Consider the following 60,948-nt stretch of genomic DNA (forward strand, 5'->3'; position numbering starts at 1 on the left):
CTACCAGATGCTATGAAATTGGCAAACTATTCCCACTATGGAGAATAACATATAAGAAACTATGCTGGTAAAACACAAAGAATACTTTGAAGTAACAAGTGCCATATATATATATATATATATATATATATATATATATATATATATATATATATATATATATGTGTGTGTGTGTGTGTGTGTGTGTGTGTGTGTGTATGTATGTATGTATGTGTGTGTATATATATATATATATATATATATATACATATACATATACATATACATGTATGTATGTATATGTTTAACAACATTTTCTTAAACATACAGGATGAGGAATACCAATACCACAAGTCTGTGTGAAACACTGAGCACGTTCAAAGTGCTTGATCTGTCATCAAATTAACAACTATCGATAAATTGTTAAATATGAAAGTATAATCAATTGTGTCTTTACTGTATGTGTGAAACGGAACAATTCACTCTCACATCTCAAAATAACTCACCGTCACTTTTCTGCTGTGGCCCATATTAATCATTAGAATTCTAATGTTGGTCGCCTAAGATTAATCTGCAAAACAACTAAACTTTTTTTAGGTTTGCAATGATGATGAAGTCGGCTATAAAAAAAATAATTGTAGTGGTATTTTGATATTCTTTATCTGGACTATACAGACTCTAAAACATTATTTACATAAATGAAAATAATCTTAAATAAAGCACTTTCAGTCATCACATTTACACCTGCATTTGGTAAAGGGAGTGTATACAGAGCAGCGGCTCCTGAAACTGCTGGGCTATTTGACCGTGCCGGGTCAGGGTCAGGGTCAGGGTCAGGGTTAGGGTTAGGGTTAGGGTCAGGGTTAGGGTTAGGGTCAGGGTCAGGGTCAGGGTTAGGGTTAGGGCCAGGGTTAGGGTCAGGGTTAGGGTCAGGGTTAGGGTTGGGGTTGGGGTTGGGGTCAGGGTTAGGGTTAGGGTTAGGTTTCAGGTGCCGCGGCTCCTGAAACTGCTGGGCTATTTCACCGCGGCTCTGTACCCACGGCCTTTGGTAAAACCTGTACTTAAATACTCAATGTACAACATTTCATTTGACAAGTCGACTAATCAACAAAATAATAGCTGACAAGTCGACTACTAAAATGATCGTTAGTTGCAGCCCTAAATTTCTTTATTCTGATGTTATAATAGCTGGTTGTCTGACTACAATGAGGTCATGTGTTTCCACGGATCACAGTGCACTTGACCATTGGCTTTAATCTCTGACCTCTGACCCCAAACTACAAGTGGGCCCTTAAAGTAAGGTGGAGAAATGCTGAATATATAATGTACTATACCTGTGACTGGGAAGTGAGTGAAGAGTCTACAAAGAAAATGAAAGACCTGTATTATCACACCACAGATGTTATGTATTAGTTCTATAATGACTTCAGTCGTTGGTGCACAGACTTTCTCTAACCGCTGGAACACTGAGGCTCTTCTGACACACTTTTCAAATCGGGAAAATGACACGTAACAGTCGGAATTTTGTTTTCATTGCTTCAGTCTGCATGATTCTGCCCTAACTTCATTTCACATGCTCTCAATTTGTTTATGTTTTAGTGTTACTGCGAACTGAGACGTGGGCTGAAGGATTTGAAGGTCTGTGTCATTACCACCAAACTGACAATAAACTTTACTGCCAACCCACGATGTTTTTAGCCAATAACCTAAAATTACAATGTGATTTAGGTGCATCGGGGTTTGAAATTACATTTAGCTTGTTAAGATGACATCTTAGCATACTTACTATCAGTACTTGACATGTGTTATACTGTACACAGCGTCATAAAGTTAGTAGTTTTGATGGTATTTTCTTTTCTGACATGTGGTTTGTGTCAGCAATTAGCAGCATTGGCAGTGACAGATTTTGAATATCAAGTTAACGCACAAACAAAACCGGACAGTGCAGTTGCCTTGAGTGAATGATGCTCTGAACGTACAATTTGCAACACACGCACAGACACACACACACACACACACAGAAACACAGCCTTCACTAGTATGTACAAACTAAAATAAACATTGCAGAGCCACAACACCCCGAAAACTAAACAAAATACAGCTGTTGTGTGGAACTTACCCATGTCCCCCCACTCCTTACTCGACTTGGAAGAGCTGTTTCCTGGTTGCTTTCCTCTCTGGACAAAAGCGGATACTCTCTCTTCTTTAGTCCTTTACTTCAGCAGCTCAGGTTCTGTGCCTGCCTTGCTTTTAGAGTTGCTCCGAGCTGCAAACATGACAGCAGCAATAAACAGGAGATTAGCCACGCGAGAGGACAGTGAGAGCCTCCTCTGACACACAGGTGCAGTCGGCTCACTCCAAACCCAGAAACACACAAAAGTAGCTCAGTAACATAGTAACACTGAAGCGGCTTCTTTTCCAGTGGCTTCAACCTTACTCCACCCCTCCCCCTCCACTCCCCCCCTAAAAATCTCCAAGACAAAACTGAGGAGAAAGGACGACTGAAACTCCTCTATGTGTAAATATGAAGAAAATGGAAGAAACTCACCCGAAGCGGTGCATCATTGATTAAAACGTAATACTTCATTGTTAAGAGTTGTGTATTTTCTTTACAGTGTGAAGTGGAAACATTCGACAAGTGGGTCAAAAGAACCATTGACAGCTCAGAGTTTTGTTTCGAACAGTGTATCACTCATTGTAAAGTTTGATAATGTGCACCAATGCATAAGGAGTCAACGTGTCTGACTGGACGAAGCTGAAATTTGACTTTAATGAAAAGAGGCAGAGGGCGGACTCACACAAGCTCAGAAACATCACTCAGTGTCTCCCTTGGGCGAAAATTGGCTGTGAAATTATAATTCTTACTTGTCATGTTTAAGAAAATAAGATTGCTGCTTATATGGACAATATATGGCCTAAATGCATGGTGATAACTGTGTATTACAAAAACATAAGTTAACCGACTGGAGCCTTTAGAGCGGAGATGACAGCAACTTGTCGACACTGCAGTACTTCTTTCCAGCTGGCGTCTAAATTTGCTACACTCCTTTGACTTGCTCATGCGCTCTGAGCTAGTTTGGCCCATCCTGAGAATATGAAATGGCCTCACTAACTCATGACAGCTGTGTCAAAGCCTATTAGCAAGCGCGATAACTAGCTCTGTTGTTCAAAGGTTGAAGACTAAACATTAACATTTTGTCTTGAAACAGATTTAGATCAACAATAACAAAAGACAGAACCACTTTTACGTTGAAACACCATGTCAAACTTTGCATATGTCTCTTCCTTACAGAAGGAACTGAAATGTAGACATCGTCTTCAATGTCATATATGTTAAATTAAACGTTGAATTGACATTACCAAATTGTAGATCTCCTCTGCACATTGTTGACCCAGCCAGAGGCCATCATGAACAGCACTCATTAACACTGCAACTCCAAACTAAGCAGATTTGTAGTCTGATGTCATTGTTTATAAAGGAATAGAACTATTACATTCTTAAAACATATTTACAGTTCAATAAAATGTGATCATATTGACAAGTCGTATTAGTTTATGATGATGTCATTACTTTGTAACACAAGAGGTCAGGATGCTGAGGAGTTTGTGGTGTAATTTAGCGCCATCTAGTGTCGAGTTGCTGGTATAGAACGTCCGACTGACTGAAAGTCTATATCAGGAAAATAGGCCCAAAGCTTTACTCAAAGTCTGCAAAAATAAGCATTATCTGAGGCCTAATTGTACTAATGATGATGATCGAAAAAGGGTGAGAGAGGGGGAGTCCATATTCTTGAACTTTTAAAACTTTTAGTTTTAAAATAAGGCAACAGTTTCTGAAGGTGTAAGGTTTTTTGTAAATATCCAGTGCAAAGATTTGCCACAAACAATGTGTTATTTCCTCTGAGCCACAGGTCAATGTAAAACAGCCAAATAGATTCATGATATTTACCTACCTGAAAGCTAATTGGTGTAGCTCAATGCTAACTTCATCCATTTTGTTTGGTCCTCTTCTATGAGGAAGCAGTTCTCAAGAAAAATACAACAAAGTAGCAATTCTACACGTACGTAATGTGCATCTGAGTCTTTTAAAAATAAAAAGGAGACACACTTTGAACTGGCATTGGTTTAGGCACAGCGTGCTCACCATGACATTTTAATACATCCATGCGTGGTGCTAACGCTCATGCGCAAAGACATGCGTGAAAAAGATAGCATGGTTACATTATAATAAAATAAATATGTATTTGTTGCCCTTAAATAAATATTTTTTTTATCATTCAAGTGTGCCGCCACGTGAATTCTTCTGATGTGTTTGACTGCATCCAAAACAATTCTTACAATACAATTTATTTGTTGTTAAAATCATAAATACAATGTTCTTCATTGTGGAAAAACAATATGTAACATAATTAAATAATTATAACAGAATACAATGCAATCAAAATCATAAATTGTGATTAGGACATAAATATAGTGACAATATTGTGGTGCGAATATGGGCATAAATAAATGTGTGAAATAGGAGATTTTTTAATGTTGATATGACATTTACATGTAAATAACTATCCATCCAAGGACCAGAAACAATGACGGTTGTTTTTTCTATAAAACTGGATTGTCAATAATTTGTGCCATTTCCAAAAGGAATGTAGCTAAGTTAATAAGGTTTCCAATTGTGTCTGTATGTCACAGTGCGAGGGTTAGGGTCAAGACAAGACAAAATAAAGATTAAACTTTACCTTCTTGTGTAAGAAAAACCTGACTTAAATAGAAATACCCTGTTTTTAAAATACTTTTTGGAGTAATGCATTCTATAGGAAAAACAAAACAAAATGTCCACCAACTCTGTAGCTTGTTCTTGACGCTCTCACCATTTGAGCTGTGTCCTTCCTGAGCAGTGTCTTCAGTCATTTGCCACAGTTGCTTCGAGTCTTTGACAGGAGACAGTCTCTTTGTTTCTCTACTTTTTTTGCTAGCTCAACAAGCGTTTAGGGTAAATCCTTCACTCCTGCATCAACATTTCCCTCCAATTGAAGCTGTGATTAGGTCCGTGTGTCAGAGGCAAAATGGGTGGGTCCACCAGCTGCCACACGCCCGTTTCCCCCAACTCTTCACTGGCACAAAAGCCCAAGTAAGGAATCTGGAGGAGACAGATGTGATGAAGCATAAGAGCTATACAGATATAAGCAGAGGATAAAGACAAGCAGATTTAAAGCACCGTAGATAAAACAAAGGCATACAGACCTTTCGAACTACTTGAACAAAATCTTTGGCGTTTTGAGGGCTTAGACCTTGCATTTGTCGAGTGCAAGCCTCGAGGGATGAAGCATGGGCGACAATCAGGACTGTGTTCCCTGTGTGAGCGATATTTGAAAACCACTGTGTTATCATTGCCACAATTTCAATAAAGGATGTACCGGTATGTTGTTTCGACAGTAAACAACTTGACCGTACCGAGGTTTTTGCACTCAGACAGAATCTCGCGGGTAACTTGGAAGCTCCGGCTGATGTAGGTGTCATATGACTCTGACGCGGTTAACTTGCTAATAGGAAAATGAGGTCTAAGGACAGAAGCATTGTTTTGACAGTTAGCTTCACCACAAAACATAAATAATCCATTTAGTGCACAAAGACTATGTTTAGAAAAGCAAGACTACTCCCTCTAGATATATTCAATCTTACAAAAGCTCTTGGAATGATTGAATGATGATTAATTTATTATAGTTGGATGATTGAAGGTCAACACAGAGACGTTTTTATACTTTGGTATATTGTATTTCATAGATACTTTATATCTTTTTGTAATGATCTCTTATATATGTGTACCTGTATGTTGTGTCCAAACTGAGATCAGCCGCAGCCAGTTCAGTTGGAGGGATCCAAGAGGGTAAACATGTGCCCGAAACCCACTTGGTCCATTCAAACAATCCTGGCTCTACACGAATTTTGGTTTTCCCGTCCTGTTGGAGACCTTCCATTTAAAAAAGGAATCAACAGTAAGAAACACATACACAAGTTGGCATATTAAATTGAAAGTAATCCTGAATTACCATTAACATTTGAATTATCCAGGATTGTGCCATATAGTATTTTTATAAGGATAACATATACCGGTATTCATTATGTTACTCTTTTTTATATAACGGGTTGATCTTTGGAGCAAAAAAAATGCAATAATTACCATTTAGTATGTTCTGAGCAGTCTGAATGCAGCGAAGAGAAGGGGAGCTGTAAACAAAGTCTATGACTGTGTTGCTTTCCAATAGGGCTTCACCTGAAGAGAGTAATTTCTTTAAAAATTGGTATAAATAACCTTTTATAGCTGACTCAAATATTGTTTGTTATTACGCACCCACAAGTCGAGCCTGTGTTGAGCCAAACACAGTGATTGGGCAATCTTTGTCATAGTCTCTGTGACCTCCACTTCTAGATGGCAAACTGGAGGGCATGTTGAGATTTGAACGAAAGTAACGACCTAAAACACAGTTATGTTAATGTGTGTGGTCTCCATAACATTTGTCCATAAATGTCTTACCTTTAGAATCAAAGCACTGTGTAATCCAGTGCTTGCCAAACACCACATCCATCCTCTCACCATGACGACACACAAACAACCTCCTCTTTGATGGACAAGACTGTAAGGTCATCCTTGACACCTGAAATATAGTCCAATGGAAATGAAAATTATACATACAATGTTTTGTTGCAGCCTTAATCACACAAAATGCCCAGCAAATGATTTACAGTATGTGTCTATGGACGATATATTACCTGCATTGGAGGACAGAGGCCGGAAAGGCCGGGAGTATCAATGATGCTGTCGAGCAGACTGTCATTAAGCTGTCCATCAAATAATAATCCTCCCACATTCCTACCAGAGGTCAGCGGAGAGGCACAGTTGTGGATGGAGTGAGAACTGTCGATCAGAAAGACTAAATATTAGTGTTTTCATAGTTGCAGGGAAACTATAGTCAGGTTGGTAATTGTGACAGGACAGAGCACAAAAACAGAATTCCTGGATTACTGGATGAGCATCACTGGCACTGCCCTAAACTGGTCCTATCTAGACGCCAGGAAGTACTTGAAGAAATTGGTAACTGTGTCAGACCACTTTCCCTGACCTGTAGGGGTGTCTCTGTAGTGATTTCTAAACACGTTTGATTGACAACTAATTTTAAACATTGACATGACATAGCCTCTGATGTCAAATTGTTAACTAGAGAAATAGATAGAAATGTGAATGATTGAGGTAGGGCAGCTAAAATGGTTCCGACAATTTATGTTTTTGGAAACAAATATTTTGATCGCTACTTTCTGGCAAAAGGTTAGTATTTGATTCCTTTCGGTACAGCACATATTTCTTACCCATGGACAACCCAAGTGTCCGACTCATCCGCGCGGCTCACATAGTTTTCAGGCAGGAGACCGGACAGCCCTGTTCCCAGCGACGTGCCGTATACCCAGCCTTCACTGGCAGTGCTCTGCTCCACTGGAGACATGAAGATGAAGTCTCCGGGCGCCAACTCCAATTCATCATCATTTTGAGGCATGTAGGGGTACATCACTTGAAGGGTCTATAAGAGAACAGAATTAAACTTAAGATACATTTTAATATTTCAAACAATGTTGAAATAAAGTGTTGGTATACCTCATGATTTGCAAACCGAATGTCCCTGGAGAAGAGCACAGCTAACCAGTCACAACCTGAAGATGCATCAATTTCTTTGGCAAGCTTCTCTAAAACTGGCAGATGGTTTGTTTGGAAATGATATGCCAATGTGACATGAAGTTGTTTTTTATGTGGTTCAATATGAACATCTGAAAAGAAAAATGGCAACAGGTTTTAAACTTTTGACAAAGAAAACCAAAATTAAGCTTGATCTCCAAACATTATAAATTAGCAAACCTGCTTTGGCTGCTGCTTCTGTGGCAAAATCAGCAGCAAAACTTTTCAATACCTCCGCGAACTGCTCCTCCACAAAAAGGCCAATAAATGTTGAGGAGGAGTAAAGCTCGAGAGGCAGAGGCACAGGGATCTGCCCCTTCCATTTAGTCACAGTGGTCATCAGAGTATCCACCAGGGCTTCCACCTTTGCATCCGGACACTGAATGGGGAAAAATAACAGTAAGTCAAAGAAAGCTTTAATATTTTGAGTACTCCACATCTGGGAACAGTTTAATTGCAGCTCTTCTATCAACAATTCATAGTTCTCCTCGCATTAAGTGAATTACATACAGATTTGGCATAATTACAAAAATTCCAGATGAAACCTTATTTTATTATGAGTTGGCACCTTGAGTGGAATTATTTTGTAATTAAAAATACATTACCAAACATTAAGGCTGGACAATATGATTTTTGTCTTAATGAAATTGAATCAAATTGGTTTCAATATCAATTCCTTGAACATAAACGATATAGACCTTTAATACAAACAGATTCTTCCTCCAAAGACTGAAGTCGTGTCCAAACCACAGGCTCTCACTGACAGTGCAAAAGATTTAAACTCAAGCATTGAGTTGAAACTATTGACTCTCTATCTTCATTAAAATGTGGTTAATTGCACAGCCCTACCAAAAATAATCATTATATGCGTTATTATTATTTACTATTATTATTTAATGCATTACGTTTATGGTTAAGTATTGCATGGAATGCTGATGATGAACATGTAACATTCCCTAGCATATTACATGGTTACACACACTGACCATAAAGAACTGGCAGAGGGTGATGTGGGGGAAGATGTTGTGTGCCTTATTCTTTCCACAGGTCACTCGCGACTGCTGCCAGAACTGAGAGAGCTGCTGCAGCAGTGGGCCGCTCGGTCGGAGGTACAGAACATACTCTCGGGGCAAAGGGTCATCCAGGAACGGATCGTCCACATGAGAGAAGAGCCTGAACAAAAATACAATACAGTCATAAGAGAAGTAATCATTAATGAGACAGCATGCTGAAGATGAACATTAAACTCACCAGTCACAAGCGGCCTGGACATTTTTGCCTCCCGTTGAGACCAGAGCTTTTAATCTGCATTGAAGATAAGAGCAGAAGGAGATGGAAGTTGAGCCACAAATTCAATAGTTTCATTTATGGATGGTTTTCTGAACTGTAATAACCTTATCCTATGATTAAGTAATAAATCAGAGAAACCAGTTGGCACTGTTAATACACTGTAGGGTGAATGTGTTTATTTTGTTTAATATTTGAAACTCTAGCTAACATCGTAGACTGTAGTAAAACCCATTACATGGCTCATTACACAAATTTCAATTAGCCCGTTTTATTTTTCCAAACCGTTATATTGTAGGTCACCTATATTGTAGGTGTAGAGAATTACATTACCTAGATGGGGTCAACAAAAGTGAACTACATTCACAGAAATAATGGACTGAAATGGACAACTAAACTATAGCAGACTGCAAACAGGGATACAGTTGCTCATTTTTACCTGAACTAAACATAAAAACATAAGTAATAATTTTGCTCCAGTCGTCCTGGTTATGAGGAAACAACTGGCTAGATGTTGGGAAGCCCACCAAACAAAACAACACTCATCCTTTGCAGCGTTTGGCTATAGCTACCAAGTTCTGCCGACAGATTATACTATTCCTAATAAATAGCCTTTATAGCAGCTCACAGTTTGTCCGTCTTCTATCTGTACATCTGCAGAATGTGGACCATATTCAAAAGTCACACAGCCAACTTAATTCTTTAGACCTTCTTTAGTAAGATTAAAGAGAGCACTGTCCCATATCTGTGGAACTCACTCTGCCATTGTCTCCATTAGAAAAACAAAACAAAGCCTTCATTTCACTCCCTTGTCCCATTGGACAAACATGGCTGTTTCAGATGACTGTGGTGCTTGTCAGTGTCACTGTTGAGAAAGCCTACTTAGACTAATTGAAAACGGCACCAGTTAAGTTTTTAGCTGTGTGAGCCACAAGCTTACTGTTGACACTCATGCATTCACATTCAGGGGGCTATATTTATATTTGTCCCACTGACAGAGACCTAGATTAGCTAGAGTCCCCAAACCCTGGGGCAGTGTGGCCAGACCGAGCCAAGCAGCAGGCCACTGTCGGAGCACACGCAGACCCACAAAACCAACGTATGAAACAATTAATTATGCACAACATTTAGCAATACAGCAACATAAGATTACCCACAAAGATGTTGACTATAGTCAACTGTTCTAAAAACAGAGTCCAGGTGACTACAACTGAATATTGTTCTACAATGGAACACTCCTGAACGAATGAGGGATTACACCAACATATTGACAACACATATTTGCGTACTTCACCTGGAAGGAGAAATTGTAGGAGCAAAAAGAGGATTTTCTCCAAGAAGGCATGATGGGATTATAGACAGATGTGACAGCAGGAAAATCCACTCTGCTCAGAACATCGGATTGCTTGCTCCTTATGCAGATATTAGAACAAATGTACTGCCATTAATAGTAAATTCATGACCCATAATATCTCACTCTTGAAAAGGTATAACACCAATGTATCAGGCTGGATATTTCCAGTCTCTAGATTGTGTTTGAGACACACTGTCCACAGTTGTGCATGTGACCCACAGGGCTTCACTTTGCTCTGAGCAAAACCCAAGGAGTTATTAATAAACAGTGTTTCCTGTTCACAGCTTGGTGTAGATGAAAAGGAACTGTAAAGACAGTTTAGGTATGGCGGCAAAACAAAGACATGTTGCGTCAAAGGCAGAAGAGCCAACAGCATGTGTTATTTTCACATGAACTGCTGCCACATGCACAATTGGAAACAGGCTTTTCATTTCCGCCACATGTGGCACAAGAGTGTATATTCAGACCTCCACAAGTGGCTCTGCGGCTGATAAACTGCTCTGCCCCTGCGCTGCATGTTTTGACAGCAGTGCGTTTGGTTTTCATGACGAAATTATTCTCTGGGCTCTCAGATGTTTTCCAAAGTTCTTTCTGTTTTTTTTCTTTAATTTGACTTAATCTTATTTCCTGCTGGGTTAAAGTAAGGAAAACATACGGCCTAAAAAAGTGTACTAAAAAGTGAGCCGTGTCCCCATGCACACTGATATGCACTAACTCCCAGGGGCCACTCCCCGAGTCAGCTCTCTGGGCAATTCAACCTTTCCTGTTTACAAGCAGCCTGTGAACACACTTATTTCCAAGCACTTATCGCACTAAGAACAGAGAAGTGTTCCTCGGGCTAAGACGGCACCTTGAGGAGCTCCATATCAGCAGAGGAAGTATAGATATTATACAGCAGAGGAAGTACTGCATACTATACCTGACATTTGCATATCCAAATCATAAGTTACCAAAGGGCGAGGCCCACAGAGTTCAGACAGAAAGATGAGGTTGTTGTGAGGTTGATACACAACTGAAGAATGAAGGCAAAGATAATAGAAAATGCTCAATGAATTCAGAATTGACTACTGTTGGCACTTAGTAGTAATAGTAATGATTTAAGGTTCATGTACATTATGGGAAAAGAAAAAATCCAGCCTCAGCAGTTCTCAATCAACCATTTCAACACTGCTCACTAAATGTCACAAGCTAAACTTCCGGAAATGGGCCACTTCCTCTGCACTGCCAGACACAACAGAATCACATGGACTCGTAAGTTAGCTTTTGCAGTCAGCCTTTTTTATTGCATTACAACAATTTAGGGCAGGATGGCGGGCGAGGACTCGACGCACACCGCATCCTTGAATGGTCATACGCATAGTTATTACAGCTCAATAACAACTGCAGCAATAACGCGGAGGGACAGTAATATAAAGTTCTATTATGTACACGTTAATAATTTTCATCCACAATCAGGAAACTATGGGCCTTAATATGACACCTGGACAGAACTAATCTCTGTGGCTGTAGATGAATCACACATATTAAAGAAATAGTCCCAACAATGGTTAACAATGTGGGTGTTGGCTGCAGGCGGGGCAAAAAGAAATCGCACGCTAACTAAATATTCTACGCATTAGGGTCTACTATGATAGGTTGAAAATGTTACATGACTTTCAACATTTAACACAATTATACATTTATAGATGGGGATGTATTTTATGCTACACAGTCGATAGTGAGAACATGATAGATGCTCTAAAACACCACTGTGAGCACTGTGAGCGAGCAAAGATTCAAATGATATTGCCTCTTGAAGCAGGTCAATAACCACACAGTGTTCTTACAGTAAAGCGTCCATATAATTACCAACACGCCTCCTTAACACTTTCAAGCTTGTCCTTAACCTTACACGACCAGTGCTTAAGCAAAATACTTGGACTGAGGAAGTGACTGCTACACACTTTTCAAAGATGTATGGGTCCTTTATATGCACAGTTTGCACACAGAGACAATGTAATGATTATATTTGCAGCAGTGTGTCCTGGGGCTGCATCTCAGGTGAGAGCATGTCCTCCTCAGCTGAACGAGAAGGACAGCTAAAGGTCAGGGATGTTTCTATCTGCCAAATTGTAAAGTGGAGATTCATATTTAACAGTCAAATGTCTCAGAACAGGTAGATGTTTGCTTACAATGACTTGGTGGTAAAAGGACAACAGGGGAAAACATTCAGGACGATGCCAATTGCAAAACCTTGTAATTAAAACACTACCAACTGCTTAAGAATGTGTTTACAAATGTTGGTTTGGATCAATCTTGCGCATATGTTTTAAATATGTTTTAATACAAATACTTACATTTCTTACAATTCTAAACTTATAATGATAAAATGCAGTGTTTGTCCAGCTCATTTATGTTGTTGCTTTGAAATGATAATTCCAGCACAACATTGAGACTTACTATACTATACTATACTATACTATACTATACTATACTATACTATACTATACTATACTATACTATACTATACTATACTATACTATACTATGGCCACATTTATAATCACCACTAATATAATCATAATTGACATCACACGTATTTGAAATGATCACTTCTACATACTGTCACAAAAACCTGTTGATAAAGTACAGACCAAGTGTATTTTATTGGCCATGTTTTGGGACATTTTATTTAAAAATATAGAATCATAGAGATAAATAAAAGTGGGTTTGTGCCAGGTTTTGAGTGATAGTGTTATATTTTAATACAATGTGATTTTATTAAGAGTTGATATGATTTTTGTTCAATCAAATTTCACAGCTTTAACATACAGGCCTATTAAAATGCACCATAACGTTTCAGAAAAGCTTGGAGGAAGTTAAAGGATGAATTGCCACATCTCACAGCAGGATCACTTTCAGGTGCTGCTTCCGCCCATCATTCCCCATCAGCAGAGACCACTGTCCACGCTATATCTCATTACACTGTCCACGTCTGGGTGACTCAGCATAAAACAGTTCACACAGTTAAAACAGAAAAGCCTGATTTGGATGATTAACTCTGACTGCAGCTGCTAAGGCCTTTTTCTACGCAGTATCTTCCATTTTCTGATATGTGAAAGCAACACACACGTTACCGAAGTGATATTACTAGCACCCTGTTGTGTTTTTCTGCAAAAGATGAAATGGTGACGGTGTTAAATGACTTTTAAATTAGCTCATTAAGCTGTTATGTATTAGCCTTGCATTCATCAACCAAAGCTGAAGTTATCAATCATCAGAGATTGAACAACAGATGAGATGAGCTACAGTCAGACATCTTAAAACTGAAGGCAAGAGCAGACGTGTGTGTTCTTGTTTGAAAAGTCACATTTTAATCAGACATGCAGTGTGAGGAAACTGCAATAGCACCACCAACTGAGCTACAGGCAAGAATGAAGTAACTATCAAAGCTCTATGACCTGGTTGTACACAATGAACAGAGTAAAAGTAATGATTATAGTTCATGTGTGGATAATATGTCTGGATACTATTAAAGGGACAAAGGTTTATGGTTGTGTAGACTTCCCTCACATAATAGTACACTAAAGCTTTCACAGCCAGCTCTGAGTAAGACTGGGTGTGCTGCAACATCTTTTCCTCAGAGATGGATGGAAACCAGTGTTTGGAGAACTGCCCTGTGACGGTGAATCAGCTGACAGGTCTGATGGGTCTGAGAGACAAGAGCAGAACTGAAGTGCAGAACTGAAGTGCAGAACTGAAGTGCAGAACTGAAGTGCAGAACTGAAGTGCAGAACTGAAGTGCAGAACTGAAGTGCAGAACTGAAGTGCAGAACTGAAGTGCATCTATGGTCTAATAACAGAACAGAAAAAGCTCCAGAGATGGCACATTAACCAAGCCTTAAAAGAGTGCGCACTTTCGAGATCAAAGCTCTTACTGAGCCCGGGTCTAGTCTCGTGTGGTCCCGGGTGCGGATGTGTACTCACGCCCTGGTCCTGGGGAAGCCCATGGACAGCAGCACGTCCAGAGTAGAGCCGTGTTTGATGGTGCTCGGCCGGCTCTGGCGCTGCCTCCGCGGGGTCACTTTGGCATAAAGGTCTTCGTCTTTCGCGGCCATAACTCACTGCTCCATCGGTATGTCAGCTCCGCGCCGCGGCCGTGAGATCATTTATTGAAGATGTGTGCAAGCGGAAGCTGGTGAACGCAGAGTGATTCGTGTTACGCGGAAGAGCACAGAAAACACCGAACCCTGCGTCGCCCCGATGCTTCGTGTGGGAGAGCGCCGCTTCCGACTGGAGTCAGACCCACGGACGGAGGCTCGGCCATGGCAGTGTCCGCTCAGCCCAGTCTGGAGGTGGACACGCCGCGCTCCTCGCCTCTGACCGCCGCTGCGCTGAGAGCGGAGATGTGCATGTCATTCCCGTCCACGCGAGCTCTTTATTTATGAATGGAGTCGAGTCGGTGTCAGGCGCAGCTTCAGCTGAAAGAGGCTTCAGCTCGTGCGCTGCGCCTCTTTAAAGAGACAGCGCCGCGGAAACAGCTTCTTCTCCAGATGATCGGCTTTAGCAGTGAAACAGAGACTGTGATCGATCCATTAGACTAACTGCACTTCTACTAAAGCCCGTCACTGGAACATGGCCGCACTAAAGTCACACTTTGGCTGGAGAAAAGTTGGACATTTCCTGCCTCTGTGAGGACATCCATGCGCGTGCGCAGTGCAACCAGTGGTCCCACTCAAACATTAAACATTGCCATAACAACGAGGGTGTTTTTCAGATTTTACAACGTAATTATGTCATTCTCACCAGAGCCACTTTCCCCATTGATTACACATGGCGTTTAGCCATAACATATTCCAAATGAAATTGAACCAACTGCATCGTAATTCACCTGCCTTACATATACATCTGTATTAGATATTGGCCTAATGTGATGTAATCTGAAACTAAGCAGCAGTGATAGACAGAAACGGGTAGATTATTCTGCTCCACTTTATTAAATCAGTTGTGATCAATTCACTGGGTACAGCAGCAAACATGTAACAATAACATTTTATTGTAAAATCAGCAAAATTTTAAGACAAAAAAAAAAAAATTGAGCTTTTCCTGGTGAATTAGTAAATGTGAAGTTTACTCAAGCTACTTTACATATTTATTTAATGTGGGAATAACAACCAGCCTAATGTATTTTAGGTGTTGAGGATGATGGGATGCACATGACAGCTCAATCTATTCTACATTATCAGAGACAAATCTGTCGAATTGTGGAATATTAAGTCCAAAAGACACACAATAATTCTCCTTGTAAAAGAATTAACAAAACATCAAAAGAACAACAACCATGTCAGGACTATTTAGACTACACAAAATAATATTTGCAGAAAAGTGTAAAGCATCAAAGGGTGTTCACTTAATTCCCAAGCACCATCCATTACCTTCGTATAAAAACAGCTTTATCAAGTTCATGATGTTAATAAACATAAATATGAGAACAAGAAAACAAAAGCAATCAACTCAATCTTACTCATCTACAAGCACTCAAAAACACAAAAAGTACACGCACATTACATCAGTTAAAAAAATGTGGGGCTAAACAACAAACGATGACTTCTGTTTAAAATCCCCCTGAAAAGATATGAAAAGATACATGTTATTTTTTGTCAAACGTTTAGAATATTTTTGATGTCAAATGAAACTTACATCGTCCTCCTCTTCCCCCCCTCCGTACACCGATGGAGGCTGATAGACAACTTTTGGCTTTTCTCTATGGAAAATATGCAAAAACATGTAAATAAGCTCTCAAAACACAGGGTTATTCTGGTAAAGGTAATACCATGAAGACATTTAAATAACAATCATGACAATTAATTATAATAAGTAGAAAACAAGAACTCACTTGTCACTCTTCTCTGTAGAGGCAAAAAAGGAAATAAGATTGAAGTGTAAGTATAATTTGACAAGTAGTATAATATCAATTGTAGAAACTGATCTGAGCACAATTCCTGGCATATGACAAATGGAAAGGGAAATGGGCTTACTTGGGATGTAACCCTTCTTGTAGGCATACCAGATGCCAAATCCAAGTAAGGCCAACAGAAGCAGAAAGATGATGACTCCAGCTACAATCCCTCCAGTGTTTAAGTCACCTGGAACACACAAGCATTTCATTGAATTATGTCAGAGAATGATCAGTTGATGTGACATCCAGACTCTGTCCTCAATGTTCAAATGGCTCCACATTTGGGCGTGATCTTCAAGGACAAAGATGCCAGATGCTCCAAATAGCAGCTTTAGTGCGCCACTGCCAGTTTGCAGAGGTTAGTATCAAGAGCTTGCATGTTAGGGCTGCATGTTCTAATACAGTGGGGAGTGACCAGACCTAGAGATCTACCAATAGATTTTTATTATGGGTGCAGGGACTGGAGTCATAAATAACAACGATGACAGAGATCTTTTTAAAATAAGCACTAAAGGAATATTTAAATAAAATGCATAAATCAAATACAAAAATCAAGACCATAATAAAATAAAACCATTTTAGTCGAATTAAGGCTGACACTAGACAATTTTGAAACATTCTGTTATCTAAATGTGACTTGTCTAAAGTGTCCACAGACATTAGGACATTTTGCAACAATGATTTGTCTCAGATGAGACTGCCTCCCACAAGACTGGGTTCATGAGAATGAGACAAGATGAGATTTTGACATAATTCATAATAAACAAATTTTGCCATTAAATTTGAAATTATGGCCACATAATTCTATATTTTTGCTGCCATTGTAGTACTGCAATTTGCAACTACTGTGTCTCAAGAGGAGCAAAGCTTTAATAATACTTTCCGCATGTAAATTCTGCACGGAAATGAGACATGCGGAGGGCAGCGAAGAGACGTTGGCAGTATTGTGTTAGCTTATTTGTATTTTATTTATTTTTCAATTTCATTTTTTTTCTCTATTCCCTATTAAGAATATGGAGGTTCTGTACATAGTTTTGTTTATAAGAGTTTTTTTTCTATTAAGAGTTATCTGTTCCTTTCTTCTGTATCTACTTGCGTTGCAGCACAGAAATTTCCCCATGTGTGGACAAATAAAGGCATATCTTATCTTATTTATAGTACAAGCAGTTCATACTGTATCGACAGTAGAATTCTGAGCTACCCGCTAGGAAATCCTACTAATTCCTGAGTGGAACTGTCTGCATACTTACAAAGTTTTCCCTGACGCAGAAAATCAGGTCTGCAGGGGGCATGTTGGCAAAAATGACGACATTTTGCCACATTGGCCCTTGCGGACCTCACGGACACAGCAAGCATAAACCTATCTTAACTCAAAAGTACTTTTGTCAAAGTCAAATGTATACAAATGGTGGGAAAAATCTCAAGAGATATTATTTCTCATTTGTGTACTGTCTTGTGGCACTAGATCTTGTCCCATCACTACACCGGACACTTTAGGGGGGGAATTAGCTCAATATCGTGCTAGAAATCCTCTAGTGAACCGTCGGCCTTGACAGATTTCCTGTCCTATGATAACCTTGCCAGCAAGATGAATTCTCATGATTTTTGTGAGTTCACAATCTCTTCAGAATCCGTCTCGTTAGGCTCTCTGAACCCGGGATTTAACACAATCTTGATTTTTCCGCTGTTCAGACATTTTGACCATTCAGCGTGAAGTATTTTGTTAACATTCTGATGACTTTTGGCCAGATGCTTCCCAGATTGAGTCATGTGAAGAACTCAATTCAGAGTGAGACACGGATCAGTCTGGTGTGAGCCAGGTTAGGCATATATTAGACCAAACCAGTTACATTAGCCATGAAATCCAAAAGGCTACTTACGAACTTCCATTTGGCTCGCTTTACACTGCTGAGGACGACCGGCATTATTTTCAGCCACACAGTAGTAAGAAGCCATGTCCATTTTTGTTGTATGACTAAACTCCTAATAAAAGAAAGAGCATGATTACAAGTGCACATATACAAGTTATTTGGGATGTAGGAAAGTGAACAGACCAGATTGCCATTCTGTGGGTTGAGCTTGTAGGTTGCATTTTTGAAGCCAGCCACTGTTTTCGGGTCTGAAGGAAGGAGGACTCCATCTTTGAACCACTTGTAGGTTGGAGGAGGAGAGCCGACACTGTCCCAACATGAAAGCAGAGCTTCATTTCCCGTTGTCACCGAGGATGGCACCCTGCACAGTGGTACGCCTGGGGGCACTAGCAAACAGAACACTTTCAGTACCGGTACATTGTTTTATATTCTCTACTTAGCTTAACAGATCTACAGACCCAAAACGGTTAGCTTCACTCGGACTTCTCCAAACTGGCCTTTTCCAGAGACCTCACAGTCGTACACTCCACTATCTATGCTGGTAACTTTGGTGAACCTCAGATTGTTGCCGTACGGTGTCACTCTGCTAGCATATTGTGCTGCAGGAAAAAATATCAGAATCAGAAAAGGTTTATTGCCATTGTCAATGAACAGAATTGACAAACATAAGAACTTGCTTTGGTGATTCGATGCAACATAAAACAATGAACAATTATAAAACAACCTATATAAGTCAAAAAGAAAAAAGCTGCTATAGGATAAAAAATAGGCTATAAGATAAAATAGGCTTACTATGTACACAAATTTACAGTTGAATTTACATATGTAGTGCAGAAAGTAAACAGTGCAGTGAGTGATTAAATTATGGTTAACTCCACATGAAAACTATGGGTACATTTGTATCATCTGTATTTGAATAAGGCTGAGACTCTTACCTGTAGGTTTTCCATCAAAAATCACATACGTCTGAGAGCCTTTGAGATCTTTAAATTTCCATTCTACTCTTGCTTCAGCACCAAAGTCAGCAGAGTACGTGCAGGTAAGGTCAACTCCTGATGAAAAAGAGCAAAAGCAGTTTAGCAAAAAGTTCAGAAACATTTTACAAGTTAGAGGAATGCTTTGGAAATAGCGTTTTCGGGTTTTCCAGAAAGTCCTTCTTTATTCTAATGAACTTACCATCATTTTCTTTGACCTGAACATCTTTGTTAGAGGAACTAACTGAAAATCCCAAAACACCTGGAAAAAAGAAGACATATTTTTACCATACATGGATGAAGTAAACATAGAAGTATTAGGGCAGTGTTATTATTCTAATGTGAATTGAGATTCAGATTCAGTCATTTCTAATTGTCACTTGGGTCTTTTTAATCGAGAGGTCACATTCCATCCTTTGTCAGTAAACGCATTAGGTTCAGACTTTGGAGGAAGAAATTGACAATTTTGTGTTGGTTTGTTTCCTTTTAAATGGCAGTCGTCTTGTCGTGTTCAGGAAAGTAATATTGAAAGCCTTTCAGACAGTCTTATCATTACACTTCCAGAAAAGTCTTTAAACTTTACCTGAAATAAAGTATGTGCTTTTACAACATCTATTGCTACTATGAACAAATTATAAGAATAGCCTTTCATATCTATGTTTGTGTTAATTTAGCAGAACTTAAGTTCAGAGTTTCTCTGTATTGTAAGGGGGCTTCAGGCTCAAACCAGTAGCAGGAGCAGGACTATTTAAATGATTAACTCTTAGACAGTCACCAACCATTCCTCACATTGGAAACATGGTCTCATTTAGGGCATTGACATGTGTCTATGTAAAGACATGGGCTCCGGGAGTCAGTGCAGGTAGTATTTCTTACAGGTGGATCTGCCCGGGTGAATACACATGGTCATTAAAGGCAGTGTAAAATGAAACCGAGACTCCATAAGTTCCCTGTTTGCACAATGTGAGAGTTTCAGGAATGCACTGATAAACACACACTGTGTATTAGCCAAGCCACTGAGTCACACACTGAAACGACAACATTTTAACTGAAACCCAAATTGACTCAAGTTACAGCCAAAAAAAACAAAGACACATAAAAGCAGTGATGCAGTGTTTAGTCAAATCTTATTTCACGACCCATTCATAACAAATAGGGACCCACTATACTACCTGGACAGAAGAAAAGTAAAGTTGTAATCTTGATTGTTATCTATAAAATTAACTGTGTCTTCGTTAGTTTCGCAGCTACAGGTTTACTACAAAGTCTATCTTGCATGACGCTATTTAGGCTACTAAATGCACCTTTGGCCTACAACAACAAAAAACGGAAGTTTACAACGCATTTTACCCCATGAACTGAAGTTAGGGTCATTTGAATCAAGACCCTGCGTCTGAACGTTAAATCATGATCGGGCATTTTTACCATGACTCACCAGTTGCAGCGTAACAGACGAACACCACCGAAACCAGTCCCCGGATCATGTCGACGCGTGTGGCGCGCTCTCCAATATGGATCCGCGGGTCAATCCTTCCCTGAACCTCTCTGAACAAACTGAAACAGTTCTATGACGCGCCCGACTCTTCGGCTGAGGTTTAAAGTTGAAAACCTTTGTGTCAGTAGCAAGCGTCGGCCTCACCTGAGGAGCGAAGTGACAACAGGGCGGAGACTTCCGGTAACACGAGCTCAGGTGCGCGCGGAGCGGAAGAACCGGTCAAACGGCACCGACGCGTCATTCTTCTGTCTGCAGGAAACCACTAGTGACTAAGTAACAAAGAAGCACATGAGACCAAAACTGTTTAAACTGTGTATCATTAAGACAGATACCGCCTACCAAACATTTACAGTGTTTTTTACATTCTGCTGTTCTCTCTTCATAATCTAATCTTCTTGGTCTGTATCTATAATGTTACAGTATTAAGGTCACTCACTATGTAAACATACTTGTACATTTAAACAAGAATTTAAACACTTTTTACGAGGGTAATAATAAGAACATAAAACAAAGAGTGTTCAATGCAGTTGTTTTTGTTTTATTAACATTGTACAGTACATTTTAAGCAGTGCAAGTAAATGATTGTGCTTTGGCTACTTCCTTTACAACTAAAAATGTTATAAATCCTTTATAATATCAGTGAAAAAAACAGTTGCATGACAGTTTGTACAGTCTGCGTCTATAAGTATGGCTCAGGCACAGTTACAGTAGAGGTGTTAGGGTCTTTTTTGCAGTAGTACAGGAACATATATGCAGCATTCTCTTGGTGGAGAACTTTATTGCTATGCATGCAGTTATATTTCTGTTGCATTGTTCTTTGTTCTTGCCTTTTAGATATAAGACGTGCCCCTGGCCCAGTGTGGCATAAGGCTGCCTCCTCTCATTATTTGGCACACTACAGGATACGCAGGGGACACTTTAAATGGTGATGAAACCTAATGAATCACAGATACTTGTGCTAGGCTGCACCATTTTAGTGCTGACAAATCATTCACTGTAAAGCTGGTACATTTTTCAAAGAGAGTGTTAAACCTGAATCCCCCCTGTTTGTATTGTAACAAGCATCATCCTATTGCAGAACCAGGATTAGAGTAGAGCATGCGTTTGAACAAACCAGTTCATATCTGTTGGGGCTGTCCCCTACACAACTAACTGGTAAATATCTACATACAGTAGTAGTACATAGTATACATGTGCTTATTATTAAGTGCATATAACTGAGTATACAGGTCTATGACATACCCAATATACAGTATTGTGTCATCACCCAGTTAAACTTATTGTGCAAAAACACATCTTCAGAAGTGTCCGAAAGGCGTTGCTGGATGAGTATGCTGCAGTGTTAACCTATGCAGTAGTTTGGCACCTTGTTTGCAGCCAGTTAATTCCCAGGAGCATAGGTAAAGCCATCAAGGTCAACTGTAGACCACTGCAGCTCTGTAACAGGACACTCCAGGCAGAGCAAGGCAAGAGGAGTTCTGCAAAAAGAACACAATATTCAAATTCATGTTTATTTTATATAGATAAGGATTAGTGTATATGATCTACAATTGAATTTACTTTTTTCTACCACTGATGTCTTGGATACCATGTTGGATTCAGGCGTCTTGATGTTGCATGTGAAGTTGGACTTTCCGTTGGGTACAGTTTTGAACAGAAATCTACAGATGTTGCCTGGAAACAGACGGACTTTGGCACGGGTCCTCCATGGTGCGTGCTGCTCCTCATCCGGAAAAGTTGTGTCGAAAAGCCTCTCACCCTGAGTGTACTTGCAGTACACTTCTGACGACTCAGCGGGAACACTGTATTTGCAGTCCATCCTGAGGTTGTGCTCATCTAGCGAGCAGTAGGTCAACTGTATCACCTTTTGGGCTGAGGCAACTCCTGGAGGTTAGAGACAAATGATTGGCCACTGTTCAGTCCTTAACCAGATAAAATATTGTTATGAACTTAAATGAATTAGGTTAATCAAATAGTGGTCTTACCAAAAAGCAAGACTGTCAGCAGAAGGACCATTCTCAGAAAATACCCTTAAAATAGAAGAGAAATTCATAGACATTTTCACATCTGCTATATGTTGTCTTCACAGACTGATAGTGTTTTAAGTGCATATTGTGTTTCAGATACATGAGAGGTGGCAGTTCTGAACCAAATCTTCAAATGGGGTACTTTTAAGTCGCTAATCGATTCTAAACAATCGATAACATGTGTTTATCATGCTCACGAATCGAAGATATACAAAAAGATGACACATTTTTTAATCTTAACTCTGTGTCGTCTTCACTTAAATATTTGCTTTAGTGTGGGCTCCCGTGTTTTAGCGCAGGCTCTACAGAAGTACAAGAATCCAGGACCTGTGTAACTGTAGCAGGAATCACCTCTCAACTATCAAATGCTCCTGTTAAAGCACCAGAAATGAAAGGGTACTCACCTTGGCAGATGCAGTTTGAGCGCTCCTCGGTGTCTGCAGTGTGATGCCAGGCTGGATACAGTAGAGGTCGGCTTGTAGAAGAAACGGGAGCAGAGAGAGGGAGGGGGACAGAACAGCAGGAGGGGGCGGTGCAGCGCCACTGGACTTCGGGGACATTTCCCACTATTGTACTAGGGATAGGTATTGATTTGTAGCCGGTGTGTAACCAGAGGAGAGAGATTAACATGTCTTTCCACAAATCTTTGGCAAAATATCGTAAAATTTGAAAGAGCAAGAAAAACAGTGTTTGGTGTTGTTTTGGTTTTGGATATATAGTCAACACTAAAATAGCAGTCATTTCAAAATATCAGCAATACTTCGCAGCATTTTGCAGAGTAATAATAACAATTATTCTTCTGTTCAGGTTATTGAAGCTTTACAAAACTACAAAACTAACTTTAAATACATTTAAAGGACGTCATAGATTAACCGTGGCTTTGAAAGTGAGAAAGTAAAAAGTTTCTTTATACTTTGCACATGATGTTCCTGCTGTATTTTAATGTATTCTCTCATCCCTGAGCTCATTTATTTTCTCAAGGTCCTTTGGCTGCTGAACTAGAAGAGCAGTCTCAGGGGACTGACACGCTGCAGGATGGCACTATAGAAACTGAATTTTAAATATACATTCATCGTAAACAGTTTTAATCTAATGTGAGGTGTTTATGGATAGCACTAAGGCAGGAACTGTGAGCAGTGCCAAAATCAGCTCTGCATCCTGCTGCTGCTCTGCTGGAGACTGCTGCTGATCCACTGCAGAGGAGCCACAGCGACCCCCTTTACTCTGGACCACCACAGCTCTGTGTTGCTGCTTCACCGTCTGTGAAGGTCATCTGCTTTCTATATGAGAATGATTTTTTATGGGCTTCATTTTTAGTAGTGCAAGTTGGTCACAATAATATAATTTCAGTGTGTAAGTGTTAAATCATGTAGGCTAATGAAGGTAGTGTCATTGTGCATGGTTGAATAAACAGTAGACCTACTGAACTACTGAACACTGCATACCGCCACTCTTCCAATGCCTTCCAAATGCATCAGCATTGGTGCTTACACATGTCACCGCCAGTAATGACTTTTTCATTTGGATTAGTTTGTGGGCTGCAGTTCTTAATTTCCTCCTCTAGAGAGCGCTCTTGTTCTTCTCCAAAGGAAAGTTGAATCACTTCTGATCCTTGAAAAAGTCTGTAGTTTAGACTAGAGCCCCTAAGGAATTAGTTTTTGTGGTGGTCTTATCCGGAGTAAACGGATGGATCTATGACAAACCCATTCTCGAAAATAGGTAAGTTATAATAAAGTAGTACCTACTCACAACATTTGGGCAGATTGATTTGAAGATTCCCCAATAGATTATTTTGACTCTAGCCCAATATGAGACATTTTGGTGTCTCTTTGGGATCCAAAATTGAGCAAAATCGTTCCACATGAACGTCGTACGGAGGGAGATGACTGTGCGAGCGCGCATGTTTTGCAGTTGCAGTAGATTGGAGGCTGGGCGGGAGACAATCAGATGGGCTGCTTCTGCTCCGCACACTAACTGGACAAGGAGTTAGCCTGTATCAGGTAAGACATGCTTCACCAGAGCATGTAGCCTAATATCTGATATTTAGACTCGTGTAGCCAAGAGGAGCCCCCCGGACTGTCCTCTGCAGTAGGCTAAACACGCAGGTGTAGGTCGTCAGTACCGCAGTGCACAGTCACTGCAGGGGCGTCATCCGCAGACTGCAGCAGACTGGACCGCACACCCAGGGCCCCCGGCATCACTGCGCTACACACTGTATTCTAGCCTGTCCCACTGTGTGTTGCATGTCTGCCCTCCCATGTGCCGTTGCCTGTAGCGGGGCTCGCTCTCGATAGTGTGGTAACTTGCTGTCCCGTGGTGAACTCTGCAGGTCGAAGCGGGCGCCTCTGATGCTCGTCGCCATGGAGCTGCACTTGTTCTCCACGGCCTGCCTCCTTTTGGGGAGCACCCAGATCACACTGCAGACCCAGACCCACAGTATGTACCACTACATTCTACATAGTCTTCTGGTGGGATAGTGCTGACATGGTTTACATTCTGTGTTTACATTCCGTCTCACTGATTTATTTTGTCTTAGGCCTATAATACTATTTCCCTGATATATATTATAGAAATATGATATCATATTTATATGACGTGCATAGGCCTATAATAACCTTGGGTTTGTCTGTTCTGTGTTGGTAGTGAGCTCAGTGTCCACTTTCCTGTTCTATCCTCGTGGACCCCAGATGTTCCCCTGTCTCACATATTTGGAGCGCAATGTTAGGGTGGATTGTGAGTTTCCTCCCACCTATCAGATACCTGGCCCGTACTGTGAGTACAGGCAGGACAGTCGGCTGGTGGGCACCACGGTCCCAAATCAGGTCATTTATGTGAATATAGAGGACCGCAGGAGGAGTAACGTGAGCCTAGTTTACCCAAACTTATGCCGCCTCACCTGGGCCCCTCTGGCAGATGAAACTCCTAAGACTTACACCTGCAGGGTGTACCAAGGCAACAGCTGGAAGGAAAACAGCATGGCAGTGCATCACAGTGAGTACATGCAACACCAAAAAACACCGTATCACCACCAACTCTAATTTTATACTCTTTATTCACAGGAATTCTACCAATCTGCTCTGCACTTAGTGTAAAATCAGCTCCATGGTTGATATTGCTAGTATTGTCACTCCCTTTGCTTATACGCTTTTTGAATCAGTAAGGTTTTACATTTGTCAATAGGCTTCACTTTTTGTTTTGGTGTCAGTAACTGAAGTCTGATGGAAGTAGCCAGTCAGAAGGAGTTTCTGACTGGTGGTTTTGTTATAAAATAGTGAACAAAATTCAAACTAACAGTTCCAAACCTGCATCAGGAGTTCAAAATCAAAATACAAATCAAAGAATGTAAATTAATAATTGTTCTGCTTAATTTAATGACAATGTCTTTAAATATATATATATATATATATATATATATATATATATATATATATATATATATATATTTTTTTTTTTTTTTTTTTTTTTTTAAATACCTGAAATTAGCCTATTCAGTTTAAGGTTTAATGCCCACACATATACCACTGCAAATACTGTGACATTCAGGTGCTTAAGCTTAAGTATATAGACAATAACTGCTCTAAAGCCCTTTGAACATAGGCATATTGCCTACTGTATGTAGCTTTATCTATTTTCAATCCCCTGAACATTATGAGAGAATAATACAGTAATATCCAATGATGAAGAAGGATTTGTTGCACTTTGTACGTTCTAAAAAACACCAATCAAATGAAAGCCCTTGAAATGATGAAGAAACAACATACTCCAGCTCAGTGAGTTTGTCAGGGAACGAATTTGCACTGCAATGAAGTATTGTATGGTAATGCACTTGATCACAACATCTAGAATAAACACATAAACACCTTTAATCCCTTAAACTGTGTGTTGATTTCAAATGTATTTAACTGGATAAATTCCACTAAGATTTAAAATCGGAGAGAGGGGACATCTGGACTTTGATGAGAGTGGAAATGACACACAGAGGAAACATGCAGACACAGGGAGAACATGCTAACTCCACTTGATCTTTCATTTGGGGAACTGAACTTTGAACCTTCTTGCTCTGCCAAAGTGTCATCCATTATGTCAATGTTTCTGTCCTGTCCTATGCGCTGCACTTTATAATTTGCACTGTAACTTACAATAAAATCTATATTTGAAATGATGTGTTTTTTGTTGCCAAACTACAGGACTATTAAGACAACTGGTCATATGTTAATAGTAATTAATAGTAAACAAAAGTTTGTCACTTGTAAAGAGCTGTTAGAGTTTTTGTCCAGCAGATAGAGCTCTTGTATTGACAAGCTGATAACAGAGTCACCTATAAACTGTGATGACAAAGGTAAAAGGTGTATTTTTAGATGTTGAAGTATAATTTACAAGCCACAACTCATACATTTATGAACTAAACATACATAGAAATATAAAAGATATGACTGAAAAAATCTGTAACATGACAAAGTTTAATATTGATTACAACACAATGTACACAGTTAGTCCAGTATGGCCAAACATTCCCAATAACTCAGCATTTCTGAGGTATGTGTTTAAACATTTATAGACACTTTGAACAAACGTATGTAAACAATTCATTATGGCAAAAGTACACAGTAAAATACTTCAATTCAAAATGCAAACAAACCTTCATATACAAAAGCAGAGCACTAAAAATATATTGACAATTCACAACTGTGCACATGCTTATTCTCCAAATGTCATTGAAGTTAAAAGACTTTGATAAAACATTAAACTATTGGTAATATTTCGTAATTCAATGTACAAAGACTTTGGACTGTTGTTTGCACATAGACTATATAAAGAAACTGCGGACAAACTCATTTGAACTAAATGAAAATGTCTTGAACTTGTCACATTGCCTTATCAAATATGGATAAATGGAGGATGTTAATTTGGCATTTAAAATTGTAAAACTATATCCCTTGAATACAGGAATGGAATACATTTGAAAGACATTGCTGGTGGCATTGCTTCTCCATACTTTCTCACTGGAGATCATGAGACACCACTAGACCACAGCAAAGCCCTAGCCCGACACCCAGCTGTGCACAGTGTTTTTCCCTCTGGGTGGAAAGCCCTGCGCCCCTGCTGGTTCAAAGTTAAAATCCAGCGCTCCCCCATCCATCAGTGTATCATGTAGAACTGACTCCATATCACACTCAAACCTCTCTATGGACATGTTATCGAGGTCACTGGGAAGCCTCTCCTGGTGACGCGCGCGGGGATGCACCAGCATCAGCTCAGCGTAGCCATTACCACTGCTCGAGACCATAAAATTATTGCCGTGTGTTATGTGGGACAGCCGAGAAGGGGGCCCTGGACGACTAGTCAAACTTGTGAGTGGTATCATGTTGCAGCTATTCAATTCTCGTGAGGGCAGGGGGCTTTGGAGAGACAGTGGTGGAATTGACTGAGAGGGAGGCAGCATTTTAACCTTATTGCGCGGATTTAAAAGACTTTGGCTGTTGTACGGGGCCAACGCGCCACCAGTCCTTATCAGAGAGCCCCTTGTCACTTCACCGTCTGATAATAGTAGGTCTTTTGGGACAGGAAGGCAGTTATAACCTTTCTCGTAACCCACAAAACTAGCCTTGTTTGTCTGCATGTGAACAGAGAGTAGTGGGGTCATCTTCACCTGGTTGTACATGCCCTTATGGTGGGAGGAAGTGAACGGGCTATTCTGATGCATGGCGCCATTTGAAGTAAGCGCTGTGTCGGTCGCCACTGGGGAATTTTGGGGCGGCAAGAGGTTGAGGTTGTCAAAGAGATTCTCCATGACATTTTCTGATCCTCTTTGAGCTATGGACCCCGTCACCTCAGACAGTCTGGGCAGGGTGGCGGTCAACTTTGGCCCCACTGAGTAACCCATGTGTAAGTCTGGCTCACACACCTCATCCTGTTCAGAGGCGAAAGGGGATCTGCGGCCGCTCAGGGTGCTGGCGTCAGAGCTGGTTCTGTTCCTAAAGGTGCTCCAGGCGTCCAGGTCTTCAGTGCTCTGAGAGTGAGGGCTTCCGAGCCAATGTGAGTACTGAGGAGACGGGCTGTGGGAACTACTGTCAACCAGGTCAGCCACTGCCATCTGACAAACACAACAAGTAACACAACAATGTCAACAGTTAGAAATCGCTTTTAAGAGAATAACAATTTGTTTAAATGATTAGTATGTAACTAAAAGTACAAGAACATAAGATAAGTGCAGGTATTGTATTATGATTTCTTCTTTGCCAGCAGAAGTAGTTGAAGAAGATGTCACTAGATGTCATCGAAGAGTAATTTAAAATAGTTTGAACTGCTTCTTAGACAGTGCAGTTGAGTAAGGTCATAGTACATATCTGCTTGAATGAGTAGAAGAATATGATTGCTTCTGAGTAAACAATGCCTAATATGCCTCGAGAGAACTATATACATTTATTGACTTAAAATTAAGAAGTTAGTAAATGAGTCCAGGTGATACCTTCTTCTTGGTGGCGCGTCCTCGGCTCTTGGTGAACTTGCTGTTGTTGTCCATGGAGGCGGCTCTGCGTCGTGGTGACTTCCCGTTCTTTCCTCCCTCAGGATTCATCATCCACCAGGAGCTTTTCCCTGTGCCCTCGTTCTGGATGCGCACAAAGCGACTGTGTAATGACAGGTTGTGTCTGATGGAGTTCTGCAAAGAAAAATCAAAAAGTTATTTATTGAGCAGATAAATAATGTTTCCCTTTGGCTTTTCCTTTCGGGAGCTATTGACGTCTAGCTTGACCTCTTCTTTATTACAAGCTTTACCAATACCCACCATGTTATGTGTATGATTAGTAAACTCATAATATGGACATTTTTCACACTGTATTAGAGAGTGAAGGCAACAGATGAACAGGATGTCTGCACATGTCGATATCCTACTCTCATAATATTTTGTCGAGCGAAGCTGTTCCACTCCCCCTCTGTGCTCACCATTGACGCAGGCTGGACTGATCCCATATTCCAGACCTGAGGTGTCATTTGCACTAAATAAATATTAGTGAAAAAGATAAGCCTGAGTGAACCAGGCTTACCAGAATCCAGTTAAAAACAAATCCCCTTTAATGAGCTTACTGTAACAATGGTTTATTCCTAATAAAACAAAATACTAAGCACAGTCATTTTACAACATGACCCCAGACCTAATATGACCTCAGTAAGTTACATGTTAACCAACAATCATGAGCCTTCCTTAGACCTTGGTCGATGACTGATGACAAAAAATCCCACAAGAATTGCAGCTTTGGTGATACTTTAAGCCATCACTATTGAGTCCTAAATCCTATCATTATACTTGCATTGTGTTATTGTTGATGTATTCATGGTAAGCATGTGGGGCAAACTCTGTGTTCTCTAATACTGTGATTTAGTGTTTTTATATACCTGGTCAGTTTGCATTAAACTGGGCAGAAACAAGGAAATGTGGGTTAACCCTAGAACTGTAAATATTTGTATCCCTAAACTAACACGTACAATACTCAATCTGTATTCAGTCCATTTTTCCTAAGGCATGTTTTCAAATCTCAAATGGACATGGGGGCGCCTGCTGTAGTCCCATTCACAGGAAGAAAAACACAGATTGGTTGAGAGGTGAAGAAAGACCCTCTTGCAGCACAGCCATAGCCCATGGTCATAATCAGACAAGTGCATGCTGGGTACTATCAGACCACAAGATACAATTTACTGGTGTCGTGGAAATCCCCTTTAAGAGCCCGCCGTTAGCGAAGCCAGATGTCCCTCACCACACAATTCTGTCGGGAATTTTTAAAACATCACACGCAACGGACGTATTCATATTCCAGTGTTTTTAGAGTGCTGAACTTAATGTGCCCTATGTGGGAGAGGGTGACAAAATCTTGATAATTGTTGGCATTGTCTCGATAACAAGTCAACAATTGTCTTAGTTTAGGTTCAAGTCTAGCACAAAATATAGAGGATGTAATTTAGCATATCCCCAAAACAACAACCCTCTGTTTGTGATGGACTTGACATCTCTCGCACTGTGTAACTCTTCTGGTGGATGGTCTGCTCCCTGCTTGTCATGGAGATGTTTGCTTTGTCTAGTAAGTACCACATCATAGCATTAAACGTATCAAAAAACCCAAGTTAAAGGTCAGATCTGTGAGCAATAAGAAAAATTACACACAATAAAACCCCCTCAAATGAATACTAGGTATGTCTGTGGAACATTCCAGACAGAGCAATAATGACAGACCCCACAGTGCACCTTTATATTCACATGATTTAGTTTGCATGTTATTCAATTCAATTCATTTTTGTAATGCCCAAATTTAAAATCACAACAGCGGTTCACCTACAATGCAGCAATACCTGATTTGAATAGTGTTTTTTGTATTGGAAACCCTTACTGGAGTGATCACTGATAAACTAGGCAGGCGTGTGATTAATACACAGATTAAACGACTATAAAAACTCACTACATATTTTACAACAGACTTTGGCTTGAATGTCTCTTCGTTGTGTTGAGTGCAGACAGTGAAGCCTGATTGCCTGAGTGTCTGTGGTGGTCTGTGTATGTATGAGAACATGGGGGAGGTTACAGAGTTCGAACATGCATTGGGCGGCACAGAGGAGCCGTTTTCAGCTTCCAACCAGGGTCAATGAGTTGCCTACATAGAGAATATTCACTTTGTGCTTTAAAAGTACATGCATATAATGGGCTCGGAATGGTTGCCAAGCATTAAAGGGATTTATGTGCTACCTCAGAAGCTTCAACTATCAGAGGGTATCTGTCACATGAGTTTTGACAAGCAGGAAAATGCTTCTTATTTATTTAGTGACTTTAGTTATTTAGTTTTTGTGTTCACAATAATTAGGGGACATTATGAAATGAATAACTTGTAGAGCGAAATCAGAACTTCTAACTTGAGCTCCAAAACTTTTATTCTAATGAGATCTAAAATATGCAAATGTATCCTTTGATTCTGGACCACAATAAATCAGCGGTCCGGGACTGGCCTGGGATAATCCTTGTCTGGGACAGACCACACCTCAGTCCAAAGGGAACAAAGCCACCCCAGCTTCAGTAATGCATGAGGTGCCCCCTTGCACACATCACTACTTCAGACACAGCAAGCCTTTAATAAAGTCTCTGAATTAAGCTCAACTTCTCAAACACTTTGATAGCGTGAAACCTCTAGAGGAAACATACGGGTCATTGAAGGTTTTCACAATTTCACAATTTCATGTAAGTAAATAGTTAGTCTATGGACAAAAGGAAAACTTTCTCTAATAGCAAGGAAACAGGTGATGAGTGGTAGAGATGGGCAATATACCAACATTTAGATAATGTTGTGAATGTCGGTTTGAATTTAGAATATCAAGTATAATGTTTATAGTTTTTAAATGCTTTTGTGATTCACTTGACAGAAATGTTTAAAGACACATTTCTGTTGGATTGACATAATATTGTCTAAATATTGTAGGGATCGCTATCTAGTCTTGATCCAGAATTTGTGGGAAACATAAACTAAGAATAAAATAAATACATTTTGATTACATTCATATGAAAATAATATGTCAATGCTTCCACAACATGTTGCTTTTGCAAAGAGGCCAACTCCTCCTCCCAGACTTCAGAACAATTAAGAGTGGCACAGCTGCTAGTTCCTGGTTAGTGAAGCATGAAGCTGGTTGTAACGGTCACAGAGAAAGTCAACAAACAAGGGCCAGAGGAGGAGACAGGTGCAGCCATTAGAGAAAGTGGTCCACAACAAACTGTACATGGTCCAATGGCACGAGACACAAACACCAAACTGTACTGCCCCTCCTGAGACAGACTTTAGCACCACCTGCCATGTAAACCAGTGAAGACTTACAAAAATACATCCAACTGCTTCCAGCTTCCACATCACTTCTAACGTCAATGTGATGCCAAGTAGAACAATAGGTCATCCGTCAAACAGCCCTTACTATAAAATAAGGAAGTATGCTTATCTCTTCCACTGTAAGCGACTTCTTTAGGGTCAGCTCTGTGTCATGCTTATTGGCTGGGTATTTTCTGTAGAAGTTTAATATCAAAATAATATTTTGTCTTCTTTTTTTCAAACATAGTGGTAAACGTTTAGTCCAACATACTTCGAATTTGTCCAATTTCAAATGAAGTCAGAATGTAATTTTTTACATTTTGCGTAAGTCCATTATGATTTCAGTCCAGTCCTTGATGGTTGGCTCAGTTTGTGTCATACATTTCTTTGTGATGGTCCTTTTTCCTGCCTCCAGAAGTACTGTATGCCACATTTATTGTGTCCGTGGTAGGAGTTTTGGGGAAAACAATCTAGAGTGCTTTGGTCATCTTTGTCCAATACTTTTGAACTGTAGGACTTTCCCAAACCACAGTATTTTCCTGTGAGTACTACACACTTTGTCATGTTTTTTCAAAGACTGGTTTGTTAAGTTCTATACAATGTAAAGTATAACATAGATAACAAGTCATTTTTAAACTTGGAATATCAAAATAAACTTGTAAAAATAGACTTTAGCCTGCAGAGGACCTCATAATTTAGGGTGATGGAAGAACTTTGATATTGTAAGTCAGTGCAGATACGTATAGTCATATAGTGCACTGCATGAGAGCTTGCTGAGATTACAGTAAAAGGACAAGCCACTTCCTGCCCTTGTCTTCCTGCCTCCTCAGGATGACTGTGACATCTGAGGTTCTAAAATGACAAGAAGAACTTTCGAGTTGAGTTGAATTAACGCAGTGGCGATGACCCACTTCTACAATGGCCCATGAAGGAAATAAAGGCCAGAGATGAGGTGTTTTCCAACAGGGATGTGATAAACAAACGGGAGAAATGAGTTACATTTTCACGCTTTGCTGACTATTATACTGTCTTTCTGATCCTAACCTTAATCATAATGTCAAACCAACCAAACTAGTCAAAAAATAAGCGTGATCATACGTGAGCAGAAACTTTGATCCACTCCAAAGCTTGAATAAATCAGCTATTCCTTTAAAGACACCAAAAGAAACAAGGAGGGATTACTTCCTCGTTGTTTCTCGTGTTTTGCATAATGGTTTTGAAGTCTGCATGATCATGTCTTTGTGAGCGTTGGTAGGGGGTTATTACTACTGAGCCCAGAGAACAATGCATTGAGCCACATGCCACAGATTCCAGTGGCTCACACATGTGTATCTGCAGACTGTATACAGCCCGTCTGGCCCATCAGCTGACTGCTCCCTACTCCTACTCCCCTCGGGACATGCTCGCTCACTTCAGAAAGCCCCTGCCCCGAGCCTTCCTTTCTCCATGGGGTTACTTCAAGCTCCCGGTGGGCCTCTTAAGTTCAGGCCTCCCTCCTCTTTAACCTTGTGATCCTCACACAAAAAAGTTGGCAGTTATCCGTTCCTTTCTTCTCACTTGCTCTCTATAGATCTGTGTCCCCAAGTAAGGTTTACAGAGGTAATTTATTACATGAACACATTTAGGTATTACTAAGTATGATTATATCTTTTGACATTACGCAATTACAGTAAATATAAATAAATCATGCAAATCCTTGCTAATTAGACTGAATATGGTACTACAATTAGGCATGTAACAATAACACATTATTAATGAATCAATAAACATAAAGCAGTTTTAAATAACCTAGCAGAATAAAACGCTTATAGTTAATTAGTCAACCCAAAACAGCTCAGAGATCCCACTAGTGCAAAGTAAAGTTTCACATGATACATTTGAAACCCAGAAAGATATTGTTCCATCTTTCATTTAGTCTGTCAAGTCCATAACAATGCTCATGACAGGATTCAGTAAATGACATGCTCATTACATATGGGTGACATTTACTAACGCTGTGAACTCATGTGTTTGTTCAAATGGACCAGTTGAGCAACCGAAACTAAGATCCAAGCAATATATCGTAATAGTATATAATTTTGTTTAGCAATGCATTGAACATGCACTAAAATGCAAAGCATAGAGTTGCCATGTCTTGACCATTTCAGCATTACCCCCTGGGCTCATATTTTCCTGTTGCCGTTCACCACTAACAGAAGATCTAGTCTTTGGGGAAACTATGGTACTCCTCCCTTTGGGATGGGTTCCTTAAGCCAACACTTTTAAGATCTAAGATGCCATACTTTCAAAAACATCCTCCAAACCTTTTTCATGCCATGGAGTGACAGACACAGGAAGCGTGCCCTGATCTCACCCTTCGCCCACTGCCAGTTTCTAATGTGGAGCTTTGTAATCATGAAGGTTCAAAGTCATTTCTCTCCATCAGGCCCTCACTCTCAATGTACTCGCTCAACTTAGCTAAGGCTGTGGCACCTAAAACATAATACAGCATAAACTCTTTTAAGCAATATTTACTTAAGCACTCTGGAAATAAAACAATTACTGGGACAAACACTTTCTATTGGCGCGCTCATTTTCCAAGGCTGACCCTGGTGTGGAGGGTGGAGTGTGTTAACTCATGGCACTGTTTTCCATCCACGGAGCAGGAAATGCATCACAGTTCATTGTGGAGCAACTGTGATGTTTTTTAACAGGAAAGGGTAAAAATAACTTTAAGAGGGTTCAAAAGACCACGGAGCATGCCAGTGCTGATAAAAACAGAGTTCATTTAGAATTTGCTAAATGAATTAATCATCTCAGCAATCAATATATTTGCATTTTAGTTAGTATTCATAGTATATTTCATGAATTCATAATTCATAGAGTATTTAAAATAGGACAAAATCTTGAGCTACAAGACTGTGCACAGACAAGCAGATCTTGGGATATTTTGATAATATGTGCTTTGACTTAGAAAAAAATGGTTGGTGTGTTACATCCCTTGAAGATCTGTAGATACAAAACAAATCATGGCTACAATAACAGCAACAAATGTCAAATTACATACATCAAAAATTGTGAGGCCAAATAAGTGAACTGAGTTGCACCATGTATTTGTGTCAGAAAAGAATAGAACAGGCCTATACATATAAACATGGCCTAATAAATCAAGTATTTATTGGAACCTATGTAAAGGGAATTTACCTTAGCCATAGCCCTGCATTAAAGGCCTGAAAGGTCAAAGAGGAAGCGATTGGACTCAGAGCAGATTCCTCTGACTACAGCATCCGCAGAGGAAACTGAAGATAGGGACAAAGATATGAGCACACGGCTCAGGAATGGAGGATGTCTGACATTGTCCTCTCACACTGAGGGGAGTATGTCTGATACAAAGTTTACTCTGCAGGTCAATCTATTTCATGTGAGTGCATTAACATACAGGCTAAGTGTAAGCAATAATAGAAGTGATTGAGGTGAGTCAGAGCATTACCTGGGATTAAAAAACAGGCAGGAAGCAAGTAGTGTGAACTGAATGTTGGTGCTTTCTTATTCTTAGGCTCAATGGAGGGGTGCAGATTCAAAATGAAAAGGGCAAAATAACAATAATGCACATAAAGCTAATATTACTTTGGCATCACCAATTATTCTTTTCAAGTTTTCCTCATATAATTCACTCAGTAATAGTCTGTATTGGACTGGGCACTCACCTTCCATCCTGCGGAGCTGTTGCTGTCCCCTTTGTCATTGAAGTAGGGCACACTTTTGACCATCCAGTCATAAATCTGCGAAAGGGTCAGCCTCTTCTCAGGTGAGCTTTCTATGGCCTTGGTGATGAGGTCAGCGTACGACATATTCCCCCAGGCATTACGGCGGGATGAACAGCTTTTCCTCTGGCTGACGCTGCAGGGGGCCCCCAAAGGTGCTCCGGGAGCGGGCACTTGTTGCTGTGCCTGAACATGCGGGCCCAAAAGCTGCTGCTGCTGCTGCTGCTGCTGCTGCTGAGGAGGAGGAGGAGGAGGGGGATGATGGTGGTGGTGGTGGTGATGAAGGATGCAACTCCCCTGGTATTCATCGCAGGGCACAGGTGATTTCTGCTCCGTGTATTCGCCATAATCTTCCTCTAATAACGCGAGGTTGCTGATGTACTCTCCGTTACTCTCCTGGGCCAGTGACGGAGCCGGGGAGGACGTGCTGGAGCTCCCGGGGTCCTGGAGTTGCTCCGGTCTACGCAGGGGCCACGTACAGGACCGTGGGCGAGAAAGAGGCTCGAAGTCTGCGTCTGTGTCCACCGACTGAGTGGGTCCTGGTGGTCCTTCAGCCATATCAGCACATGCTATAGAAAACTTAACTGTTCTTATTTTCAAAACCCCGATTAAACAGTGATGAGTTCAGTCCGGCAGCTCTAAACTGAACTCAAAGGTTGTCATGCAACACCGGTTCTGAACTCTCTACAAGTTCACACCATCCTTCAACTCTGGAGTCTGGTGCCTTCACTGTCTGATTACAGAGTACGACATCTGAGGATACCACTGTTGTTCGATTGGGTGCGTACCCCATGTCTCCCAAAAATGATATATTTTACTTTAAAATTATACTTTAAAAATAATGTTTGTTTTAAAAACAAAAAAGACGTTTTAATGGATTTTAACATATACACTAAATAATTACGAATTCGGTTATCATTTCAATTGTTAATTGTTTTAATATATTAAGATTGTTTAAATCTTTGTTTACATGCATCGTATCTAAAGCAGCGTTTCAAACTTGATACAAAGGATAAGCCTGACCAAATGCTATTATTCTACTATAAAGCTCTAATTTACTAGATGGACCTTGAAAGTACCACCCAATGCTTCCCCTACTGGCACTAGTTGGAACTGGCAAGTATAAAGAACTCAATAGATGTTAAGATAATAATCACAAATTTGAGTAATTGAGTAATATTGTCTATTGCATTATCCATTCACAACACTCCAGGTGGCAAGGCTGCCAGTTTGAAAAATTGGGCAAATGGTTGTGTGCCATCTTCAACAACCACCAACAATCAAATATGAACGCACTAGATTCATGCCAAGAGATATGTACCATTAGTATCACAATATAAAAAAGTATGTTTTTCATCATGTCCTCTCCTTTAAATTATTGTTTTAATAGTTAACTAGATGAAATCACAAAAATAATTGTCAACAGTGATACAGTATTATTGTGGTTTGCTTTTGTTTTTTGTACATCCTCCACTTTTAATTGAGATAAACATCATCCTCCTTGAGCACTTCTTCTTTTTGACAGAAATATTCTTTAAACCAGAAGATGTGCTCCTTCTTCTGCTGGATAGTTTGGTGTGGGTTTCTGGACAAACCAGCAACCACAAGCTCCATGAAGTGACGAATAGGCCCCTGACGTGGGAAGCCCTCTTCTAAGTGTTTCTCCAAGAAGATATGCTCATGAAAGGGTACACTAGCTTCCTCTTCAAGGCCTTTGGATTACAACAAGTTAAGTACATTTAATTTTACATTCATAATAAAAAGAATGAATTACATTACTTACCAATATCATTGTCAATAGGATATTGCCACATTTTCCCTTGTTGAGTCCACTGGATCATTTCCTCAAAACCATTACGAGGCATATGATTGGTCACTGTGGATAATTGGTCTGCATAATCCACATCCCATAAAGTTGTTTGTGCTAAAATATAAGAGTTTGTTATAAGATTTGAAATATCATATTTACTGAATAATTACATTTAAAAGTGAATTGGACATTACCAACTGTGGGCAAAGAAGTTACTTCTGAAGGAGAGAAAATGTTCAATTTCTTTGCTGTAAACAGATTTCTCCTAATAAAACAGAATAAAACTAAGACACATGTAATAACAAAAAATTACTTAATTTAAAATACCTTTTTCGAACACTATCCAGTTCACCAGTGATTCCTCGTTCCTGTGTGTATCCTCGGCCATCATCGTCAAACCTTATCTGATTTGCCGCTTGTGCATTAGATCGATTTGGATTCTTTCCTATTTTCATTTCTGCTATGATTATCCTGTCAATGCACATGTATGAAAGTATGTTAAACTGCATTTTTAAGTAGTATGCGAGTAATCTTAACTCAACCAACCCAATATTGTTCACATCTCCTTTCTTTTGTGCCTCTGTAATAGTTTCATGCTGGCGCAGTTGCAGGAGGAGTTCAGACTCTGCCTGGCTGGGATTAGACAAAGTGGAAGCTGCAGCAGATGCAGCGGCAACGAGGTCTGGAGCCAGAGTTTCACTACAAAATAAAACATTTAATAATGGACAAAAGAGCTTTAATGGATGAAATATGCACCGAAATCACTGTATCATTCTCATTCTTACCTCTGCTGTGTAGTTTTCACTGTAGCATTCTGAAACATACTAATTGTGCTCTCCATGGGGGTCAATCTAGGTTTTGTTGTGGAAAAAGTATCTGGTCTTCCTTTCAGACTTTTTAGTTTCCTCTTGTTAGTTACTTCTACTTTCATTGCACCAAGTAGGTCCAGGAGACTCTCCTTTCCACTCCTGGCTTTCGCTATTGCAGGCTCCACAGCATCTGGTTGACTTATACCATGAGACTGTGTAGTAATTTCCTCATCTGCTGTTAATGATGTTGAATTCACTTCCAGCTGAGACGTTTCATTAGCCGTCCCTACAGTTGAATTTCTTTCAATGTCCACCTCAGATGTGTTTTCTGAAGATTTGATCTTAACTTGTGCATTTGGAGGAGCTTCTGTCTTGTCACAAAAGTGAGCTGAACATGTTCGGAGACCTTTAACACCCGTAGTGTTTATCAATCTGAAATAAAGCAGTAGTTCAACAACAAATAACCAGGGGTGGAAAGTAACTAATTACAAATACTCACATTACTGTAATTGAGTACATTTTTAAAGTAATTATCTTTTTAAATAGCAAGTTTTTAAACATGTATAATTGACCAGAGACTCAAAGAATCTGCAAATTGTTGTTTAACCAACTAAGATCAAAATATTACATTTTTCCAATTATCTGTAAAATATTGATCAAACATACTTTACATTACGTTAAAATAACTACTAACTAGCATTCTGAAAAAGTATTTTTCATGTGTACCGGTTTGGCAGCTGTACTTTTTTAGCCATGTAAAGTTAAGTCTGCTCTCACTTTATTACGTTTACCATCACTTTATTACGTTTATCATCACTAACACCAAAGCAATGGAAGAAGAACTTCTAAAGAATACGACAAAGACAAAGAGGAATAAAGTTTGGCGGTAATACAACACTAGGGACAATTTACTTTTAAATTCTTCAAACTAATCCCAACCGATGTACTGGGCATAAGACATGTTATAACTGAGTGAGTAAGAGTATTGATTGATTTCTTTTGATTTGCAAAGGCAAAAAAGACTAATAATTAGATTCCCTTACTTGAGTACAAATTTGCACTATTACGGCAAATAAAAACAAACCTTCCGACAACCATATCTATAGGTCTCTTCGGTGCTACTCCTGTTATTCTTATAAATTATGACTTGTCAAATAAAACAACTGCAAGCATGTAATGGCTTAAGAATAACCTCAGGTCATTCTCCAGAGCTTGAAAACTCACCTAAAATTTGCCGTTGATGATTTGTCACATTTAAACGCCAAAGCAAAAACATCAGAGAATCCAGCCGATGTGTTGGGACCTAAGAACACATGTCGTAAAATGCCTTTATACATGTTTACTTCTTGAAATGCCCTTCCACGACGTCAAGTCACAACGTTTCCGACTGTATAAAGTAACCGGCGGACTATTCAATCCGTCTTTAGTTCCGGCCCCAAAATCAACAAAATAAGCAGATAAACGTTTATAAAATTAATAATCAGTAGATTGCATCTATATTGGCGTTAACTCCCAAATCAAGTCTATATGTGGCATTCATTTTATCAGATGTAAATTGTAAATTGGTGTTCTTTAATGTCTTCCCGTTCCCTTTGGTTTCCTCGCGATATTTCAACCGGAACTCAAAATGGCGACTGCTCACAGGCGCTGATTCAGAACAGAGTTGTCCCCAGTGTCCGACAATTTCTTTGCTTAAAATAAGATGCTATGGAAGTTCATTGTTATTTTTTGGCTCTGCAAAGCAAACAGGTTGTGACATCTTAACAGCAAATGTCTCTGTTTGTTCGCGTTCCGGATTAACAGCAATTAAAGCGCAACTTGAAACAGGTAAGTGTAACGGGAAGCTACTAGCTTTCTAGCAGTGAAGCTAACTTACTTTAAAATATGATTTATTGACAATAAATTACTTATATTTAAAATCAGTTCAACGATGTGGTGCATTGAATACTACAAACTAATTTGTAAGGCTGGTGTGGTTGTTCTATCTTTGTTGCAACCTTTTTCCCTCAGACTGACAAGCCCGCTCTTACTGAATGGGTTTGTTTATAGTGGCGGCGGTAACGCATGAGTGCATATTTTCAGCCTGTTTAGATTTTGTTCAATGCATTTTCAAAATTTGAATGATTCCACGAACAATGGCCATTAGATATGATTATTAACTACTATATAATTAACTATAATATAAGTTATAAATAATATTGCAACTCTTTTTACTCATTTAGTTTCTGCATCACTGTGCAAGCCAATGTGTGATTGCAATGTGGAGATGCTCATTGTTGCTTTCTTTCTCTGATAGTGAAAATGGCAGAGGAACGGCGGCAGAAGCAATGTTCAGTCAGTCTTCCCACAGAGTCTATGAAAGCCATGGCTGAGTCTGTTGGTGTGGGGCAGCTCCAGGAGGACAGCTGTGTAGCCCTGAGCGAAGAAGTCAGCTACAGGATAAAAGAAATTGCACAAGTAAATTACGTCATATCACATCATATACATTTTATGACGTGTTTAATTACGACAAATGTACAACCTTTTCTTATTATAGGATGCACTCAAGTTTATGCATCATGGAAAAAGACGGAAACTAACCACCAGTGATATAGATAATGCCCTTAAGCTCAAGAATGTTGAGGTAAAAAAAAGAAAACATCACTGTTTTAATGGTTAGACATTGTATGTTTCAAATGTCCTTAAAAAAAAAAAATATATATATATATATATATAAATAAATACATTTTACTCTTTGATTTCTCCACAGCCATTATATGGGTTTCAGTCCCAAGAGTTTATTCCTTTTCGTTTTGCAAGTGGTGGTGGAAGGGAGCTACATTTTTATGAAGAAAAGGAAGTTGATCTCAGTGACATAATCAACACGCCACTTCCCAGAGTTCCACTTGATGTTTCCCTAAAAGGTAATGCATAAACGCATAACAATTACTAAAGTGTGTGTTTATGTGTTTAGTTAACATTTGTTTTATTGTTTTATCCAGCTCACTGGTTAAGTATTGAAGGGATGCAGCCATCAATTCCAGAAAATCCACCGCCTGGTAAGTACTGATAACAAGGCAGCCTGTTTGGACTCCTAATTCACTGTTGATATTTAATATTAATATGAATGTCATTAGCATCAAAAGAGCAGCAAAAGACAGAATCAACAGAACCTCTCAAAGTTGTCAAGCCTGGTCAGGAAGAGGATGGCACTATTCAGGGAAAGGGCCATGGCGGAACAACTGCCGATGGCAAAGGTCGGTCAGAAACTATATTTGATTGGTTGAAATGTTGTATCCGGTGTTAAATATATAATATTATAATTTTATTGATCAATTTCAAGGAAAAGAGAAGGGTCTGATCAGGCTGAAGCCACGCAGCACCCACGAGCTCTCAGTGGAGCAGCAGCTCTACTACAAAGAAATTACAGAAGCTTGTGTTGGCTCCTGTGAAGCAAAGAGAGCTGTAAGTTCTTTTATCATCACACGCTTATATTGTTTATTGAGTTTCCTGGTCAGCATGCTAAGAAATGTTACTCTTGTACGCTGCTTTATCTTTGTCCAGGAAGCATTACAGAGTATTGCAACTGATCCTGGCTTGTATCAGATGCTTCCAAGATTTAGCACATTTATTTCTGAAGGGGTAAGAGTGTCTTCATTCCGTCTTCAGTTAATTATTTTCTATTGCTTAGTAAAAGGTACCCTCGGAAATGTCTGACCATTCCAATGTCTTTAAAGGTCCGTGTAAATGTGGTACAGAACAACTTGGCTCTCCTCATTTATCTGATGAGAATGGTCAAAGCTCTAATGGACAACCCTACCCTGTACTTGGAGAAATATGTAAGTAAAGTGTCATATACTAAATGCAAATTGTTTTACCTTATTAATGAGATATTTTCTGTACATTTTCTGGTTGTAGTTGCATGAGCTCATTCCAGCTGTTGTGACCTGTATTGTGAGTAAGCAGTTGTGTTTGCGACCTGATGTTGACAACCACTGGGCGCTACGAGACTTTGCTGCTCGACTAATGGCCCAAAGCTGTAAAACATTTAGTACAACGACAAACAATATCCAATCTCGGATCACAAAGACATTTACAAAGGTAAAAATAGAGCTACACATTGAAACTAGATATATTTTTTGTGTTTGTTTATAGGTTAAAAACAGACCTTGATAAAAGTTGAAAGAAAAATGAATGATGGACAAATATTGTTTGATTTTTATGATGAATGGCATCTTCCAGAGTTTGCTAGATGATAAAACCCAGTGGACAACACGATATGGCTGCATTGCTGGACTGGCGGAATTGGGTACTGATGTGAGTATTATTGCATGTCCCTTGTTGGTTGTTTGCAGATGTATTGACAAAATACTTGTTTTTTCTCTTTGTAGGTGATAAAGACACTTATTCTTCCTCGGCTTGCTGTAGAGGGTGCTCGCATCAAAGCTGTGATGGAAGGGCCAGTGATTTCCAATATTGATAAAATCGGAGCTGATCATGTTCAAAGCCTTTTACTGGTAATTGGCTGGGATACAACTTTTTGTTTTAATATATAATTGTATAATCTTTCTTAATATAATATTGTGTCTTCCTTTTAAGAAACACTGTGCCAGCGTTATTGCAAAGATCCGTCCTCAACCTGATAATTTGGAACAGTATCGTGTGGAGTACGGTTACCTTGGACCAATGCTTTGCTCCCATGTAATGAAGGCTAGAAACCAGGCAGCACTCCAGGCACAGCAGGTCAACAGAACCACGTTAACGATCACACAGGTTAGTACACTTCTTAAATTTGCACGTGTAGAAAAATAATACAATGTGTGAAATTCTGGACCATATTTGTAATGGAGCTAAGCGTAAATTCAGCCTGGATGTCCATCCCACCAGAGCTCACCTGCTCTGCAGCTTCCATCAAAGCACCCGTATTACTCCTCTGCGGCTCAGCGCATTTCCCGTGCATCCAATCCGCACTCGCTCTTATCCTATTTAAACTCTCTGTTTCCTCACCCAATATTTGTCTACGCTGTGCCCCATGGAGCTCGGACCACAACCTTGTACATCTGAGGCTTGTGTATGAACCCATCGTGCGCAGGCCTGTGGTGCCCCGTGTGGTGAGGAGGTGGTCTGCTGAGAGCGAGTAGGCTCTGAGGGACTGCTTCAGCACCACTGTCTGGACTGAGCTTTATGACACACATGGGAGGACATCAGCACCATCACAGAGTGCATCACGGACTACATAAACTTCTGTTTTGAGAACACTGTTCCCTCCCGGACAGTGCAGTGTTTTCCAAACAACAAGCCGTGGATTAACCGTGAACTGAAGGCTCTGCTGAAGGAGAAGAAGAGAGCCTTGAAGACTGTGGACTGAGGACTGTGCAGAAGGAGCTGAGGAGAAAGCTCAGGCTGGCGGAAGCTGGCTACAAGAGGAGGATGGAGGAGCAGCTGCTGAAGAACATTCAGGGAGTGTGGAGGAGCCTGAAAACCATCTCAGGCTTCAAAGTACCCCCTGCCCAGACAGAGGGGGACCTACAGTGGGTGAATGAGCTAAATTCTCACTTCCTGGGATTTGATCAATCGCCCACCCCTCCCCCTGCACAGCTGCATGCTCCCTCTTCCACAGCTGGACAATGGCCTGCATTCGTTCCTCTTCACTTCTCCGCTCTGGACCATCAGCTCCCCACTTCACCTGAACTCACCCATCCCCCCAGCACACAGTCCCCCTGCCAACCACTGGCTGTCACAGCAGCACAGGTGAGGAGAGAGCTGAAGAGGATTAAAGTAAGGAAGGCAGCAGGACCTGACGGCATCAGCCCCAGGCTCCTCAAGTCCTGCGCATATGAACTGTGTGGAGTTATGGAGCATGTCTTCAACATAAGCCTGAAGCTGAGGGTGGTACCACAGGTCTGGAAGACCTCCTGTCTGGTACCTGTGCCTAAGACACCGCGCCCCAAAGACTTCAACAGCTTCAGGCCGGTGGCTCTCGCGTCCCATCTGCTGAAGACACTGGAGCGGCTGGTCCTGGACCACCTCCGCTCCACCGTGAGCTCAGCCATGGACCCGCTGCAGTTTGCATACCGGCCTGGCATCGGAGTGGAGGACTCATCACGCACGACGATGATGCGGAGTACAGAGGACTGGCGCAGGACTTTGTGGACTGGTGTCAGCGGAACCACCTCCTCATCAACGCGGGAAAGACCAAGGAGATGGTGGTGGACTTCTACGACGCTACCCCACTGCCCCCTCACCAGTGAACATCCAGGGAAGGGACATTGAGAGAGTGGACTCATACAAGTACCTGGGTGTTCAGATGAACCACAAACTGGACTGGACTCATAACACAGACGCACTGTACAGGAAGAGCCAGAGTCGGCTCTACCTGCTGAGGAGACTCGGGTCTTTTGGAGTGACAGGGCCACTTCTGAAGACCTTCTACGACTCTGTGGTGGCATCAGCCCTCCTGTACGGTGTGGCCTGCTGGAGCAGCAGCATCACAGAGAGGGAGAGGAAGAAGCTGGACAAAGTCATCAAGAAGTCCAGCTTCGTCCTGGGCTGCGCTCTGGACTCGGTGCAGGAGGTGGGGGACAGAAGGGTCCTGGCTAGGTTCACGTCTATGCTGGACCATGAGTCTCACCCCCTGCAGGACACTCTGTCCGCGCTGGAGAGCAGCTTCAGTGAGAGACTGATCCACCCTCGCTGTGTGAGGAGAGATTTCGCAGGTCTTTCCCTCCTGCTGCTGTCAGACTTTATAACAAACACTGCTAGCCCTGATCACTTGCAATACTGACTTAATCATGTGCAATACCGTCATATTCATGTGCAATTACTGTTGTACTCACACGCAATTATGTCACATTCATGTGCATATAACTGATGTAAATAGAGTGTTTATTTTATCTTTATTTTTCCCCTCCATTCCTTATTAAGAAATGAGAGGTTTCTGTCTATAGGAGTTTTTGTTTATAAGAGTGTTTTTTGAACTTCCTATAAGTTATCTGTCCTTTTCCTCTATCTACCTGCGTTGCAACAACGAAATTTCCCCATGTGTGGACAATAAAGGAATATCTTATACACTCATTGTCCCCTCTACACTCCTTGTCATCTCTTACCACCACTAGCCTCCAGGCCCCGGGGGAAGACATCTCCTAACATACATCTAACCTGTCACAGCCATCATGGCAATGTCTTCTGCAGGGGTCTGAGCTCAAATAACTCATTTAATAAATCTTGCCTTCCTGTTTCTGTCTGAGTAGCCTCGGCCAACTCTCTCCGTGTCTCAAAGCGGGTTAAGTGGATCGACAGGAGCTCGAACTCCCAGTATCATCAAGGTTCCAAGTTCCCTAACGTTGATGTCGCCTCGTCCCGGGACGCCTTCTCAGCCTTCTCCACCTGCCACAAAGTACATTGTGATGGCCACCAGTGCAGGAGCTGCCTCTACTCAGCAGGTACAATGATTTGACGATTAAATTGTTCTGTTTTTATACATTTTTAAAATGGGGGCCTTTCAGGTCTGACTCCACTGTCTTCACACTCATCCTGTCTGATATTAAAGTAAACAAGACTGTTCGGCAAATTAAAAACAATTTTCATTTTTTCTTTTAGGTGATCACCCTCAGCTCTTCTCAATCAGCCTCTCCAGTCACCAGCACTGTTCCCAGCGCCTCATCTACCTTGCAGCCTTTAGTAAAACTAGAGTCTGGAAGTGGGTCTGCATTGACTGCATCTAGGCCTATGCAGAAATACATTGTTGTGTCGTTACCGACATCTGCCTCTTCTTCATTGGAGACTAAAAGCACTGTGCTACCAACTTCTATTTCCTCATCTTTAGATCCTGGGATCAACCGGTCCGACTCGCCTGGAGCAAGCACGCAGTCACCACACTGACACATTTTAACATTTTAAGACATTGGTGCAGCTGGACACACAAAACTATCTCAAAACCCTTGATGGACACTCTGAATATTGACAAAATTGTAAATACAATAATGTCCGGTGGAAACTAATCTATATGATCTCTTCGTATATTATAGATTTAATGTTTGTTTTTTACTCCAGAATAAATCTGTTTTGTATAAATTACATCTTTTCGTGAACGACTGTCGTGCATTTTTTATTTGTATATCAGTATCATGTCTAAACAGTGATTACAGTGTGAGTACGAGTATTTTATGCAATAAAATATTTTTCTATTTTTATCTTATGACGGAAGACAAAGGTTATTCATGTGTCATTTCTGAGTCGCACTTGGTAAAGGCCGGATTTAAAAGTGGACCTGTAAATAATCTTCTGAAAAGACTGCACAACATGATACTACAACTCCCAGAATGACTTGCGTGTTAAAAAACCCTCGACCCCGGACGTCATATCCCTCATGTGTTTAGTGCAGGAACGTGCAGATTAAAAGCACCTAGTCAAACTTGGATCTACTGAGTTCATAGATACTGCGTTATAAGTAAACAAACATGAATTATAAAATACGAGCTGCAAGAAAGGAAGACTGCAAAGACATTGCACGAATGATCATGGTAAATGCATATTTTTACTTTTAGTCAAATTTATAGCGCGCTATAAGTGTGAATTGCATTACAACATGTATTTGTTCTTTGCAGGAGTTGGCTGTTTTTGAAAAGATGCCTGACCAAGTAAACATTTCTGTCGAAGGTATCTTGACGTTGCTTTTCCTAAATGACTAACGTTACCGACAGAAATACCGTAAATTATCCTTAAACCAGTTTTACGCCTCCAGATGATTTATTCCCAGTATTTGGGAAGTAGTACTGTTTTCTAAACATGGGCTGAAGGAGTCCACTCCACACAATCCCATCCACATAACTCTTCAAATGTAAATTACACCCTAGAACATTGTTTTGTCAGTCAAACGTACATTCAACTATGTAAATGTACACTTTAATGTGTGTTGTCAGATAGCGTAAAACAAGTGTAATTTATTCATTTTATTTTTAAAGTGGTCTTACTACTTAATATCTTCTAATCAATGTTTTATTTACATTTCAGAACTGGAACGTGATGGTTTCTGTCCCAATCCATTTTTTGAATGTCTGATTGCTGAAATGTCTGATGAGCACAACTCTAAATGTGGTTTATGTTTTTCATTCAAAACAATTCCTTTCTAAAATTGCAACGTACAATTATAAATGTGTCTGTATTTGAATTGCAGGCCTCACAGTAGTTGGATATGCGCTTTACTTTTTCACTTACAGCACATGGAAAGGGCCAACAGTTTTCCTGGAAGACCTCTATGTGATGCCAGAGTTCAGAGGTGAAAATCATGGCAAGATCATAAGTACAGACAATTATGCATTTTCTTATTGATGTTCTATTTCAAAGGTAATGGCGTTGGCAAAGGCTTGATGAGCAAAGTTGCAAAGGTAACCTAAACTCTTAAACCAGCTTGTGGATCAATTGGTTGATCTTATTTATTGTTTTTGTCCCAGGTCGCAAAAGAGAAGCGATGTGTCCGTCTGCAGCTGGCGGTTTTAGACTGGAACTCCCCAGCCCGAGATTTCTACGCAGCTAAGGGCGCTCAGGACCTCACCGACAGCGAAGGATGGCACTTCATACGTTTTGATGGTTTAAGTCTTGATAACTTGGTGAAGGAAGCTCCTAAAGATTAACTTAAAGACTAGATCTGACCTTTTAAAGTGATTAAGGTCTTATATCTGTCTGTTTTTTGCTTGATAATAAACTCATAATTGTAATACATGGTTAAAGTAGTGTTGATTTATCATTCACAAGCAACATTAGCCTTAGAAAAAGAATCAAAAACAGTGTGTTTGATGCTCTGAGTAATATGTTAGTGAGTTTGAAGCTCAAATCAGCTGATGCACAATGTCAGCCCTGTCCCCTCCCGCCAGTCAAACTATGAGTTATAGGTGTTTGTGATCATTTATTTATTGATTTTCTGTATATTTATAAAGTGCATTTGCATATGCTCCCATACCCAGCCCAGATATGAGGCAAGAGAAGGACAAGGAGAGAAATAAAGAGGGATTATGATGAGGAAAGAGAAGGGAGAAGTAGGAGTTGAAGTTTCTCTTACATTTTTGGAACGAGTGCTATGTATTCTTTCTGCTTAAAGCTCAAGTAGCCATTCCTCTCTAGAAAACTTAAAAGGATTCTTCTGTCTGCATACTGAAAGTCTCTCTGCTGCCGTTAAGACAGCTAGTATTATACTGTACTTCTTTCGTGAATTGAAGTGTAATAATACAGAGGGGAAGCCGCTATGGGACGTCAGCACAAGAATGTGGCTGTTTGTACCATACACACAGGAAGGGCTCAATTATGAATTACAGGCTATATCAACTTACACTAACAGATAAAAAAAATCTCAGTTTCTTAGCTGTAACGTAGGTGCGGATGTCTAATGTCTGTTATTTGTCATTAACTCCAGTAACTGTTTATGACAGTCTCACACACACAAAATAAGTATACATTTAAAAAAAATCCCACAATATAAAAAACAAGGGTACATGGTTCAGACAAGACATGAAAAGACATAGAGTATTTTTTTATATTACATTACTGTAGTTTCTTCTAAATAAATCAAATTTCTGCTTGATTGGAGTTTTTTTATTTATCAAATTTACCTATGCATATGATCTTATATACATCTCAAGATGAGCTGTAGATTGCATTTAAACATATGCGTTTCTTCCATAGTTGCTGGGAGCCTGCTGAGATGGTGGCAGAACTGAAAAGACATGATTTCTGGACGATGGCTGGTACCGATAAAGCCTGTAATCCAAGATGACAACATTTAAGATCAGTGGTTTCTTGCAAGGATTACAGACACTTTTAAGAGCTCACTTACACTTTTTCATCCGTTGTCTTTCCTTTGCATGAAAACAGGAGACACGCCCCTCCACAAATGGCCAGTGTTGCTGAAGCCCAACCAATGTACAGGCCCTCTCCAATCTCATACCTGACCAGTGAGAGATGCTGATGTGGTCTAGTGTTTTTCTACATTGTATTCTACATTATGATTACTTACTTTGTCCCTGGATAAAACTGGTCAAAAAACTCCTGTGTGATGTTGGCTGCATACCAGGAAACAGCAATCAAGGTGCAAATTCCTAAGACATGAGAAAACACAAAGGAGTGACTTTTCAGTACACGATTGGCAAACATGGTGAGCTGTGTTTTATTCTCTGCCGTTTAGCAACAAGACAACTTAGATCAATGATGTAAACAACACAGTTAACATGCGTTTGGGGTTTACACTTTTTTATCAACAGTCAAACAACTCCTATTAGATGAATGTGTATTTGTTAAATGTATATAATGCAGTTTTAAAAACAATAGACCAATGTAAACATGGGTCAGTCCAGGCTTTTGTGTCACTTGATAGCCCTATGAAAAAGTGACTCATTCACTGATAGCTTCTGTAAACACAGAGTTGTTACATCGGTTGAGACCAAAGTCAAAAGGGGAAATAAAACTTTTATTAAAGATAAAATTGTTGATGAAACTTTGCTATGTGTCCAACTAATCCATCACCAAATAGAATGATATGTTTATTTTTCTTATTTACCTTGTAATAGAAAAAACACTCCTCCTATTGCAGCAATTCTTCCTTTTAAGACAACATTTTCTCCTCCAATTTTAGAGCACTGCATCCCAACCAGAGTTGCCACAAGACCAAATGTCCCAAAAACAATGGCAGCGATCATGAGAGCCCGCGAGGCCTGGATGTACCCTGCACACAAACACACCGGGAGCAGGTAAAGGTCAGGTTTGATTTAACCATTTCAAAGTACCATTGGGAAAGTAATATTTCTTAAAGCACATAACAGTACCTTGTGTACAATTGCAATTGTACTCACTTTTTACAAAAACATAATCCTTGTATTACAATACAATCTTATAAAATATAATGGCTGTTGATAAGAGAGTTCTTTGATATACTCAGTAATAACCTTACGAGATAACCTGGTTTCTCATTGTTCAATCTTATCAGATGTTTATGATCTATTACAGCTATTATTATTATTAGGAATAGGGCACTGCTTATTCAAAGCAGCATCCACTGAGCTGGACGTAAAGGCACTATGGGAAGACCCAGTTCCTTGGTCTACAACTGGACAACTAATGGTAACAGGGCTAACAACAACAACAACAACAACAACAACAACAGGTATTATGAATTACACTGTGCACAATATCAGCTCAAACCCCAATATTTATTTCTACTTTGTTGACAACATGACAACAGAAGTCTGAATATTTCAGATCTCTCTAAATCACATTAACTCATGTTCCACCAAAAGCTTTGGCTCTAAGCCTGATTAGTAGCAATGAATAAATGAATAAAAGCATAAATCATTGAAGCACATACCACTCAGGGCCAGTAATGATGGAAAGTCACGGCAGTTGTGCACTCCTGTCGAGTCTGTGGCACAGGACATCCAGAGGTTCTCATAGATGGTGGATGTGGTGATCACATTACCATCCACTGTGGACACTCTCCAGTATCGATTAGGCAGAGCAATTCCAACCATCAACCAGGCCAGAAAGCCAAGGAAAAAGGCAAACGCCTCCGTTATGGCATTCATTTTTACCTAATTTCGAAATCTAGGTAAATTTTTTTTACAGAATTAAACCGCCTTTCCTTGGCAATTCGATCTTACAGCTATTAGTTTGGCAGTTCAGTGTCGAAGTGTTTCTCTCATCCCCAACAGCACCTCAGAAAGGCTCAGAAGGGCTGACATCAGTGATTGATGCCAACTTATGATTTCCCCCATTATTCTCCTTTCTTCTCAGCCTCTTTAAAGGTGACAAATGTTTGCTTATCTTCAGAGAAAACAGAAAAGTCCAACCTTCATACTGACGTCTATAGACCCAGAGTCATTAGTCACATCCCGACACCTGCTTTGAACACTGAGTCAACGTTATCAAAGACTTATTGATGAGGTGCAGGTCTCGTGTGCTCCTCATTGCACCTGTGGAAATGTCCACAGTGAGACTGCAGCGTGGCTGACCTGCAGATGACCAGCTTCACTGATGAAACCATTTGCCTCTCACAGCCTCTCTATGTACCTATTATTCTACCTTTACTCAATAAGGCCCAATGAAATATGCCATAAGACAAATCCTCAGTCAAACAATGACTGATGGTAATGAGCATGTAATGCATCACAATCCTTACCTTTACATTTTTATTTATTTATTTTAATTAATTCATTGTATTTATTATGTTGCCTTCTATAAAAAGTTTCAATACCGAATCACTAGTGAAATACTGTATTTAATGTTGCATGTAATAAACATAGCCACTGTTACATTTACAACAGTGGCTATGTTCACGTGCACACTCAAAATCTGATTATTACCATATTTTGAAGATATAAGATTATTTAAATGACATGTAACCAGCAAAATATGATGAAACAATCCAATTTCAATCCAAAATCATGTTCCTTCTGACCTAATGTTGCAGTTTGCATGTCATTTAAATGATCTCAAGGGTTCTGAAATCAGGTCATATTCAGATTTTGGTGTGCCAGTAAACATATGCAGTGATTACATTACTCTGTGGTGTTTTTGCATATTATTGTTCTGTGCAATTGCTTTTTAATATTTACAATGCACTTCACTTGTTTTATATTGTTGCTGCATCCCCGTGGGCCTTTCAAGGTTAAATAAAGGTCAATTAAATTAAATTAACTTAATGTTCTAGTCTTTAGGACAAGAATCAAGTGTGTCCAACCAGAAAATCCTGTTGAGTTCATTTAAACTGTATACAATAAATCCCTCAGAAAATGCACACTCAGCTTTTACACATCTGTATCATCAACAGGAAAGCAAGACATTTTAAACATTATGTCCCGGCTCTTGCCAAACACATTTTAAACATATTTCAAATTTGTCTCTTATATTTTAGTTGTTTTAAGAGATAGAAAACCTAGTTAGAATAAGTCAAGAAGGAGACATACCTGGCAGAGCAAAAAGTGAAGGAAAGTCCCTGCAGTTGTACAGCCCTGTGGAGTCACTTGCACAAGACATCCACAGGTTCTCGTAGACGGTGGACGTTACAATGACACTGCCATCTTGAGTGGACTCTCTCCAGTACTGATTTTCCAATGAAACAAAGACTAAAATCCAGCTACCAAAGCCAAGGAAAAGTGCTACAACCTCAACAATATCCATCATATTAAAAACTATTGATAAATAATCTGAAAAAATGTAAAGAATAAATAGAGAAATTCCAGTGCAGGAGCTCTATTAGCCACTAGTGCATCTGATAAACATTTTGGGAGTGTGAGAACTGACTCTTTTTTTCTCAGGCTCCCAGACTAATTGATTTGTCGGCTGTACCTACATTATAAGACCGCTATTCCCGCCCAAAATTGACGACATTTCACATGGCCAGTTTGTTACCATAGAAATGCAGGCATACGTTGATCTTTTTTTTTTTACTTTGACTGTTTGTTTCAGCTCATACATATGATTAGGCACTTCTCACAACCTTTATTCACATGGTTTGAAGGGCAATAAAAAGAGTCATTTAGATAATTTTAACAAATTACATTTAGCCCCTTTTGCAAATATTTTTATAATTGATACGATCTAGTTCTAATAAAAAAATAACTATCCAAATTTGACGATGCAAAGTATAGTAAGTATTTTTATTTCAAAATCTATAATACTAAAATCTCTCCTGTCTTGGGCATTGGTGCTAGCGTGTAAGGTTTGCAAAGTTATTCTCATTTCCAGAAGCAAATTCTAATCAGAATACTATATAGACAATAGAGGAATGATTTATGTACGTGTGAAAAAGTTGTCTATTTTAACATTGGTTAAGTATTAACGTGTGAATGTGGACACATTGCAGCCATTGAAAATGGTATATATTTGTCTTTTGAAATAGTATTGACATAGTACAGTAGAGTTTTTAAATGGAGAGAGGCCAAGCAGCAGGACACACCCATATTAAGTCATTTGCTGTACATTAAGTCTAAATATAATTTGAATATCATATTCCTTTGGCATATCCCATCTGTGCATTTAAAGGTAAAGTTAGGTGTCGGACATTTATGACTGGTATTATTGCTTTCTTATCGAAATCTTTCAGCAGCCAATGATCGGGAACAAAGTACTGCCATATACTCTGCTAAAAGGATACGAACATTGCTGCTTTGGATCATAGATCAACATGTTAATATTTTATTTCTTGGCCCTTCCCTGTGTGACCTGAAGTATTTGATTGAATTGCTTGTGTCCGCATTGACCCGTGTTTCAAGGGAGCGTTCGTTTATTCTCGCATTTGACTTCTGACTTAGAGACGTTAAGGTGAAGTGAGGTAAAATAATGGGTTAAGCTTTTTTATAAATTTGTGACCGAAACAAAAGTGTTCTTTATGACTAATCCCTACCTAAACTGGCTGTGCATCATGATGGAGTAATATTTCTGTAAAACACAGTTTAAATAAGGCCATTTAGCAGGAGTTTGAACAGTCAATGCACTTGTCACACTTTGGAGGAGTATAGAACAAAATGTGCTTATAAAGTTACACAATAAACGTGACTATATTTATGGTTTTATTTCATTACAATGATCTTAAGTTGTAGAATGGTGTATTATTATTTGGTTTGAAATACACAGTTTAGTCTTTATTTGAAGGGACAATGTAGAGAGAAATTAAGCTCATAACAGAGAGTATGGTTGCACATGATTATAGATAAAAGGAGTCCCAGATTTAAAAGAACACTGAGCATTTATCTAATCAACACAGTACTCAGTTATTATTATTATTAGGCCCGAGCGCCACAAGCTGGCGAGAGGCCTATTAATCTCGTAAGGCCGTGCGAAGCACGGCTGCGAAAGTGCGCACGTAGTGCGCACGAAATCGAGCGCGAAGCGCTCGCCCACTTCCAAACACTCACTAACGCACCCCTTCACTCACGCACGCCCCGTGCATACTAATTAGTAGTAGGAAAATGGAACTTTACCGTTGTAAACGGGCGAAGCCCGTGCAAAAGTACGCACTAAACGAGCACTTCGCGGTCGTCATCCCCATATAAAGCACTCATTTGCGCTAAGTAGCTCACGAATACGTTCCCCATCTCTTGCATGTTCCGTGCATATAAGCATGTAATGCAAAAATTGAACGTTATTACTGTATAGAGGGCCAAAAACACAAAGTGGGCGGAGCCCACTCAAAATTAACGAAAGTATCCGTCAGTGACCAGGGACCCACACCATGAGGTAGGAAAGCGCGAGCGCTTTCCGAAAATGTATAGTTCATGATATTTGAAAAATGGGAAACATTGTTTTCGCATCGGAATATTATTCTTTCTTTCTTTCTTCTTCTTCTTCTTCTCGGGACCAACCCCCCTATTTTTCACCCAGTGAACATTGACGAAAAGTCACAAAAATTAACACACCTCTAAAAATCGTGCCTCTCTACATTCTGGCTATTTCCTTTTTCTAAAATTAAAAAAATTGGCGCGTCAGCGCCCCCAAATGTACCAAAAATGCATTGAGAGATGGGAAATGACCCAAAAAAAATCTGATCGTAGAATCATGAAATTTGGCACAGAGGTAGATGGTGACAAGAGAAGTAAAAATATTATTACGGCAACGCCGTCCGCCCAACCAAAAGTCGGCCATATTGCTTCAAAAATGGCTAAACATGACTTCGGAGTTTTTCCAAACGTCGTACTTTTACGAACTCCTCCCACGGTACCCCGTCGCCCCTGGCAAGTACAGTGAACTAGCCCATGCCAAAGGCATGGATCATGCATACTTACTCCTGCTATGACAGAAATAGTCAACAATTAGTGAATGGGCATAGCCCATTCACTAATTGTTGACAACAGCAGCGCGAAGCGCTGCATTCCTCCAAAAACCCTCCTGGCATCGTCCCGTACGCGAGAATCCATGCCGCAGGCATGGGCCATGCTTGTATCTGCTCAAATCAATGGAAGTCTATGGGGAGTGGGCGGGGCATCCCGACGGAATAGGGAGTGACGAGCGCGTAAGCGCTCGTAATGATGATTCCACCCCATGGCGGCATCGGGAAGGCTTAGAGCTTTCAAACGATGTATAATTTGTTGTTATAGTGGAAACGCCTATATTGTTTTTGCTAAAAATATTATTTTTTTTATTTTTCTTGTTCTTCTTCAGCGCTTTGAGCTCTAATTTGACCCCCTGAACATGCTCAAAAACTCACCAAACTTTGCCCAAAATTCAGAATCGGCGAAAAATTTGATTTTTTCTGGGCCATTTTTTTTTTTTTTTTAAAATGGCGCGACAGCGCCACCGACAAAAGTCAAAATACATTGCGCCTATGGGAGACGCCATTTTGTTTACGTCAAACTTTGACGAACTCCTCCTAGTGCGTTTTGCCCACCAACCTCAAAATCGGTGTACGTCCTCTAGACAAGTGGTGCATCTAAAGTTTTCCAAATTTTAAGGATAGCTTTTACGGTCTCTGTGCGACGGAGCCGCAAACGTTTCCCAGAATTCTGACTATTTGGCCTTCAGAGTGGCCTATAAACAATAGAGTTTTCCCAAGTGACATGATATTTTGCACAAAATTCTAATTTGCCATCCTGATCATACAAGTATGAGAGCCAAAGTCATATTTTGTACGGCATAACCATAGCGATGACAGAAACATCCCATGTTATCTTTATGGGAAACTCGCAAAATCGCTCAAATCACCACATTTTTACGCTTCACACTTTAACAAACTCCTCCTAGGGCGATTGTCCGATCAAACTCATATTTGGGGAAAGTCATCTACACAAGCGGGGCATCAAAAGTTATCCATATTTTGATTCTAAGTGCTACGGTCTCTGTGTGGCGGACCCGCAAATATATGTCACAAATGGGAAAACAGCGAAATCTCTAAAATGACCACATTTTTACGCTTCACACTTTAACAAACTCCTCCCAGGGCGATAGCTCGATCAAACTCATATTTGGGGAAAGTCATCTACACAAGCGGGGCATCAAAAGTTATCCATATTTTGATTCTAAGTGCTACGGTCTCTGTGTGGCGGACCCGCAAATATATGTCACAAATGGGAAAACAGCGAAATCTCTAAAATGACCACATTTTTACGCTTCACACTTTAACAAACTCCTCCCAGGGCGATAGCTCGATCAAACTCATATTTGGGGAAAATCATCTACACAAACGGGGCATCAAAAGTTATCCATATTTTGATTTTAAGTGCTACGGTCTCTGTGCCATGGAGCTGCAAATATACTGTCACAAATGGGAAAAACGCCAAATCCTTGAAATGTTCACATTTACGCTTCACACTTTAACAAACTCCTCCCAGTGCGTTTGGCCCACCGATCTCAAAATCGGTGTACCTCCTCTATACAAGTGGGGCATCAAAAGTTATTCAAATTTTATGGATAACATTTACGGTCTCTGTGCAGCTGAGCCGCAAACTTTTCGCAGAATTTGGACTATTTGGCCTTCAGAGTGGCCTATAAAAAAGAGTTTTTCCAAATGACATGACATTTTGCACACAATTCTCATTTGCCATCCCCAAATTAAAAGTATGGGAGCCAAAGTCATATTTGGTAAAGCGTAGCCGTAGCGATGACAGAAACATCCCATGTTATCCCTATGGGAAAACCGCAAAATCTCTAAAATGACCACATTTTTACACTTCACACTTTAACAAACTCCTCCTAGGGCGAAAACCCGATCAAGTTCATATTTGGGGAGAATCATCTACACAAGCGGGGCATCAAAAGTTATCCATATTTTGATTTCAAGTACTAGGGTCTCTGTGCGGTAGAGCCGCAAATATATGTCACAAATGGGAAAAACGCCAAATCCTTGAAATGTTCACATTTATGCTTCACACTTTAACGAACTTCTCTGTGGGCAATAGCTCGATCAAGCTCATATTTTGGGAAAATAATCTACACAAGCGGAGCATCAAAAGTTATCCACATTTTTATTCAAAGAGTCACGGTGTCTGTGCGGCAAAGCCGCACATTTTGCCAAGAATTCAAAATAAAATTGCTTTTTGATGGTAAAACAAAGGGGAGAAGATGTGACAGCGTCAGCAGTAGGCGTAATAAAAGAACAATTGGGGCGCGTTAGCGCCCCCTCCTCTTGCGGCGTGGCGGCGGCGTAGCGAGGGCCGATCATTGCCGCTTGCGGCTATATTTTTTCTTGTTCTTTTTCAGCGCTTTGATCTCTAATTTGACCCCCTGAACATGCTCAAAAACTCCCCAAACTTTGCCCAAAATTCAGAATCGGCGAAAAATTTTATTTTTTCTGGGCCATTTTTTTTTTCGTTAAAAAATGGCGCGACAGCGCCACCGACAAAAGTCAAAATACATTGCGCCTATGGGAGACGCCCCGAGGTCAACTTTGGCGTAAAGCTACGAAATTCGGGACACGCATTCCTCTCGTGAGGACAAACAAAAAAAATCATTGTGGCCATGCCCCTAGACTTACCCTATGGCCGCCATCTTCCTTTGAAAATGAAAACACGCTGTGTTAGCCATTTTGTTCACGTCAAACTTTGACGAACTCCTCCTAGGGCGTTTTGCCCACCAACTTCAAAATCGGCGGACGTCCTCTGGACAAGTGGGGCATCTAAAGTTATCCAATTTTTTGAGATGCCTTTTACGGTCTGTGTGCGGCGCAGCCGCAAAGTTGGACAACTTATTTTGGGATATTGCAGATCTAAAAATTGTTCCCATTTGATCAAAACAAGTCCGATTAGGACCAAATTTGAATCAGTTGTTCAACTTTCTAGTTTGGACCAGTTTATGATGACAAAATTGAAATAGGCGCGATAGCGCCCCCTACAGAGTGACCTTTAAATTAACATTGAAGGTCAAAAATTATTTTTACCAAAATTTTCTAAACTTTGCCCAAAATTCTATTTTGGCGTCCCGATCAAAAAAGCCAATCAGACAAATGCCTTAATTTTTACGGCGTAGTCGTAGCGATGACATAAACCTCCCATGTTATCCCTATGGGAAAACCGCTAAATCTCTCGAATATCCACATTTTTCTGTTTCACACTTTCACACGAACTCCTCCTAGGGCGTTTTGCCCACCGACCTCAAAATCGGTGTACGTCCTCTAGACAAGTGGGGCATCTAAAGTTATCCAAATTTTAAGGATAACTTTTACGGTCTCTGTGCGACGGAGCCGCAAACGTTTCCCAGAATTCTGACTATTTGGCCTTCAGAGTGGCCTATAAACAATAGAGTTTTTCCAAATGACATGATATTTTGAACAAAATTCTAATTTGCCATCCTGATCATAAAAGTATGAGAGCCAAAGTCATATTTTGTACGGCGTAACCGTAGCGATGACAGAAACATCCCATGTTATCCTTATGGGAAAATCACAAAATCGCTCAAATCACATTTTTACGCTTCACACTTTAACGAACTCCTCCTAGGGCGATTGTCTGATCAAACTCATATTTGGGGAAAATCATCTACACAAGCGGGGCATCAAAAGTTATCCATATTTTTGTTTTAAGTGCTACGGTCTCTGTGTGGCTGACCCGCAAATATATGTCACAAATGGGAAAACAGCGGAATCTCTAAAATGACCACATTTTTACGCTTCACACTTTAACAAACTCCTCCTAGGGCGATAGCTCGATCAAACTCATATTTGGGGAAAATCATCTACACAAGCGAGGCATCAAAAGTTATCCATATTTTGATTCTAAGTGCTACGGTCTCTGTGCCGTGGAGCTGCAAATATACTGTCACAAATGGGAAAACGCCAAATCTTTGAAATGTTCACATTTACGCTTCACACTTTAACAAACTCCTCCGTGGGCAATAGCTCGATCAAGCTTTACTTTGGGAAATATCATCTACACAAGCGGGGCATCAAAAGTTATCCATATTTATATTCCAAGTGCTACGGTCTCTGTGCGGCGGCGCAGCAAATTTGACTGACACTTGTGTTGATTTGCACTGGATTGGCCATGTCCAATGTGTCGCCGTCTGTCAAGTTCTTTTTTAATTCAACACAATAAGGGCGCCATCTTTATCAAGTCGAAAGCGCAGAGTCGGAAGGCCGGCGGCCCGCGAGGGCCGTTGGATGCCGCTTGCGGCTTTAATTCTTCTTCTTCTTCTTCTTCTTCTCGGGACCAACCCCCCTACTTTTCACCCAGTGAACATTGACGAAAAGTCACAAAAATTTACACACCTCTAAAAATCGTGCCTCTCTACATTCTGGCTATTTCCCTTTTCTAAAATAAAAAAAATTGGCGCGTCAGCTTCCCCAAATGTACCAAAAATGCATTGAGAGATGGGAAATGACCCAAAAAAAATCTGATCGTAGAATCATGAAATTTGGCGCAGAGGTAGATGGTGACAAGAGAAGTAAAAAATATTATTACGGCAACGCCGTCCGCCCAACCAAATGTCGGCCATATTGCTTAAAAAATGGCTAAACATGACTTCGGAGTTTTTCCAAACGTCGTACTTTTACGAACTCCTCCCAGGGCGTTGGCCCTAAAAAGCTGAAATTTGGTGAAAATGCTACTGAGGAGTGGGACATCAAAAGTTATCCAAATTACATTGATACCTGTCACGGTCTCTGAGCGGCGAAGCCGCAAACTGTAGCAAGAATTTCAGAAATCTCCCAAATTTAACATTTCTGCCGTTTGCGCAGATAAAGTCCGAATTGCGTCAAATTAGAATCAGTTGTTAAACTCTTTGCCCTAAACCTACTTGAAGTGAAATAAATTAATTTGGAGCCACAGCGCCCCCTACAGATTTTATATGGAGGTTAAATATTTAGTTTTGCAAAATTATATGAAATTTGACACACAACTCAATTTTGGCATCCCCATCAAAAAGTAAATGAGACCCATGTCATAATTGTTATGGCTTTGCCGTAACGATGACCGAAACCTTCCATGTTATTCCAATGGGGAAATCGCCAGAACATGTTTACACTTTAGACTTTCACAAACTCCTCTTAGGGCGTTAGACATATTAACCTGAAATTTGGTGAGACTCATCTTCAGGGGTGGACCATCAAAAGTTATCCACATTTTTATTCAAAGAGTCACGGTGTCTGTGCGGCAAGAATTCAAAATAAAATTGCTTTTTGATGGTAAAACAAAGGGGAGAAGATGTGA

At 40.1% G+C, this 60,948-nt stretch overlaps 9 protein-coding genes across 13 annotated transcripts; 3 read left to right on the top strand and 6 right to left on the bottom strand.

Annotated features, from left to right (window-relative positions):
- Window positions 1-4,307: 4,307 nt before the first annotated feature.
- ubash3ba (ubiquitin associated and SH3 domain containing Ba) lies at window positions 4,308-14,803 on the bottom strand. The gene is made up of 14 exons (XM_072446320.1): window positions 14,312-14,803; window positions 8,957-9,010; window positions 8,692-8,878; window positions 7,886-8,084; window positions 7,628-7,797; window positions 7,345-7,553; window positions 6,751-6,895; window positions 6,515-6,635; window positions 6,332-6,454; window positions 6,161-6,253; window positions 5,806-5,950; window positions 5,434-5,540; window positions 5,224-5,333; window positions 4,308-5,119 (listed from the first exon to the last, which is right to left on the bottom strand). The coding sequence occupies exons 1-14, from the start codon at window positions 14,440-14,442 to the stop codon at window positions 4,982-4,984; spliced, it is 1,932 nt and encodes a 643-aa protein (XP_072302421.1). The 5' UTR covers window positions 14,443-14,803; the 3' UTR covers window positions 4,308-4,981.
- A 636-nt stretch (window positions 14,804-15,439) lies between these two features.
- On the bottom strand, window positions 15,440-20,662 carry f11r.1 (F11 receptor, tandem duplicate 1). Its single transcript, XM_072445662.1, has 9 exons — window positions 20,564-20,662; window positions 19,331-19,390; window positions 19,090-19,206; window positions 18,613-18,753; window positions 18,338-18,540; window positions 18,164-18,266; window positions 16,221-16,470; window positions 16,025-16,088; window positions 15,440-15,949 (listed from the first exon to the last, which is right to left on the bottom strand). Exons 1-9 carry the CDS (start codon window positions 20,610-20,612, stop codon window positions 15,914-15,916), a joined length of 1,023 nt encoding a protein of 340 aa, XP_072301763.1. The 5' UTR covers window positions 20,613-20,662; the 3' UTR covers window positions 15,440-15,913.
- A 478-nt stretch (window positions 20,663-21,140) lies between these two features.
- Window positions 21,141-23,386, bottom strand: thy1 (Thy-1 cell surface antigen). The gene is made up of 4 exons (XM_072446321.1): window positions 23,055-23,386; window positions 22,609-22,653; window positions 22,184-22,507; window positions 21,141-22,101 (listed from the first exon to the last, which is right to left on the bottom strand). The coding sequence occupies exons 1-4, from the start codon at window positions 23,278-23,280 to the stop codon at window positions 21,971-21,973; spliced, it is 726 nt and encodes a 241-aa protein (XP_072302422.1). The 5' UTR covers window positions 23,281-23,386; the 3' UTR covers window positions 21,141-21,970.
- Window positions 23,387-24,527: 1,141 nt separating this feature from the next.
- LOC140360354 (uncharacterized) lies at window positions 24,528-25,896 on the top strand. Of its 2 annotated transcripts, none has more exons than XM_072445565.1 (4): window positions 24,528-24,650; window positions 24,980-25,086; window positions 25,294-25,641; window positions 25,710-25,896. In XM_072445565.1, exons 2-4 carry the CDS (start codon window positions 24,999-25,001, stop codon window positions 25,808-25,810), a joined length of 537 nt encoding a protein of 178 aa, XP_072301666.1. In that variant the 5' UTR covers window positions 24,528-24,650; window positions 24,980-24,998; the 3' UTR covers window positions 25,811-25,896. The 2 variants fall into 2 exon arrangements, with proteins under 2 accessions (XP_072301666.1, XP_072301668.1); XM_072445567.1 differs by lacking the exon at window positions 24,528-24,650 and adding an exon at window positions 24,744-24,884.
- Window positions 25,897-27,171: 1,275 nt separating this feature from the next.
- Window positions 27,172-36,930, bottom strand: LOC140360875 (forkhead box protein O1-B-like). The gene is made up of 3 exons (XM_072446322.1): window positions 36,176-36,930; window positions 29,120-29,311; window positions 27,172-28,744 (listed from the first exon to the last, which is right to left on the bottom strand). The coding sequence occupies exons 1-3, from the start codon at window positions 36,788-36,790 to the stop codon at window positions 27,692-27,694; spliced, it is 1,860 nt and encodes a 619-aa protein (XP_072302423.1). The 5' UTR covers window positions 36,791-36,930; the 3' UTR covers window positions 27,172-27,691.
- Window positions 36,931-37,647: 717 nt separating this feature from the next.
- Window positions 37,648-40,341, bottom strand: mrps31 (mitochondrial ribosomal protein S31). 2 transcript variants are annotated; one of them, XM_072446325.1, is made up of 7 exons: window positions 40,076-40,331; window positions 38,828-39,283; window positions 38,589-38,741; window positions 38,370-38,513; window positions 38,237-38,307; window positions 38,016-38,156; window positions 37,648-37,944 (listed from the first exon to the last, which is right to left on the bottom strand). In XM_072446325.1, exons 1-7 carry the CDS (start codon window positions 40,186-40,188, stop codon window positions 37,709-37,711), a joined length of 1,314 nt encoding a protein of 437 aa, XP_072302426.1. In that variant the 5' UTR covers window positions 40,189-40,331; the 3' UTR covers window positions 37,648-37,708. The 2 variants fall into 2 exon arrangements, with proteins under 2 accessions (XP_072302426.1, XP_072302425.1); XM_072446324.1 differs by having other exon boundaries at window positions 38,370-38,741; window positions 40,076-40,341.
- Window positions 40,342-40,459: 118 nt separating this feature from the next.
- Window positions 40,460-47,022, top strand: taf6 (TAF6 RNA polymerase II, TATA box binding protein (TBP)-associated factor). The gene is made up of 15 exons (XM_072446323.1): window positions 40,460-40,678; window positions 41,148-41,308; window positions 41,388-41,474; window positions 41,601-41,754; window positions 41,833-41,889; window positions 41,968-42,087; window positions 42,174-42,295; window positions 42,395-42,472; window positions 42,568-42,669; window positions 42,749-42,931; window positions 43,073-43,147; window positions 43,222-43,347; window positions 43,430-43,603; window positions 46,081-46,272; window positions 46,430-47,022. The coding sequence occupies exons 2-15, from the start codon at window positions 41,153-41,155 to the stop codon at window positions 46,709-46,711; spliced, it is 1,908 nt and encodes a 635-aa protein (XP_072302424.1). The 5' UTR covers window positions 40,460-40,678; window positions 41,148-41,152; the 3' UTR covers window positions 46,712-47,022.
- Window positions 47,023-47,213: 191 nt separating this feature from the next.
- On the top strand, window positions 47,214-48,515 carry sat2b (spermidine/spermine N1-acetyltransferase family member 2b). 2 transcript variants are annotated; one of them, XM_072445569.1, is made up of 6 exons: window positions 47,214-47,352; window positions 47,437-47,488; window positions 47,843-47,923; window positions 48,006-48,107; window positions 48,176-48,216; window positions 48,283-48,515. In XM_072445569.1, exons 1-6 carry the CDS (start codon window positions 47,290-47,292, stop codon window positions 48,460-48,462), a joined length of 519 nt encoding a protein of 172 aa, XP_072301670.1. In that variant the 5' UTR covers window positions 47,214-47,289; the 3' UTR covers window positions 48,463-48,515. The 2 variants fall into 2 exon arrangements, with proteins under 2 accessions (XP_072301670.1, XP_072301669.1); XM_072445568.1 differs by having other exon boundaries at window positions 47,843-47,926; window positions 48,283-48,509.
- Window positions 48,516-49,358: 843 nt separating this feature from the next.
- Window positions 49,359-53,361, bottom strand: LOC140360356 (claudin-15-like). 2 transcript variants are annotated; one of them, XM_072445570.1, is made up of 5 exons: window positions 52,780-53,361; window positions 50,379-50,543; window positions 49,839-49,920; window positions 49,659-49,769; window positions 49,359-49,582 (listed from the first exon to the last, which is right to left on the bottom strand). In XM_072445570.1, the coding sequence occupies exons 1-5, from the start codon at window positions 52,994-52,996 to the stop codon at window positions 49,483-49,485; spliced, it is 675 nt and encodes a 224-aa protein (XP_072301671.1). In that variant the 5' UTR covers window positions 52,997-53,361; the 3' UTR covers window positions 49,359-49,482. The 2 variants fall into 2 exon arrangements, with proteins under 2 accessions (XP_072301671.1, XP_072301672.1); XM_072445571.1 differs by lacking the exon at window positions 52,780-53,361 and adding an exon at window positions 51,183-51,771.
- Window positions 53,362-60,948: the final 7,587 nt, after the last annotated feature.

Source organism: Eucyclogobius newberryi, unplaced genomic scaffold, assembly GCF_026437365.1.
Source record: "Eucyclogobius newberryi isolate DKJ021-1_F unplaced genomic scaffold, fEucNew1.0.hap1 SCAF_15, whole genome shotgun sequence".
NCBI lineage: Eukaryota > Metazoa > Chordata > Actinopteri > Gobiiformes > Gobiidae > Eucyclogobius > Eucyclogobius newberryi.

Coding starts and splice junctions, on each gene's coding strand:
- LOC140360354 (XM_072445565.1), top strand. CDS start 24,999: ATGCTCGTCGCCATGGAGCTGCACTTGTTCTCCACGGCCTGCCTCCTT. Junction 25,087..25,293: donor ACTGCAGACCCAGACCCACA/GTATGTACCACT, acceptor CTGTGTTGGTAG/TGAGCTCAGTGTCCACTTTC. Junction 25,642..25,709: donor CAGCATGGCAGTGCATCACA/GTGAGTACATGC, acceptor CTTTATTCACAG/GAATTCTACCAATCTGCTCT.
- ubash3ba (XM_072446320.1), bottom strand. CDS start 14,442: ATGGCCGCGAAAGACGAAGACCTTTATGCCAAAGTGACCCCGCGGAGG. Junction 5,541..5,805: donor AGTTTGGACACAACATACAG/GTACACATATAT, acceptor TTCTGTCCTTAG/ACCTCATTTTCCTATTAGCA. Junction 5,120..5,223: donor TTGTTCAAGTAGTTCGAAAG/GTCTGTATGCCT, acceptor TGTCTCCTCCAG/ATTCCTTACTTGGGCTTTTG.
- f11r.1 (XM_072445662.1), bottom strand. CDS start 20,612: ATGATCCGGGGACTGGTTTCGGTGGTGTTCGTCTGTTACGCTGCAACT. Junction 19,391..20,563: donor CGTCTGTTACGCTGCAACTG/GTGAGTCATGGT, acceptor TCTTTTTTCCAG/GTGTTTTGGGATTTTCAGTT. Junction 19,207..19,330: donor TCAGGTCAAAGAAAATGATG/GTAAGTTCATTA, acceptor CTTTTTCATCAG/GAGTTGACCTTACCTGCACG.
- sat2b (XM_072445568.1), top strand. CDS start 47,290: ATGAATTATAAAATACGAGCTGCAAGAAAGGAAGACTGCAAAGACATT. Junction 47,489..47,842: donor AGTAAACATTTCTGTCGAAG/GTATCTTGACGT, acceptor TTTACATTTCAG/AACTGGAACGTGATGGTTTC. Junction 47,927..48,005: donor TGAGCACAACTCTAAATGTG/GTTTATGTTTTT, acceptor TTTGAATTGCAG/GCCTCACAGTAGTTGGATAT.
- mrps31 (XM_072446324.1), bottom strand. CDS start 40,188: ATGTATAAAGGCATTTTACGACATGTGTTCTTAGGTCCCAACACATCG. Junction 38,308..38,369: donor CTGGATAGTGTTCGAAAAAG/GTATTTTAAATT, acceptor CTGTTTTATTAG/GAGAAATCTGTTTACAGCAA. Junction 38,157..38,236: donor AACTTCTTTGCCCACAGTTG/GTAATGTCCAAT, acceptor CTTATATTTTAG/CACAAACAACTTTATGGGAT.
- LOC140360356 (XM_072445570.1), bottom strand. CDS start 52,996: ATGATGGATATTGTTGAGGTTGTAGCACTTTTCCTTGGCTTTGGTAGC. Junction 50,544..52,779: donor TTCACTTTTTGCTCTGCCAG/GTATGTCTCCTT, acceptor GTTTGTGTGCAG/GGTACATCCAGGCCTCGCGG. Junction 49,583..49,658: donor AAGACAACGGATGAAAAAGT/GTAAGTGAGCTC, acceptor CTTGGATTACAG/GCTTTATCGGTACCAGCCAT.
- thy1 (XM_072446321.1), bottom strand. CDS start 23,280: ATGTTAATCTCTCTCCTCTGGTTACACACCGGCTACAAATCAATACCT. Junction 22,508..22,608: donor GCTGACAGTCTTGCTTTTTG/GTAAGACCACTA, acceptor TCTAACCTCCAG/GAGTTGCCTCAGCCCAAAAG. Junction 22,102..22,183: donor GACATCAGTGGTAGAAAAAA/GTAAATTCAATT, acceptor TTCTTTTTGCAG/AACTCCTCTTGCCTTGCTCT.
- taf6 (XM_072446323.1), top strand. CDS start 41,153: ATGGCAGAGGAACGGCGGCAGAAGCAATGTTCAGTCAGTCTTCCCACA. Junction 41,890..41,967: donor TCCAGAAAATCCACCGCCTG/GTAAGTACTGAT, acceptor GAATGTCATTAG/CATCAAAAGAGCAGCAAAAG. Junction 42,670..42,748: donor CCCTGTACTTGGAGAAATAT/GTAAGTAAAGTG, acceptor TTCTGGTTGTAG/TTGCATGAGCTCATTCCAGC.
- LOC140360875 (XM_072446322.1), bottom strand. CDS start 36,790: ATGGCTGAAGGACCACCAGGACCCACTCAGTCGGTGGACACAGACGCA. Junction 29,312..36,175: donor ACAGCTCCGCAGGATGGAAG/GTGAGTGCCCAG, acceptor TTTTCTTTGCAG/AACTCCATCAGACACAACCT. Junction 28,745..29,119: donor GACGCGCCACCAAGAAGAAG/GTATCACCTGGA, acceptor TGTGTTTGTCAG/ATGGCAGTGGCTGACCTGGT.